Source organism: Triticum urartu, chromosome 2A (assembly GCF_056163025.1).
Source record: "Triticum urartu cultivar PI428250 chromosome 2A, HENAU_Tu73, whole genome shotgun sequence".
Classification (NCBI taxonomy): domain Eukaryota; kingdom Viridiplantae; phylum Streptophyta; class Magnoliopsida; order Poales; family Poaceae; genus Triticum; species Triticum urartu.
The window spans coordinates 20,810,453-20,881,210 of record NC_141874.1 but is presented as its reverse complement, the minus strand read 5'-3'; the positions used below and the strand labels follow the sequence as shown (position 1 = coordinate 20,881,210).

Sequence of the window (70,758 nt, the reverse complement as noted above, 5' to 3'; positions counted from 1 at the left end):
GTATCTCCGAAAGTGTCTGTTGGGTTGGCACGAATCGAGACTGGGATTTGTCACTCCGTGTAAACGGAGAGGTATCTCTGGGCCCACTCGGTAGGACATCATCATAATGTGCACAATGTGATCAAGGAGTTGATCATGGGATGATGTGTTATGGAACGAGTAGAGAGACTTGTCGGTAACGATATTGAACAAGGTATCGGGATACCGACGATCGAATCTCGGGCAAGTATCGTACCGCTAGACAAAGGGAATTGTATACGGGATTGATTGAATCCTTGACATCGTGGTTCATCCGATGAGATCATCGTGGAGCATGTGGGAACCAACATGGGTATCCAGATCCCGCTGTTGGTTATTGACCGGAGAGTTGTCTCGGCCATGTCTGCATGACTCCCGAACCCGTAGGGTCTACACACTTAAGGTTCGATGATGCTAGGGTTATAGGGAAAGTATGTACATGGTCACCGAATGTTGTTCGGAGTCCCGGATGAGATCCCGGACGTCACGAGGAGTTCCGGAATGGTCCGAAGGTAAAGATTGATATATAGGAAGTATGGTTTTGGCCACCGGAAGTGTTCCGGGCATCACCAGTAGTGTACCGGGACTACCGGAGGGGTCCGGGGGTCCACCTGGAGGGGCCACCGGCCCCGGAGGCCTACATGGGCCAATAGTGGGAAGGGACCAGCCCCTAGGTGGGCTGGGGCGCCTCCCACCAAGGCCCAAGGCGCCTCCTAGAGGGGAAGGGGGCAAACCCTAGGGCAGATGGGCCTTAAGGCCCACCCTAGGTGCACCTCCTCTCTCTCCCCCCTTGGCCGCAACCCTAGATGGGTTTTGGGGCTGCCGCCACCCCTAGGGAGGGAACCCTAGATGGGGGCGCAGCCCCTCCCCTTCCCCTATATATACTTGAGGTATTGGGGGCTGCAACATACACGAGATCATCTGAAGGAAATATGCCCCAGAGGCAATAATAAAGTTATTATTTATTTCCTTGTAATCATGATAAATGTTTATTATTCATGCTAGAATTGTATTAACCGGAAACATAATACATGTGTGAATACATAGACAAACAAAGTGTCACTAGTATGCCTCTACTTGACTAGTTCGTTAATCAAAGATGGTTATGTTTCCTGACCATGAACAATGAGTTGTTATTTGATTAACGAGGTCACGTCATTAGTTGAATGATCTGATTGACATGACCCATTCCATTAACTTAGCACCCGATCGTTTAGTATGTTGCTATTGCTTTCTTCATGACTTATACATGTTCCTATGACTATGAGATTATGCAACTCCCGTTTACCGGAGGAACACTTTGGGTGCTACCAAACGTCACAACGTAACTGGGTGATTATAAAGGAGCATTACAGGTGTCTCCAAAGGTAGATGTTGGGTTGGCGTATTTCAAGATTAGGATTTGTCACTCCGATTGTCGGAGAGGTATCTCTGGGCCCTCTCGGTAATACACATCACATAAGCCTTGCAAGCATTACAACTAATATGTTAGTTGTGAGATGATGTATTACGGAATGAGTAAAGAGAATTACCGGTAACGAGATTGAACTAGGTATTGGATACCGACGTCGAATCTCGGGCAAGTAACATACCGATGACAAAGGGAACAACGTATGTTGTTATGCGGTCTGACCGAAAAAGATCTTCGTAGAATATGTAGGAGCCAATATGGGCATCCAGGTCCCGCTATTGGTTATTGACCGGAGACGTGTCTTGGTCATGTCTACATTGTTCTCGAACCCGTAGGGTCCGCACGCTTAAGGTTACGATGATAGTTACATTATGAGTTTATGCATTTTGATGTACCGAAGGTTGTTCGGAGTCCCGGATGTGATCACGGACATGACGAGGAGTCTCGAAATGGTCGAGACGTAAAGATTGATATATTGGAAGCCTATGTTTGGACATCGGAAGTGTTCCGGGTGAAATCGGGATTTTACCGGGTTACCGGGAGGTTACCGGAACCCCCCGGGAGCCATATGGGCCTTCATGGGCCTTAGTGGAAAGGAGAAAGGGGCAGCCCAAGGTGCCTGCGCCACTTCCCCCTCCCCTAGTCCTATTAGGACTAGGAGAAGGTGGCCGCCCCCCCCCTCTCTCTTTCCCCCCCTTGGGGAATCCTAGTTGGAATAGGATTGGGGGGGGAGTCCTACTCCCGGAAGGAGTAGGACTCCTCCTGCGCCCTCTCCCTGGCCGGCGCCCCCCTCCCCCCTTGGCTCCTTTATATACTGAGGTAGAGGCACCCTAGAACACACAAGTTGATCCACGTGATCTATTCCTTAGCCGTGTGCGGTGCCCCCTGCCACCATATACCTCGATAATACTGTAGCGGAGTTTAGGCGAAGCCCTGCTGCTGTAGTTCATCAAGATCGTCACCACACCGTCGTGCTGACGAAACTCTACCCCGACACTTTGCTGGATCGGAGTCCGGGGATCGTCATCGAGGTGAACGTGTGCTCGAACTCGGAGGTGCCGTAGTTTCGGTGCTTGATCGGTTGGATCGTGAAGACGTACGACTACTTCCTCTACGTCGTGTCATCGCTTCCGCAGTCGGTCTGCGTTGGGTACGTAGACAACACTCTCCCCCTCGTTGCTATGCATCACATGATCTTGCATGTGCGTAGGAAATTTTTTGAAATTACTACGAAACCCAACAGTGGCATCAGAGCCAGGTTATTTATGTTGATGTTATATGCACGAGTAGAACACAAGTGAGTTGTGGACGATACAAGTCATACTGCCTACCAGCATGTCATACTTTGGTTCGGCGGTATTGTTGGACGAGACGACCCGAACCAACCTTACGCGTACGCTTACGCGAGACCGGTTCCCTCGACGTGCTTTGCACAGAGATGGCTTGTGGACGACTGTCTCTCCAACTTTAGTTGAACCAAGTATGGCTACGCCCGGTCCTTGCGAAGGTTAAAACGGAGTCTATTTGACAAACTATCATTGTGGTTTTGATGCGTAGGTGAGATTGGTTCTTACTTAAGCCCGTAGCAGCCACGTAAAACTTGCAACAACAAAGTAGAGGACGTCTAACTTGTTTTTGCAGGGCATGTTGTGATGTGATATGGTCAAGGCATGATGCTGAATTTTATTGTATGAGATGATCATGTTTTGTAACCGAGTTATCGGCAACTGGCAGGAGCCATATGGTTGTCGCTTTATTGTATGCAATGCAATCGCGATGTAATGCTTTACTTTATTACTAAACGGTAGTGATAGTCGTGGAAGCATAAGATTGGCGAGACGACAACGATGCTACGATGGAGATCAAGGTGTCGCGCCGGTGACGATGGTGATCATGACAGTGCTTCGGAGATGGAGATCACAAGCACAAGATGATGATGGCCATATCATATCACTTATATTGATTGCATGTGATGTTTATCTTTTTATGCATCTTATCTTGCTTTGTTTGACGGTAGCATTATAAGATGATCTCTCACTAAATTATCAAGAAGTGTTCTCCCTGAGTATGCACCGTTGCCAAAGTTCGTCGTGCCCAGACACCACGTGATGATCGGGTGTGATAAGCTCTACGTCCATCTACAACGGGTGCAAGCCAGTTTTGCACACGCAGAATACTCAGGTTAAACTTGACGAGCCTAGCATATGCAGATATGGCCTCGGAACATGGAGACCGAAAGGTCGAGCGTGAATCATATAGTAGATATGATCAACATAAACGATGTTCACCATTGAAAACTACTCCATCTCACGTGATGATCGGTTATGGTTTAGTCGATTTGGATCACGTAATCACTTAGAAGATTAGAGGGATGTCTATCTAAGTGGGAGTTCTTAAGTAATATGATTAATTGAACTTAAATTTATCATGAACTTACTACCTGATAGTATCTTGCTTGTTTATGTTGATTGTAGATAGATGGCTCGTGCTGTTGTTCCGTTGAATTTTAATGCGTTCCTTGAGAAAGCAAAGTTGAAAGATGATGGTAGCAATTACACGGACTGGGTCCGTAACTTGAGGATTATCCTCATTGCTGCACAGAAGAATTACGTCCTGGAAGCACCGCTGGGTGCCAGGCCTGCTGCTGGAGCAACACCAGATGTTATGAACGTCTGGCAGAGCAAAGCTGATGACTACTCGATAGTTCAGTGTGCCATGCTTTACGGCTTAGAATCGGGACTTCAACGACGTTTTGAACGTCATGGAGCATATGAGATGTTCCAGGAGTTGAAGTTAATATTTCAAGCAAATGCCCGAATTGAGAGATATGAAGTCTCCAATAAGTTCTATAGCTGCAAGATGGAGGAGAACAGTTCTGTTAGTGAGCATATACTCAAAATGTCTGGGTATAATAATCACTTGATTCAATTGGGAGTTAATCTTCCGGATGATTGCATCATTGACAGAATTCTCCAATCACTGCCACCAAGCTACAAGAGCTTCGTGATGAACTATAATATGCAAGGGATGAACAAGACTATTCCCGAGCTCTTCGCAATGCTGAAAGCTGCGGAGGTAGAAATCAAAAAGGAGCATCAAGTGTTGATGGTTAACAAAACCACTAGTTTCAGGAAAAAGGGCAAAGGGAAGAAAAAGGGGAACTTCAAGAAGAACGGCAAACAAGTTGTTGCTCAGGAGAAGAAACCCAAGTCTGGACCTAAGCCTGAAACTGAGTGCTTCTACTGCAAGCAGACTGGTCACTGGAAGCGGAACTGCCCCAAGTATTTGGCGGATAAGAAGGATGGCAAGGTGAACAAAGGTATATGTGATATACATGTTATTGATGTGTACCTTACTAGAGCTCGCAGTAGCACCTGGGTATTTGATACTGGTTCTGTTGCTAATATTTGCAACTCGAAACAGGGACTACGGAATAAGCGGGCACTGGCAAAGGACAAGGTGACGATGCGTGTGGGAAACGGTTCCAAAGTCGATGTGATCGCGGTCGGCACGCTACCTCTACATCTACCTTCGGGATTAATATTTGACCTAAATAATTGTTATTTGGTGCCAGCGTTGAGCATGAACATTATATCTGGATCTTGTTTAATGCGAGACGGTTATTCATTTAAATCAGAGAATAATGGTTGTTCTATTTATATGAGTAATATCTTTTATGGTCATGCACCCTTGAAGAGTGGTATATTCTTATTGAATCTCGATAGTAGTAATACACATATTCATAATGTTGAAGCCAAAAGATGCAGAGTTGATAAAGAAAGTGCAACTTATTTGTGGCACTGTCGTTTAAGTCATATCGGTATAAAGCGCATGAAGAAACTCCATACTGATGGATTTTTGGAACCACTTGATTATGAATCACTTGGTACTTGCGAACCATGCCTCATGGGCAAGATGACTAAAACACCGTTCTCCGGTACTATGGAGAGAGCAACAGATTTGTTGGAAATCATACATACCGATGTATGTGGTCCGATGAATATTGAGGCTCGTGGCGGATATCGTTATTTTCTCACCTTCACAGATGATTTAAGCAGATATGGGTATATCTACTTAATGAAACATAAGTCTGAAACATTTGAAAAGTTCAAAGAATTTCAGAGTGAAGTTAAAAATCATCGTAACAAGAAAATAAAGTTTCTGCGATCTGATCGTGGAGGAGAATATTTGAGTTACGAGTTTGGTGTACATTTGAAAAACTGTGGAATAGTTTCGCAACTCACGCCACCCGGAACACCACAGTGTAATGGTGTGTCCGAACGTCGTAATCGTACTTTACTAGATATGGTGCAATCTATGATGTCACTTACTGATTTACCGCTATCATTTTGGGGTTATGCTTTAGAGACGGCCGCATTCACGTTAAATAGGGCACCATCAAAATCCGTCGAGACGACGCCTTATGAACTGTGGTTTGGCAAGAAACCAAAGTTGTCATTTCTTAAAGTTTGGGGCTGCGATGCTTATGTGAAAAAGCTTCAACCTGATAAGCTCGAACCCAAATCGGAGAAATGTGTCTTCATAGGATACCCAAAGGAGACTGTTGGGTACACCTTCTATCACAGATCCGAAGGCAAGACATTCGTTGCTAAGAATGGATCCTTTCTAGAGAAGGAGTTTCTCTCGAAAGAAGTGAGTGGGAGGAAAGTAGAACTTGACGAGGTAACTGTACCTGCTCCCTTACTGGAAAGTAGTTCATCACAGAAAACTGTTTCAGTGACACCTACACCAGTTAGTGAGGAAGCCAATGATAATGATCATGAAACTTCAGATCAAGATACTACTGAACCTCGTAGATCAACCAGAGTAAGATCCGCACCAGAGTGGTACGGTAATCCTGTTCTGGAAGTCATGATACTAGATCATGATGAACCTACGAACTATGAAGAAGCAATGGTGAGCCCAGATTCCGCAAAGTGGCTTGAAGCCATGAAATCTGAGATGGGATCCATGTATGAAAACAAAGTATGGACTTTGGTTGACTTGCCCGATGATCGGCAAGCAATTGAAAATAAATGGATCTTTAAGAAGAAGACTGACGCTGATGGTAATGTTACTGTCTACAAAGCTCGACTTGTCGCAAAAGGTTTTCGGCAAGTTCAAGGGATTGAGTACGATGAGACCTTCTCACCCGTAGCGATGCTTAAGTCCGTCCGAATCATGTTAGCGATTGCCGCATTTTATGATTATGAAATTTGGCAGATGGATGTCAAAACTACATTCCTGAATGGATTTCTGGAAGAAGAGTTGTATATGATGCAACCGGAAGGTTTTGTCGATCCAAAGGGAGCTAACAAAGTGTGCAAGCTCCAGCGATCCATTTATGGACTGGTGCAAGCCTCCCGGAGTTGGAATAAACTTTTTGATAGTGTGATCAAAGCATTTGGTTTTATACAGACTTTCGGAGAAGCCTGTATTTACAAGAAAGTGAGTGGGAGCTCTGTAGCATTTCTGATATTATATGTGGATGACATATTGCTAATTGGAAATGATATAGAATTTCTGGATAGCATAAAGGGATACTTGAATAAAAGTTTTTCAATGAAAGACCTCGGTGAAGCTGCTTACATATTAGGCATTAAGATCTATAGAGATAGATCAAGACGCTTAATTGGACTTTCACAAAGCACATACCTTGACAAAATTTTGAAGAAGTTCAAAATGGATCAAGCAAAGAAAGGGTTCTTGCCTGTGTTACAAAGGTGTGAAGTTGAGTAAGACTCAATGCCCGACCACTGCAGAAGGTAGAGAGAATATGAAAGATGTTCCCTATGCATCAGCCATAGGATCTATCATGTATGCAATGTTGTGTACCAGACCTGATGTGTGCCTTGCTATAAGTTTAGCAGGAAGGTACCAAAGTAATCCAGGAGTGGATCACTGGACGGCGGTCAAGAACATCCTGAAATACCTGAAAAGGACTAAGGATATGTTTCTCGTATATGGAGGTGACAAAGAGCTCACCGTAAAAGGTTACGTTGATGCAAGCTTTGACACTGATCCGGACGATTCTAAATCGCAAACCGGATACGTGTTTACATTAAACGGTGGAGCTGTCAGTTGGTGCAGTTCTAAACAAAGCGTCGTAGCGGGATCTACATGTGAAGCGGAGTACATAGCTGCTTCGGAAGCAGCGAACGAAGGAGTCTGGATGAAGGAGTTCATATCCGATCTAGGTGTCATACCTAATGCATCGGGTCCAATGAAAATCTTTTGTGACAATACTGGTGCAATTGCCTTGGCAAAGGAATCCAGATTTCACAAAAGGACCAAACACATCAAGAGACGCTTCAACTCCATCCGGGATCTAGTCCAGGTGGGAGACATAGAGATTTGCAAGATACATACGGATCTGAATGTTGCAGACCCGTTGACTAAGCCTCTTCCACGAGCAAAACATGATCAGCACCAAAGCTCCATGGGTGTTAGATTCATTAAAGTGTAATCTAGATTATTGACTCTAGTGCAAGTGGGAGACTGAAGGAAATATGCCCTAGAGGCAATAATAAAGTTATTATTTATTTCCTTATAATCATGATAAATGTTTATTATTCATGCTAGAATTGTATTAACCGGAAACATAATACATGTGTGAATACATAGACAAACAAAGTGTCACTAGTATGCCTCTACTTGACTAGCTCGTTAATCAAAGATGGTTATGTTTCCTGACCATGAACAATGAGTTGTTATTTGATTAACGAGGTCACATCATTAGTTGAATGATCTGATTGACATGACCCATTCCATTAGCTTAGCACCCGATCGTTTAGTATGTTGCTATTGCTTTCTTCATGACTTATACATGTTCCTATGACTATGAGATTATGCAACTCCCGTTTACCGGAGGAACACTTTGGGTGCTACCAAACGTCACAACGTAACTGGGTGATTATAAAGGAGCATTACAGGTGTCTCCAAAGGTAGATGTTGGGTTGGCGTATTTCGAGATTAGGATTTGTCGCTCCGATTGTCGGAGAGGTATCTCTGGGCCCTCTCGGTAATACACATCACATAAGCCTTGCAAGCATTACAACTAATATGTTAGTTGTGAGATGATGTATTACGGAACGAGTAAAGAGACTTGCCGGTAACGAGATTGAATTAGGTATTGGATACCGACGATCGAATCTCGGGCAAGTAACATACCGATGACAAAGGGAACAACGTATGTTGTTATGCGGTCTGACCGATAAAGATCTTCGTAGAATATGTAGGAGCCAATATGGGCATCCAGGTCCCGCTATTGGTTATTGACCGGAGACGTGTCTCGGTCATGTCTACATTGTTCTCGAACCCGTAGGGTCCGCACGCTTAAGGTTACGATGACAGTTACATTATGAGTTTATGCATTTTGATGTACCGAAGGTTGTTCGGAGTCCCGGATGTGATCACGGACATGACGAGGAGTCTCGAAATGGTCGAGACGTAAAGATTGATATATTGGAAGCCTATGTTTGGACATCGGAAGTGTTCCGGGTGAAATCGGGATTTTACCGGGTTACCGGGAGGTTACCGGAACCCCCCGGGAGCCATATGGGCCTTCATGGGCCTTAGTGGAAAGGAGAAAGGGGCAGCCCAAGGTGGCTGCGCCACTTCCCCCTCCCCTAGTCCTATTAGGACTAGGAGAAGGTGGCCGGCCCCCCTCTCTCTCTTTCCCCCCCTTGGGGAATCCTAGTTGGAATAGGATTGGGGGGAGTCCTACTCCCGGAAGGAGTAGGACTCCTCCTGCGCCCTCTCCCTGGCCGGCGCCCCCCTCCCCCCTTGGCTCCTTTATATACTGAGGTAGAGGCACCCTAGAACACACAAGTTGATCCACGTGATCTATTCCTTAGCCGTGTGCGGTGCCCCCTGCCACCATATACCTCGATAATACTGTAGCGGAGTTTAGGCGAAGCCCTGCTGCTGTAGTTCATCAAGATCGTCACCACACCGTCGTGCTGACGAAACTCTACCCCGACACTTTGCTGGATCAGAGTCCGGGGATCGTCATCGAGCTGAACGTGTGCTCGAACTCGGAGGTGCCGTAGTTTCGGTGCTTGATCGGTTGGATCGTGAAGACGTACGACTACTTCCTCTACGTCGTGTCATCGCTTCCGCAGTCGGTCTGCGTTGGGTACTTAGACAACACTCTCCCCCTCGTTGCTATGCATCACATGATCTTGCGTGTGCGTAGGAAATTTTTTGAAATTACTACGAAACCCAACATCATCTCCCTCTTGGCGCAGCCCTACCTCTCTCCCTCCTCGTCTCTCGTAGTGCTTGGCGAAGCCCTGCTGGAGTTCCGCGCTCCTCCACCACCACCACACCGTCGTGCTGCTGCTGGATGGAGTCTTCACCAACCTCTCCTTCTCCCCTTGCTGGATCAAGGCATAGGAGACGTCACCGGGTTGCACGTGTGTTGAACGCGGAGGCGTCGTGGTTCGGCGCTTAGATCGGAATCAACCGCGATTTGAATCGCTATGAGTACGACTCCTTCATCCACGTTCTTGCAACGCTTCCGCTTAGCGATCTACAAGGGTATGTAGATGCACTCTCCTTCCCCTCGTTGCTAGATTACTCCATAGATTGATCTTGGTGATGCGTAGAAAATTTTAAATTTCTGTTACGATCCCCAACAATGCAACTAGGTGAGCAACGTATATGATGCAACAAGGATAGGAACACAAGCAAGCAAGTGATATGATACAAATAAGCTTGCACAAGTAAAGACACGAGATAACTAAGAGTGGAGACGGTGGAGACGAGGATGTGTTGCCGAAGTTCCTTCCCTTTGAGAGGACGTACGTCACCGTTGGAGCGGTGTGGAGGCACAATGCTCCCCAAGAAGCCACTAGGGCCACCGTATTCTCCTCACGCCCTCACCCAATGCGAGATACCGTGATTCCACTATTGGTGCCCTTGGAGGCGGCGACCGAACATTTACAAACAAGGTTGGGGCAATCTCCACAACTCAATTGGAGGCTCCCAACGACTAAAGATTAGACCTTTAGTCCCGGTTTGAGACATGAACCGGGACTAAAGGGTGCGATGCCCTTTAGTCCCGGTTTGTGTCTCAAACCGGGACTAAAGGTCCCATTTTCAAACTCTACCCCCCCCCCCTGTGGATCGCCTTTTTTTTTGAAAAAATCAAAAGGAAATGATAAAAACTTCAAAAAATAAAATCCTTCAAGTGGTAGTTATATTACTACATCTACTAGTTAGGAAAATTTAAAAACTTAAATTTGGACATGTTTTGCAAAAAGTGCAGGGAAAACGTAAAACGGCTATAACTTTTGCATACGATGTCGAAAAAAAACGTATAATATATCAAAATGTTCAGCATGAAAATCCGCATCCGATTTTGATGGCCTATGGCCTGTTTGCAAATTTTTAGAATCCTCAAATTCTAAAAGGAAAAAAAGTTATGCTCAAATTTCAGTTTTTTTTGTATTTTCGTTAAATCTGGTCAAACTACTTATTCAAGAAGTATTAGTGTTACTAAATAATTATTTCAGTTTTTTTTGAATTTTGGTCAAATCTGGTCAAACTGTGGTCAAACAATGGTCAAACTACTTATTCAAGAAATATTAGTGTTACTAAATAATTATTTTAGTTTTTTTGAATTTTGGTCAAATCTGGTCAAACTATGGTCAAACTGTGGTCAAACTACTTATTCAAGAAATATTAGTGTTACTAAATAATTATTGTTTTTTAGAACAATAGTTTCAAACTCAAACAGTGAAATGTGTGACTTCATGCTCAAGCTAAATTCCTAAGGGTTAATAGGATTGACATCTTACTATTGTCAGGAAAACAACAAGTGCAGACTTGGAAACAAGGGAGAATAGAACCCGGAAATTAAGCGTGCTCAGGCTGGAGTAGTGAGAGGATGGGTGACCGTCCGGAAAGTTAGATGATTTGGAATGATGAGGGGTGATTAGAGATTAGAGGTTAAATTGAGCAGTGATGAGGGGTGATTAGAGATTAGAGGTTAAAATATTTCAGAAATATGAAAATAAAAAAATTCAAAAAAAATCATAAAATTTCCTTTAGTACCGGTTGGTGTTACCAACCGGGACTAAAGGTGGACCTCCAGGCAGCGGCCACGCGGAGGGCCTTTAGTCTCGGTTCGTATAAGAACCGGGACTAAAGAGGGAGGCTTTAGTAATGACCCTTTAGTCCCGGCTCCAGAACCGGGACTAAAGGCCCTTTATCTACTAGTGTTATCATTTCCTTTTGCTCCTTGTTGGTTTCGACACTCTTACTTATTGAAAGGACTATGATAGATCCCTTATACTTGTGGGTCATCAGTGACCCATCCTTCCTTCCATCATCTTCATCCGCCACCCGATCCAGCAGAGGATCGTCCATGCAGACCGCCTGAGCACTCTCGGCAGGTGTAAGTAGACTCCCCTTGGCCGGAACACCGGCCATCGGGCAGGTTTTACGTGGACTCCGGCGGTAGATCGCCGGAGGAAAAAGTGGAACCCTAGCGCCGCAAGCCCTAGGGGAAAACGCAGTTTTCTTTCTTTTTGACAAGTAAGTAGAAATCTTTACTAGGAGAAGCTCTTGAAAGCACTCCTAGGAACCTTATGAAAACCACATTAAGTTCAGTTATTGGGTCGGCCCACATGGGGGAGCGACAAAGGTAGCTCTCAAGAAAAAAATAGGTAGCCATCCAAATTTTGCTACCAAAGACCCGTTTTTATAGGTCCAACCTTCCACGAGAAGCACCCTACCCAAAAAGATCGCACAAAGCCCAACCACCACCCCATGAAATTTCACTACCCCAGCGTCGGCTGATTCCAGTCGCTGACCGCTGCCACTCACATAGCCACCTCGACCTCCGTCAGCCTTGGCCTCCCAGACCTTCACCAAGATCACCTGTCACATTCCAAATTTTCCTAATGTGGAAATATCAATAAATTAATTAGGGTTAATTAAAAAAAATCAAATTTGCCTATGATTGCTTCATCATAGCTAAATTTGACTAGGAGTTGAATGATTTGATTTTTAATTGTGGTTCAATACATTTTGGAACTAAATAGAACCTTAAAATCATTTTTAGAGATTATTGGTAATGCCAGAACAACAAATGTATGCGACCCTTGTTATAATATTTTGTGTTGGAAAGTAAGTTTCCTAAATCCCAAATAATAATTGAAGCCCTATGAAAAAAATTACGGAATTTAATTGAGGCATATATCATTCTAGGGAATATTTTAAAATTTCCAAAATAGGATGACAATTTAGATATTTAATATTTTCTGCTGAAATATATTTTCTTAAGACCAAACTATTATTAGAGCTCCTATAGAATTTTCAAAAAATTCGGATCAAACTTGACTTTGAATCAAATCCAAATTCAAAAAGGAAAAAAGGTAAAATAAAACATAAACCTAAACAAGCCCTAACCTACAACCAAGCCCAACACAACCCTTGCAATTTGACGCCGGAGCAAGCGAGCAAATCAGGCCAAGCCCCAGATCAGCCCAACCAGAGCCCAACTTGTACGTTGTGTTTAATCACAGTCGCTAGATCTTGATCCAACGGTCGACGCCAACCCTCCCTCCCTCTCTTCCCACCGCCATGCATGCAAGACCCAGCAGTCAGTACCGTCTTCAACCTCCGTGCAAAAAAAATCCACACCCATAATCTCGTGCACACTCGCGCCCATGATGTGCGTCTGTCACATCCCCGACCACGACCAATGACACATACATATCCTTCAAATAGAGCACGTCACCATTGATCCCTCCTGGTCGAATCCCACCTCGAGCGCCACCAAGCTGCTCCAATTGGACACCTCCACTCAAGTTGTCGCTGCCGGCAATATTCCGACAGCCAAGCCTGTTGGGGAACGTAGTAGAATTTTAAAATTTTCTACACATCACCAAGATCAATCTATGGAGTCATCTAGCAACGAGGGAGAGAGGAGTGCATCTACATACCCTTGTAGATCGCGCGCGGAAGCGTTCAAGAGAACGGGGTTGATGGAGTCATACTCGACGTGATTCAAATCACCGATGACCTAGTGCCGAACAGACGGCACCTACGCGTTCAACACACGTACGGTTAGGAAGACGTCTCCTCCTTCTTGATCCAGCAAGGGGGAAGGAGAGGTTGATGAAGATCTAGCAGCACGACGGCGTGGTGGTGGAAGCAGCAGGATCCCGGCAGGGCTTCGCCAAGCGCAAGCGGGGAGGAGAGGTGTTAAGGAGGGAGAGGGAGGCGCCAAGAGCAAGGGGTGCGGTTGCCCTCCCTCCCCCTTCTTTATATAGGGGCCTTGGGGGGCGCCGGCCCTAGGAAGATGGATCTCCAAGGGGGCGGCGGCCAAGGGTGGCTTCCCCCCCAAGCCAAGTGGGGGGCGCCCCCACCCCTAGGGTTTCCCAACCCTAGGGGCAGGGCAGGCCCAAGGGGGGGCGCACCAGCCCACTAGGGGCTGGTTCCCCACCTAATTCAGCCCATGGGGCCCTCCGGGATAGGTGGCCCCACCCGGTGGACCCCCGGGACCCTTCCGGTGGTCCCGGTACAATATCGGTAACCCCCGAAACCTTCCCGATGACCAAAACTGGACTTCCCATATATAAATCTTTACCTCCGGACCATTCCGGAACTCCTCATGACGTCCGGGATCTCATCCGGGACCCCGAACAACTTTCGGGTTACTGCATACTAATATCTCTACAACCCTAGCGTCACCGAACCTTAAGTATGTAGACCCTACGGGTTCGGGAGACATGCAGACATGACCGAGACGCCTCTCCGGTCAATAACCAATAGCGGGATCTGGATACCCATGTTGGCTCCCACATGCTCCACGATGATCTCATTGAATGAACCACGATGTCGAGGATTCAATCAATCCGTATACAATTCCCTTTGTCAATCGGTACGTTACTTGCCCGAGACTCGATCGTCGGTATCCCAATACCTAATTCAATCTCGTTACTGGCAAGTCATTTTACTCGTGCCGTAATGCATGATCCCGTGATCAACCACTTGGTCACATTGAGCTCATTATGATGATGCATTACCGAGTGGGCCCAGAGATACCTCTCCGTCATACGGAGTGACAAATCCTAGTCTCGATTTGTGCCAACCCAACAGACACTTTCGGAGATACCTGTAATGTACCTTTATAGTCACCCAGTTACGTTGTGACGTTTGGCACACCCAAGGCACTCCTACGGTATCCGGGAGTTGCATAATCTCATGGTCTAAGGAAATGATACTTGACATTCGGAAAAGCTACAACAAACGAACTACACGATCTTTGAGCTATGCTTAGGATTGGGTCTTGTCCATCACATCATTCTCCTAATGATGTGATCTCGTTATCAATGACATCCCATGTCCATAGTCAGGAAACCATGACCATCTGTTGATCAACGAGCTAGTCAACTAGAGGCTTACTAGAGACATGTTGGTGTCTGTTATTCACACATGTATTACGATTTCCGGATAACACAATTATAGCATGAACAATAGACAATTATCATGAACAAAGAAATATAATAATAACCATTTTATTATTGCCTCTAGGGCATATTTCCAACAGTCTCCCACTTGCACTAGATTCAATATTTTAGTTACATTGTGATGAATCGAACACCCATGCAGTTCTGGTGTTGATCATGTTTTGCTCTAGGGAGAGGTTTAGTCAACGGATCTGCCACATTCAGGTCCGTATGTACTTTACAAATCTCTATGTCTCCATTTTGAACACTTTCACGAATGGAGTTGAAGCGACGCTTGATATGCCTGGTCTTCCTGTGAAACCTGGGCTCCTTGGCAAGGGCAATAGCTCCAGTGTTGTCACAGAAGAGAGTCATCGGGCCCGACGCATTGGGTATGACTCCTAGGTCGGTAATGAACTCCTTCACCCAGACCGCTTCCTGTGCTGCCTCCGAGGCTGCCATGTACTCCGCTTCACATGCAGATCCCGCCACAACGCTTTGCTTGCAACTGCACCAGCTTACTGCCCCACCATTCAAAATATACACGTATCCGGTTTGTGACTTAGAGTCATCCAGATCTGTGTCGAAGCTAGCATCGACGTAACCCTTTACGACGAGCTCTTCGTCACCTCCATACACGAGAAACATGTCCTTAGTCCTTTTCAGGTACTTCAGGATATTCTTGACCGCTGTCCAGTGTTCCATGCCGGGATTACTTTGGTACCTTCCTACCAAACTTACGGCAAGGTTTACATCAGGTCTGGTACACAGCATAGCATACATGATAGACCCTATGGCCGAGGCATAGGGGACGACACTCATCTTTTCTCTATCTTCTGCCGTGGTCGGGCATTGAGCCGTGCTCAATCTCGTACCTTGCAATACAGGCAAGAACCCCTTCTTTGACTGATCCATTTTGAACTTCTTCAATATCTTGTCAAGGTACGTACTCTGCGAAAGACCAATGAGGCGTCTCGATCTATCTCTATAGATCTTGATGCCTAATATATAAGCAGCTTCTCCAAGGTCCTTCATTTAAAAAACACTTGTTCAAGTAGGCCTTTATGCTTTCCAAGAATTCTATATCATTTCCCATCAATAGTATGTCATCCACATACAATATGAGAAATGCTACAGAGCTCCCACTCACTTTCTTGTAAATGCAGGCTTCTCCATAAGTCTGCGTAAACCCAAACGCTTTGATCATCTCATCAAAACGAATGTTCCAACTCCGAGATGCTTGCACCAGCCCATAAATTGAGCGTTGGAGCTTGCGTACCTTGTCAGCATCTTTAGGATCGACAAAACCTTCCGGCTGCATCATATACAATTCTTCCTTAAGGAAACCATTAAGGAATGTCGTTTTGACGTCCATTTGCCATATCTCATAATCATAGAATGCGGCAATTGCTAACATGATTCGGACGGACTTCAGCTTCGCTACGGGTGAGAAAGTCTCATCGTAGTCAACCCCTTGAACTTGTTGATAACCCTTAGCGACAAGCCGAGCTTTATAGATGGTCACATTACCATCTGCGTCTGTCTTCTTCTTAAAGATCCATTTATTTTCTATGGCTCGCCGATCATCGGGCAAGTCAGTCAAAGTCCATACTTCATTTTCATACATGGATCCTATCTCGGATTTCATGGCTTCCAGCCATTTGTCGGAATCCGGGCCCGCCATCGCTTCTTCATAGTTCGAAGGTTCACCGTTGTCTAACAACATGATTTCCAAGACAGGGTTGCCGTACCACTCTGGTGCGGAACGTGTCCTCGTGGACCTACGAAGTTCAGTAGTAACTTGCTCTGAAGTTTCATGATCATCATCATTAACTTCCTCTCTAGTTGGTGCAGGCACCTCAGGAACATTTTCTTGAGCCGCACCACTTACCGATTCAAGAGGTAATACTTCATCAAGTTCTACTTTCCTCCCACTTATTTCTTTCGAGAGAAACTCTTTCTCTAGAAAGGACCCATTCTTGGCAACAAAGATCTTGCCTTCGGATCTGAGGTAGAAGGTATACCCAACAGTTTCTTTAGGGTATCCTATGAAGACGCATTTTTCCGACTTGGGTTCGAGCTTTTCAGGTTGAAATTTCTTGACATAAGCATCGCATCCCCAAACTTTTAGAAACAACAGCTTAGGTTTCTTCCCAAACCATAATTCATACGGTGTCATCTCAACGGATTTCGATGGAGCCCTATTTAAAGTGAATGCGGCAGTCTCTAAAGTATAGCCCCAAAATGACAGCGGTAAATCGGTAAGAGACATCATAGATCGCACCATATCCAATAGAGTGCGATTACGACGTTCGGACACACCATTACGTTGAGGTGTTCCAGGCGGCGTGAGTTGTGAAACTATTCCACATTTTCTTAAGTGTGTGCCAAATTCGTGACTCAAGTATTCTCCCCCACGATCTGATCGCAAGAACTTGATTTTCTTGTCACGTTGATTCTCAACCTCACTCTAAAATTCCTTGAAATTTTCAAAAGTCTCAAACTTGTGTTTCATTAAGTAGACATACCCATATCTACTCAAGTCATCAGTGAGGGTGAGAACATAACGATAGCCACCGCGAGCCTCAACACTCATTGGACCGCACACATCAGTATGTATGATTTCCAATAAGTTGGTTGCTCGCTCCATTGTTCCTGAGAACGGAGTCTTGGTCATTTTACCCATGAGCCATGGTTCGCACGTGTCAAATGATTCGTAATCAAGAGACTCTAAAAGTCCATCTGCATGGAGCTTCTTCATGCGTTTGACACCTATGTGACCAAGGCGGCAGTGCCACAAGTATGTGGGACTATCATTATCAACCTTACATCTTTTGGTATTCACACTATGAATATGTGTAGCATTACGCTCGAGATTCATTAAGAATAAACCATTCACCATCGGAGCATGACCATAAAACATATCTCTCATATAAATAGAACAACCATTATTCTCGGATTTAAATGAGTGGCCATCTCGAATTAAACGAGATCCTGATACAATGTTCATGCTCAAAGCTGGCACTAAATAACAATTATTGAGGTTTAAAACTAATCCCGTAGGTAAATGTAGAGGCAGCGTGCCGATGGCGATCACATCGACCTTGGAACCATTCCCGACGCGCATCATCACCTCGTCCTTCGCCAGTCTCCGCTTATTCCGCAGCTCCTATTTTGAGTTACAAATGTGAGCAACCGCACCGGTATCAAATACTCAGGAGCTACTACGAGTACTGGTAAGGTACACATCAATTACATGTATATCACATATACCTTTAGTGTTGCCGGCCTTCTTGTCCGCTAAGTATTTGGGGCAGTTCCGCTTCCAGTGACCATTTCCCTTGCAATAAAAACACTCAGTCTGGGGCTTGGGTCCATTCTTTGGCTTCTTCCCGGCAGCTTGCTTATCGGGCGCGGCAACTCCCTTGCCGTCCTTCTTGAAGTTCTTCTTACCCTTGCCTTTCTTGAACTTAGTGGTTTTATTCACCATCAACACTTGATGTTCCTTTTTGATTTCCACCTCTGCTGATTTCAGCATTGAATATACCTCAGGAATGGTCTTCTCCATCTCCTGCATATTGAAGTTCATCACAAAGCTCTTGTAGCTCGGTGGAAGTGACTGAAGGATTCTGTCAATGACCGCGTCATCCGGGAGATTAACTCCCAACTGAGTCAAGCAGTTATGCAACCCAGACATTTTGAGTATGTGCTCACTGACAGAACTATTTTCCTCCATCTTACAGCTGAAGAACTTGTCGGAGACTTCATATCTCTCGACCCGGGCATGAGCTTGAAAAACCATTTTCAGCTCTTCGAACATCTCATATGCTTCGTGTCTCTCAAAACGCTTTTGGAGCCCCGGTTCTAAGCTGTAAAGCATGCCGCACTGAACAAGGGAGTAATCATCAGCACGTGACTGCTAAGCGTTCATAACGTCTTGGTTCTCTGGGACAGGTGCGTCACCTAGCGGTGCTTCTAGGACATAATCTTTCTTGGCAGCTATGAGGATGATCCTCAGGTTCCGGACCCAGTCCGTATAGTTGCTGCCATCGTCTTTCAGCTTGGTTTTCTCTAGGAACGCGTTGAAATTGAGGACAACATGGGCCATTTGATCTACAAGACATATTATAAAGATTTTAGACTAAGTTCATGATAATTAAGTTCATGTAATCAAATTATTCAATGAACTCCCACTCAGATAGACATCCCTCCAGTCATCTAAGTGAAACATGATTCGAGTTAACTAGGCCGTGTCCGATCATCACGTGAGACGGACTAGCCAACATCGGTGAACATCTTCATGTTGATCATATCTTCTATACGACTCATGCTCGACCTTTCGGTCTTCCGTGTTCCGAGGCCATGTCTGTACATGCTAGGCTCGTCAAGTCAACCTAAGTGTATTGCGTGTGTAAATCTGGCTTACACCCGTTGTATTCGAACGTTAGAATCTATCACACCCGATCATCACGTGGTGCTTCGAAACAACGAACCTTCGCAATGGTGCACAGTTAGGGGGAACACTTTCTTGAAATTATTGCGAGGGATCATCTTATTTAAGCTACCGTCGTTCTAAGCAAATAAGATGTAAAACATGATAAACATCACATGCAATCAAATAGTGACATGATATGGCCAATATCATTTGCTCCTTTTGATCTCCATCTTCGGGGCTCCATGATCATCGTTGTCACCGGCATGACACCATGATCTCCATCATCGTGTCTTCTTGAAGTTGTCTCGTCATCTATTACTTCTACTACTATGGCTAACGCTTAGCAATAAAGTAAAGTAATTACATGACGTTTATGTTGACACGCAGGTCATAAATAAATAAAGACAACTCCTATGGCTCCTGCCGGTTGTCATACTCATCGACATGCAAGTCGTGATTCCTATTACAAGAACATGATCATCTCATACATCACATATATTATTCATCACATCCTTTGGCCATATCACATCACAAAACACTTGCTGCAAAAACAAGTTAGACGTCCTCTAATTGTTGTTGCAAGTTTTTACGTGGCTGCTATAGGTTTCTAGCAAGAACATTTCTTACCTACGCGAAAACCACAACGTGAATTGCCAATTTCTATTTACCCTTCATAAGGACCCTGTTCATCGAATCCGATCCGACTAAAGTGGGAGAGACAGACACCCGTCAGCCACCTTATGCAACTAGTGCATGTCAGTCGGTGGGATCAGTCTCACGTAAGCGTACGTGTAAGGTCGGTCCGGGCCGCTTCATCCCACGATGCCGCCGAATCAAGATAAGACTAGTAACGGCAAGCAAATTGACAATATCGACGCCCACAACTGCTTTGTGTTCTACTCGTGCATAGTAACTACGCATAGACCTAGCTCATGATGCCATTGTTGGGGAACATAGCAGAATTTTAAAATTTTCTACGCATCACCAAGATCAATCTATGGAGTCATCTAGCAACGAGGGAGAGAGGAGTGCATCTACATACCCTTGTAGATCGCGCGCGGAAGCGTTCAAGAGAACGGGGTTGATGGAGTCGTACTCGACGTGATTCAAATCACCGATGACCTAGTGCCGAACGGACGGCACCTCCGCGTTCAACACACGTACGGTTAGGAAGACGTCTCCTCCTTCTTGATCCAGCAAGGGGGAAGGAGAGGTTGATGAAGATCTAGCAGCACGACGGCGTGGTGGTGGAAGCAGCAGGATCCCGGCAGGGCTTCGCCAAGCGCAAGCGGGGAGGAGAGGTGTTAAGGAGGGAGAGGGAGGCGCCAAGAGCAAGGGGTGCGGTTGCCCTCCCTCCCCCTTCTTTATATAGGGGCCTTGGGGGGCGCCGGCCCTAGGAAGATGGATCTCCAAGGGGGCGGCGGCCAAGGGTGGCTTCCCCCCCAAGCCAAGTGGGGGGCGCCCCCACCCCTAGGGTTTCCCAACCCTAGGGGCAGGGCAGGCCCAAGGGGGGGCGCACCAGCCCACTAGGGGCTGGTTCCCCACCTAATTCAGCCCATGGGGCCCTCCGGGATAGGTGGCCCCACCCGGTGGACCCCCGGGACCCTTCCGGTGGTCCCGGTACAATATCGGTAACCCCCGAAACCTTCCCGATGACCAAAACTGGACTTCCCATATATAAATCTTTACCTCCGGACCATTCCGGAACTCCTCATGACGTCCGGGATCTCATCCGGGACCCCGAACAACTTTCGGGTTACTGCATACTAATATCTCTACAACCCTAGCGTCACCGAACCTTAAGTATGTAGACCCTACGGGTTCGGGAGACATGCAGACATGACCGAGACGCCTCTCCGGTCAATAACCAATAGCGGGATCTGGATACCCATGTTGGCTCCCACATGCTCCACGATGATCTCATTGAATGAACCACGATGTCGAGGATTCAATCAATCCGTATACAATTCCCTTTGTCAATCGGTACGTTACTTGCCCGAGACTCGATCGTCGGTATCCCAATACCTAATTCAATCTCGTTACTGGCAAGTCATTTTACTCGTGCCGTAATGCATGATCCCGTGATCAACCACTTGGTCACATTGAGCTCATTATGATGATGCATTACCGAGTGGGCCCAGAGATACCTCTCCGTCATACGGAGTGACAAATCCTAGTCTCGATTTGTGCCAACCCAACAGACACTTTCGGAGATACCTGTAATGTACCTTTATAGTCACCCAGTTACGTTGTGACGTTTGGCACACCCAAGGCACTCCTACGGTATCCGGGAGTTGCATAATCTCATGGTCTAAGGAAATGATACTTGACATTCGGAAAAGCTACATCAAACGAACTACACGATCTTTGAGCTATGCTTAGGATTGGGTCTTGTCCATCACATCATTCTCCTAATGATGTGATCCCGTTATCAATGACATCCAATGTCCATAGTCAGGAAACCATGACTATCTTTTGATCAACGAGCTAGTCAACTAGAGGCTCACTAGGGACGTGTTGTGGTCTATGTATTCACACATGTATTACGATTTCCGGATAACACAATTATAGCATGAACAATAGACAATTATCATGAACAAAGAAATATAATATTAACCATTTTATTATTGCCTCTAGGGCATATTTCCAACAAAGCCACCGCACGCTCTAGCGATGACACCCATGTCACCACTCTAGCGATGACACCCATGCCACAGATAAGTACTCCCTCCGTCCGCCAATAAGTGTACTTCTACCATTTGTCCTAGCTCAAAGTTTTAAAATTTTGACCAACTTTCTAGAGAAGAGTAGTAACATATATAACATCAAATTGGTATATTTTGAAAGTACATTTCAAAACTGATCCAATGGTATGAATTGGTGCCATAAATGCTGCTACTTTTCTCTATAAAGTTGGTCAAAATTTTAAAACTTTGACTTAAGGCAAAAGCTAGAAGTACACTTATTCACGGATGAAGGGGGTATCTCATTACCCCGTATGTGAGCATCGAGGGGAGCGAGGAGAGTGTCGCGACATCTAAATCATGCGCACGCCTCTCTCTTCCTTGTTTGTGGAACAAAAACCTCTTCCATCTCCGACATCTCCTACTCCACCAGCTCTGGCACGAGCATCGCCATTATTGCCCCCACCATAAAATCCTCTAGATTTGGTGGGAGGATAGCACACAGGATGTGAATTAGGAACTTGCGGGCTATGAATCAAGCCTTAATTCTTACTGCAACATGGAGAATTGTCGAAGCTCCTTCCTCTCATCTTCACTTGATCCTCAAGGCCAAATGCTTCCCTGGCTCTTCTATTTGGTTGGCTAGCTCCTCTGTTCCAAAATTTGGTGTTTGGTCTTCTATTCTTAAAATTATGCCTAGGCTTAAATGCCATAGTTTTTATGAACACACCAAATGCAATATATCAGTGTGGAGCACCCCTTGGTACTCTGCTTTGTCAAATATGTACAATCATTTGATTATTCGACAATCCCAGATTGTTTATCCTCCCACGATTAAAGATTTATGGCTTCCTCAGCAGAAATAGTGGAACCATGCTCTCATTCATCGGCTCTTTGCTCAACCAACTGCTTCTATCATACTGAACACTCATATCGTTCAAGATAACAGTCCGGACATCCTCGGTTGGGACTTAACTCCTACAGCTAAATGCAACACAAGGAGCTCCTATAAATTGTGCTTGCTTGAACTTCAGGTTGTGGTGTACTCTTCAGGTTGTAATCCTTTTGACTGGATCTTCTTCCAGTTATCTTTGCTTAGTTCATAGGTATAGGCCATGCCCTGTAATTCAAGCTCTTCTTCTTTCTCTGCAACAAGGTTATGTACTCTCACTCTGTAGTCTGCCTATGAGCTGAAATATATGGCACCGTTGGCGCCTTGTTAAAAAAAAGTAGTTTGGAACATGCATGTCAAATATAACAATTCCACCACATAACTCAAATCTGACTAGCTAGCTACATAACAAACAGTTTGAAGTAAAGAAATGGGCAAGTAAAGCCATTTCTGCTCTGACCGCCGTCAATTTGTTAGCAAAATTAGTACTCCGGCTATCCCAAAATAAGTGTTGAGACACTTGTTTTATTTTGGGACGGAGGGGTACGAAATATCAGTCCACCAAGCGACTATAGGAGACATATATTTTTGCAGACATTTCTGCATAAACTATTAGGATTTCTTTTAATAAAGGTGATTCCTTTGGGTTCATCGACATAAATGTACTATTACACATGTGGGAGGTCTCGTCATCCATTTATTTGGTCATAAAAAGTACTTCCCAAGATTGTTTATTTATGTGTGATCACATCCACACATGCATAGATCGAGGACCCATAGTCTTACTGTCTCACTGTACTGCGAGCCCAATGTTGAACGACAATTGGTTGTAGCAGTCGAGGTTATCTCCGTAGCCGATGCCGAAGATGTCACAATAGCGCTTGTAGAACCCGATCCGATCGGCCACCTTGTCGTTCTGCCCCATGCCGCATTCTATCCCGCCGTTGATGACGTTGGTGATGACACCATACCCGGGTACCCGTCCGGCTGCGCTATCCCTGGCCGTCGGAGTCCACAGCCCCGTGATCACATCATGGCACGACGGCTTGTTGGACTGCGTCGTCATCCAGAACCATATCGCCGTCTTGAACGCCACTATCGGGTCTGTGGCCACCAGGTCCGGATTGTTCAGCAGGTCCACCCCGATTGCGCGGCCCGCCGGTCCGTAGTTGTAGTTGCTGAACCAATCCAGCATGAAACAAACATGCCATCAATAAATACGACATTTTTCATATTTTTTTTTACCAAAATCCAAACAATGACATATGAAAATATGCTTTATCATTGATCTAATTACGCCGATGATACTATCACGGATGTTGGTAATTTTTTATGTTTATTAGGTTAAAACTCAGAAACTTTGAGTTAGTACATGAAGAAGAGAGTTTTGTGGGTGCTTACTGGGTGAGCTGGATGGGGCCGCGGCCATAGTACTGCTTGCCGGGTGCGCACGGCCAGTCGGCGCTCTGGTCGCAGTAGCTCGGCGGCGAGCCCTGCTCCTGCTTGAAGCAGTAGCCCCACGAGAAGGGGCCGTCGGGCGCGGTGGGCCATCCGCCGGTGGTCTCGTGCGAGGTCTGGCCGAAGAAGGCCGCCACCTCCCGCTTCCGCGTGTCCAGGTCTCCGGTGGTGCCGAAGGCCGGGAAGGCGCCGGCGGCGGCCAGGAAGGCGTCGTACGTGTAGAACCCGCGGGCCAGGCACGCCGCGTCGTTGCGATGGAGCAGGAACCGCTCGAAGAGGTCCCCGGACACGATGGACGCCACCCCGCCGCCGCAGCCGCTGCACTGGCTCTGGCAGCCGGCGCCGCAGTATTCGGAGGTGCTGCCGCAGAACCCGAACTGGCTGCAGCACAGGCAGTCGGCGCACGTCGCGCCGCCGGCTTGCGACCCGCACTGCTGGGCCGTGGCCGGCGTGACCGCGGCTGCCGCCGCCAGGACGGCGGCCAGGATGGCCGTCGCACGCGGCGCTCTCACCGTGGACATGGTTGCTTTGCTGGCTACCGCGGATGAATGAGCCGAGGCGCCGAGTGCCGCCATTTTATGGAACAATTTAATCCTGCACTAGTCTTGACTCTTGAGTCTTGGCCATTGAATTCTGGAGCACGGCGGCTGGCCAGAAGAAGTTTCGCGTATCATGCATCCTCTTTATTATTGCACATGCGCAGAAGTTTCCATGCACGCCTCTTGAGAAGAATTTTCGTCCCTTATCCTCTTCATCACCGCACTGCACTGCACATGACCATGTCCACCCTCATAACTTGTTGAAATGGACCACGTATTGATCCATCAGCCACGCTTGGTTCATAAATTAGTTAATGCTTGATGAAGACGCGGACGGGGTTGGTGTAGCTACAAAGACAAGACAACAAGATTATCCTGTTACTAGAAAACAGTACTTATTCTGCAACTATATATAATAAATATGTGCCGTGTTTAATTTGGAACTTAAATTGTGCAAGCATTCTTGGGGCTTTGCTGGTTCCCCGTCTGTGATTGTAATCGGATGATGGCGGTACTGCGGTGTTATTTCTCTCTTTTGAGTCATTTGTGAAGCAACACTAGAATACAGAGGCATTACGTGGAGCGGCTTCGTCTTACACGAAGCTTCGGTGAAGATATCAAGTCATGCCTAACCGATAGGTGCTATCCTATGTCATGTCATTTTGGATCCCGAGTGGACCTTTTTCTCGAGGGGCACAGGAATTTGCGGTTACCACAGTAACTATAAAATACTGAAAATAAGTCGATATAGATACGTGTCTAACTCTTCTATATCACAACTCTAACCTGGCGTAGAGGCTGTTCAACCTGGATTGCCGCTTGCTAAACTGTCGGGAGTTCGACCCCTAGACCTTGCAACATATATGCAGCATTTTCCAACTTTTGCATCCTCAGAAAAAAAAAATGAGGGCAAGAGTCGAACCCGCGGCTCGTTGTTGAGGATAGGATGACCCAGCCACCAGTTCTATTGTTGCAAAAGAGATTGACCCTATTTAACTATAAGTGTGAGCGTTTGATTTCAAAATATTTGAGATTTTTTGCTCGGTATGAGCGTTTCTCAAGGGGGAGTGGTAATCGTGCGAGATCCCGGAATTTTGTTCGGTACCCAAAATGCTGGTCATGTTTGGTCGGCAGGTACTAAAGGAAATATGCCCTAGAGACAATAATAAAGTTGTTATTTATATTTCCTTATATCATGATAAATGTTTATTATTCATGCTATAATTGTATTAACCGAAAACTTAGTACATGTGTGAATACATAGACAAACATAGTGTCACTAGTATGCCTCTACCTGACTAGCTCGTTGATTAAAGATAGTTAAGTTTCCTAGCCATGGACAAAGAGTTGTCATTTGACAAACGGGATCACATCATTAAAGAATGATGTGATTGACTTGACCCATCCGCTAGCTTAGTACTTTGATCGTTTAGTTTACTGCTATTGCTTTCTCCATAACTTATACATGTTCTTATGACTAGAGATTATGCAACTCCCGAATACAGGAGGAACACTTAGTGTGCTATCAAACGTCACAACGTAACTGGTTGACTATAAAGATGCTCTACAGGTGTCTCCGATGGTGTTTGTTGAGTTGGCATAGATCGAGATTAAGATTTGTCACTCCATGTATCGGAGAGTTATCTCTGGGCCCTCTCGGTAATGCACATCACTATAAGCCTTGAAATCAATATGACTAATGAGTTAGTTACGGAATGTTGCATTACAGAACGAGTAAAAAGACTTGCCGGTAACGAGATTGAACTAGGTATTGAGATACCGAGGATCGAATCTCGGGCAAGTAACATACCATGACAAAGGGAACAACGTATGTTGTTATGCGGTTTGACCGATAAAGATCTTCGTAGAATATGTAGGAACCAATATGAGCATCTAGGTTCCGCTATTGATTATTGACCAAAGATGAGTCTCGGTCATGTCTATATAGTTCTCGAACCCGTAGGGTCCGCACGCTTAACGTTTGGTGACGATCGGTATTATGAGTTTATGTGTTTTGATATACCGAAGGCAGTTCGGAGTCCCGGATATGATCACAGACATGACGAGGAGTCTCGAAATGGTCGAGACATAAAGATCGATGTATTGAAAGCCTATGTTTGGACATCGGAATGGTTCCGAATGAGGTCGGACATATACCGGAGTACCGGGAGGTTACCGGAACCCCCGGGAAGTATATGAGCCTTATTGGACCATAGTGAGAGAGAGGAGAAGGGAGCCTAGGAGGGCCCCCCTCCCAAGCCCAATCTGAATTGGGTGGGGGGCCGGCCCTAGGGCTGCAAGAAAAGCTTACGGCTCGTGAGCCGCTCGAGATCGACTCGTTTTTTGACTCAACTCGAGATCGACTCGAAAAGAAACGAGCCGAGTTTGAACATTTTATGTAGCTCGACCGAGAAACGAGTTGATCTTGAGTCAATGTTGGCTCGCTCGATTTTAGCTTGATAGCTCAACAGAATATCATTATGTTAAATGATCATGTCATGTATTAAATGGAAATAAGATAATTTATTACCATATATGTTGTCCATAATTTTTCTCCATTTTATTTACAAAAAATATGAAAACTTAATTAAGTGCAGAGAAGATTTAGGCCTAATTATTGCACGTGGTCGACTATGTGTTAAATATCCTATATTATTAGCAAAGGTTCCCAACATATTCACCTTAGTTTTTTCGTTGTTCATCCATAGATTTATAATTTTTACCATCTCATTTAGCTGGAAACTAGCTCGAGATCGACTCGAGATCGTTAACACGAGTCATGTTCTACAACTCGATCATGAGCTTCGTTTAGTTTGAGCTCGCTCGAATTTTCATATGAGTTGAGCTGAGCCAACTCTAACTCGCTCGAGCTCGACTCGTTTGCAGCCCTAGCCAGCCCCCTTTCCTTCCCTCTCTCTCCCTTCCTTCCTCTCCTAATCCAACTAGGGAGGAGAGGGGGGGGAATCCTACTCCCGGTAGGAGTAGGACTCCCCTTGGGCGCACCATAGAGGGGCCGGCCCTTCCCCCCTCCATTCCTTTATATACGGGGGAGGGGGGCACCCCATAGACACACAAGTTGATTGTTTAGCCGTGTGCGGTGCCCCCTCCACAGATTTTCACCTCGGTTATATCGTTGCAGTGCTTAGGCGAAGCCCTGCGTCGGTAGCTTCATCATCACTGTCATCACGCCGTCGTGCCGACGAAACTCTTCCTCGACAGTCAGCTGGATCTAGAGTTCGCGAGACGTCACCGAGATGAACGTGTGCAGATCACGGAGGTGTCGTACCTTGGGTGCTAGGACCGGTCGGATCGTGAATACGTAGACTACATCAACCGCGTTGTCATAACGCTTCCGCTTACGGTCTACGAGGGTACGTGGACAACACTCTTCCTCTCTCGTTGCTATGCATCACCTAGATAGATCTTGCGTGTGCGTAGGATTTTTTTTGAAATTACTGCGCTCCCCAACAGGTACTACGCATGACAAATCTTCAAAAGTCTTCGCGTCTGTATGGACGAGCGCAGGCCGGTGGTGTTGTTGGACGTCGGTGGTGGCGTCAACAGATGGTCGGACTGGCAAGGATGATGCGGATCTCTCTCATGAAGATGGGTCAGCGATCCGATGATGATGGCGACTTCTAAAACGTGTGCATGGGATGTACGCTTTAGGTCTGCTGCACCGGCTGGGTTCCGATACGTTATGTGAATGGATCGCCGCCGCCGCCGGTTTTAGATATGGGGAGTGAGAGCACTCCGCATTTATCGAGTTTGTAGGTGTGAGTGGTTGCTTCGGATGGCTTGATGTATGTTCTTGTTAGACATTTATTGAATAATTAATAAAGATGGTTGTATGCATCGATTGATGTAGAGGCCGGGAGATTTAGGCCCTGTTTGGTTCGGCTGTGGATTTCTAAAAGCAGCTGTGAAAAATCTGATGTGAAAAAACAGCTGTGGAAAATCTGATGTGAAAAAGATGTAGGTCATTTGACAAACCAGCTGATACAGCTTTTTCAGATTTTGGCCCGTAGCGGAATCAGATTTTGGAAAGCACGTCCTGGACTGCTTTTGCTTTTGGTTCATATTTTGGCACCGGATTTCTGGAATCGGATTCTGCTGGATGCACCCTTTGATTCAGATTCTGCTACGCGGCAGCGGAATCCGTCGATAAAAGCTGAATCAAACAGGGCCTTAACATCCTTTTATAAAGAAAGTGCAGTCTTTGATGGAACCTCTCTATGCAACTTACACAGACCCATAGCATGCATATTGGCAAAATTATGCCGGCTGCTGCGGTGGCTGTGGCAAACCATAGCCTAGCCCATCCAGCCCAACTCCTTTCTAGAACAATCCAGCCCAACTCCTGGAATGATAATATTCCCTCAATCAAAAGAAAAAACATACACGATGCGGCTTTCGTCAAGCTCGGTTTCTCGTCTCCCCCATTCCTCTCTCCGGTCTCCAGCCAAAGAAGCCCTCCCGATCTGAACTCCGGCCACCACCTGCAGCGCGAGGGAGCTCCGGACGCCTCCCCGCACCGTCCTCCTTGCTTCGCTTCCCCGCTGCAGGCGGCAGCGTCATCCCGCCGCACCGGCCGGCCCCGACGCAGCCGGTGCCCTCCTCCGCTTCGGGGGCCCGGGAACGTCGCCGTCCTTCCCCCCCACGCCGGAGAGAGACTCGTGCGGCCGAGAGAGGCTGAAGGGGGCTCGCGGTGGAGCGGGAGCAGACGCCGGCCGGCCGGCTGCTACGGACAAGGTCAGTGCCACTGAAACTTTTTTCAGTCCCGCATCGCCAGTTCAGTCGGTTTCCCACCGTCCACTGTCTCTATATTGAGATTCACATAGAGGCTAAGCTTAGACCTACTGGTTTAGACAAAAGAAAATCACATTCAACCTAAGGTAGTAAGGTGTTCCCTGGTGAACTGAATTTCTGGGAACATCAATAGAAAAATGACTGTGCACTCTAATTTGGTAGAGAAAGATCCTAATTTATTTAGTAAAGAACAACTCTATTCTGCCATTTTTCTTCAGATCCTATAGTGACTATTCTACAGAGGTTGGCCCGTAGGCACATGCCAGGGACTAAATTTATCCACCTATCCCCTCATTCCGAATTTAGTATATTGTCAAGTTAGCTACCAAATCATGAGCTGGTCAGCAAGATGCAATGACTCATGTCGGGAATTAGATTTAGAGGCACGAAACAGGCCGTCACGTCTGTGCAAGCATGAAGCGCGCCACGCATACGATTTCCATGCTACATACCACCCCTCACTCTCCAGAGCTCATCAAACTGCTCAATCAATTGCAATTCCATCAGTTCCATCATAGCACTACAGTCTACTCTTTTTTTTGTAGAACAGCACTGCAACATCACCCATACCTGCTTGTCAATCAAGTGACATGGAGGCCGAAAACAGCGAGGTGACTGCTCTGGTCGAGAAGATCACCGGTCTCCACGCCGCCATCTCCAAGCTCCCGTCGCTAAGCCCGTCCCCTCAAGTCGACGCGCTCTTCACCGAGCTGGTCGCGGCGTGCGTCCCGTCTAGCCCGGTGGACGTGACCAAGCTCGGCCCGGAGGCGCAGGAGATGCGGCAGGACCTCATCCGCCTCTGCTCGACCGCCGAGGGGCTGCTCGAGGCGCACTACTCCGACATGCTCACCGCCTTGGACAACCCGCTCGATCACCTCGGCCGCTTCCCTTACTTCGACAACTACATCAACCTGAGCAAGCTCGAGCACGACCTTCTGGCCGGTCACGTGGCGGCCCCGGCCCGCGTGGCGTTCATCGGATCGGGACCGCTGCCGTTCAGCTCGCTCTTCCTCGCGACGTACCACCTGCCGGACACCAGGTTCGACAACTACGACCGGTGCAGCGTGGCCAACGGCCGGGCAACGAAGCTGGTCGGCGCGGCGGACGAGGGCGTGCGTGCACGCATGGCGTTCCACACAGCCGAAGTCGCGGACCTCACGGCTGAGCTCGGCGTGTACGATGTGGTCTTCCTGGCGGCGCTCGTGGGAATGACGTCCGAGGAGAAGGCCAACACCATCGCGCACTTGGGGAAGCACATGGCAGATGGGGCGGTGCTCGTCGCGCGAAGCGCCCACGGGGCGCGAGCGTTCCTGTATCCTGTAGTGGAGCTGGACGATATCGGGCGTGGTGGGTTCCAAGTGCTGGCCGTGCATCACCCTGCAGGCGATGAGGTGTTCAACTCTTTCATTGTTGCACGGAAGGTGAAGAGACCACAAGAAATGAGTGCTTAATTAAGGAAAAAGAGGAACCTGGCTGCCAATTGTGTCTCACATTGATAATAACTGGCTGATAACCCGCACATTGATGCGGGTACTGGTTGCAATATGTTTCAATGAGGTTTGGTTGTATCAAACATGAGTATTTGGCTTAATAATATCAGTATCAAAACTGAACATACAAATGATTTATTGTATTTGCTTATTGTATAGTTTTGTAAAATATTTATTGGACACAAGTAGCGTAGAAGAATGGAAAATCTTTTTCACATGCATGTTTGCGTGCTGTGAGAAATAGATTAATGGGGATCACCTATTTAATTATTTAGGATTTACTGCTCCAATCTCGTTCATTAGATGAGATTGACATGTTATAAGGAGTTTGAAAACCAGTTCAACACCGGGGCTGGATGATTTTTCTGTTGCTTTTTTAAGAAACGCTGGGGGTTAGTTAAGCATCAGATTAAAGAGATGTTGGTTGGGGATGTATGTTGGGAGTAGTTGTTTTACTAAAGTTAACTATGGAGTTTTGAGCATGACCGATTAGGTCAAGGGGGCTACTAATATTAGGCACCCTCTGTTTCTAAATGCAAGATGTTTTTGCAGTTCATTTTGAACTGCCAAAATGTCTTACATTTAGAAACAGAGGTTGTAGAATTTAGAAGGCCCCTAGTCTCTAACTACTTCAGGGGGGCTACAAAAGACACTTGTGTATGTTGTTTTGCTTAAATAGATGCTGTGTCGTCACACTAAAGATTTTCCACCTTATGTACCGAAGCTTTTGCTTTGTTGATTTGCAGGTGATTTGTCGTGGTTTGGTGATCTGTTTGCAATATTTGGTGAAAATGAAGAGTAGAATCTGAGCTGAAAGAAGCATGTCCGGCAGCACGCAGAGGATGGGTGGGCACACGGTTGCTTCCCCTCGAGCCGCGTGGAGTCTCATGTGTTGTTGCCGCTCTCTCTTACGCTAGACTGAAGGTAGACGCATTACTTTTTTCTGGCGACCAACGCCCCGGCGCTCAAACGCCCCTTTTCTTCTGCTGGCTAAGGTTACATCAACGATTACAAGGCCTTTTGTAGCCATACAGCGACGCAGCACCCAGGCAACTCTTCCGGCCGATACGCGCACGTACATAACAAACTCCATATGCATCTACACATGCAGCTTGATCCGTACGTTCCAGCCGCGCGGACGATGCACTCCTTTACGCACGACGCGGCTGCCTCCAACGGCCCCTGCTGCATGCACTAACAAACCGCAGACTAACTCAAACTGGCACAAGTACGAACTCGTGCACTTAGACCTACACGTTATTAGTAGACACATTACACACACGCCACATTGCTGCGTCCCGCACGTCCCGCCCGTCCCGCGCGTCACCGACATACCCGACGAGCCCGACGACACCAGTGCGTCCCGCCCGTCCCGCGTGCATCCGTCATGCCCGACGAGCCCGACCACACACGCCGTGGCTTATTCCAACATCATGTGGCTCTCCCGCGTCTCGAGCACGGCCATGATGATCAAGACGGAGAGCGTCGCCTCTTGGTACCGAGGGCTGCTCTCTCTTGTAGTGGCCGGATTCGAGTTGGAAGCGATCCCTGCAGGTGATTCCTCGGACTGAAGTTTCTTCATCGAGCCATTGGCCGAAGGCAAGCAAGACGGCTCTGAGTTTCTCTACGGGCTGGGCTGGTCCGGGCGAATCTCCTGCCTGCCAATCATGCCGCCGCGTCAGCGCGTTTTGCTTTGTGTCAGCCCATCAATGTTTGAGCAAGAAACATGCTAGGAAAGATTGTGTGGTGAGAAGGAATGGTGGAATCCGAATCAGATGGAAGTGTAACGAGTCCGATCTATTTCTCAACTTGGAGTAGGGGAAAGGAGGGAAAGGGAGTTGGTAGCAGGGGAGAAAGGGGATAGGAGGCCGGGAGGAAGAACAGCTTCTCTCCGGATGCGATTCAGTTAGTCATCCAACATGCCTTACAACTGGCCGGGTCCTGGCCTAAATACCCACACCAACCCACTCGTCTACTCCTCGCCCAAGTCATCCTTGACTTGGTCAGCTCCAGCCTGTCCTTGGTCCTTGAGGTCGCTGCCTGCAGGTCCCGTCGCTCGGTCCTTCATGCTAGCTGTGGCAGTTGGCCTCATCGTTACATTCTCCCCTTCTTGAGTGCCGGCTTGTCCCCAAGCCGGTGTCGCCGGAAATCGATGACGGAGCTCACCAGGGTCTTCCCACGTCGCTAGGGATGGTGGTAGGCCGCTCCACAGCACCTGCACATGCTTGGTAGTGTGCTGCACGCCTGCGTACCGGTCGTCAAGGATGCGGCAGGGAACCTGCAGAGCCTGCAAAGTTGCGTTATCAGGTGGAATCAAACCTGCAATGGGGACGTCCACGCCCACTGCCTGCTTCAGCTGAGACACGTGCACCACGTTGTGTATTTTGCTGCCCGCTGGTAGTTGAAGCTTGTACGCCACTGCACCGATGCGACCAATGATTTTGTATGGCCCGTAGTATCGGAAGGCCAGCTTCTGGTATGGTCGCTGCGCCAGGGACGTCCGGACGTAAGGTTGTAGGCGAAGAAAGACTGAATCCCCAACCTCAAACTGCTTGTCTGTTCGGTGTTTGTCCGCTTGCCTCTTCATTCTGTCCTGCGCTTGTTTCAAATGTTGTTGGAGCAGTTCATGCATCACCTCTCTTTCCTTCAGCCAAGCTGCCAAGTCAGGTACAGTGCATTCCTCCACTTGAATCACCCCAAACTCTCTTGGCAAGTGCCCATAGATGACTTCGAATGGTGTACGCCCAAGCGCCGAGTGAAAGCATGTATTATACCAGTACTCAGCAAGGAAGAGCCATTTAAACCAATTCTTGGGGCAAGCATGTACTGCACACCTGAGGTAAGTCTCCAGACACTGGTTTACTCGCTTTGTCTGGCCGTCCGTTTGAGGGTGGTACGAGGAGCTGAGCCGCAGTTGTGTCTGAGAGAGCTTGAAAAGTTCCCGCCACACACTGCTCGTGAAGATGCGATCCTGGTCAGAGATAATTGCCATCGGCAAGCCATGCAACTTGTATATGTTGTGCATAAACAGAGTCGCCACCTGCAGAGCTGTGAATGGGTGTTTGAGTGGCAGAAAATGGGCGTACTTTGAGAACTTATCGACGATGACCAGAATCACATCGAAGCCGCCCGGAGATGGTAACCCTTCGATGAAGTCCAACGAGATCACAGCCCATGGTTTCTTTGGAATTGGTAGCGGTTGGAGCAGTCCAGCTGGTGATTTGCGTTCTATTTTCGCTTGTTGACAAACAGAGCACGAGCGAACGAATGCTTTGACCATGTCCTTCATTCCCTTCCACGAGAACAGCTGGCGAATTCGGTTGTAAGTAGCATGGAATCCCGAATGTCTCCCGATCGCGCTGTCGTGCAGTGATCTGATGATGCTCTGTTGTGTTTCTTTGTCCTCAGCGATCCAGACCCGATCGTGCTCGCGGATGATCCCGTCCTTCAAGGTGAATCCAGTCTCACCATTGGGGTCCAATGCAAGCTGGGAGAGCCGCTGTCGTGCCACTGGGTCTTGTTGATATCCTGCAACAATCGCATCCAGCCAGACAGGGCGGCAAAGTGACACTGCGCTCAACTCCGCGATCTGTTCATGCCTGCGTCGCGATAGTGCATGCGCCGCGCGGTTCAGTGGTCCGGCTTTGTATTGAATCCGGAACTGCAGCCCGACCAATTTGGTGAACGCCCGCTGTTGAATTGGAGTGTTTAAACGCTGATCTGTAAGATTGAGCAAACTCCTTTGGTCTGTGCGAATCAAAAACTCTGCAAGTTGAAGGTATGGCCGCCAGTGGTCGATCGCCAACAGTAACGTCCAGACACTCTTTCTCGTACGCCGATAGGCCAAGATTCCGTGGGCAAAGGGCCTTGCTCAAATATGCCACGGGGTGTGAGTCTTGCATCAGGACCGCTCCCACTCCAGTAGCGCTCGCATCCGTTTCCACGACAAATTGTCGCGTGAAGTCTGGCAGTGCCAACACCGGGGCTTGAATTAGAGCTTTCTTGAATGCTTGAAATGCCTCCTCAGTCACTGTCGTCCAGATAAACAGTGAATTCTTGCGAAGTAAGTCTGTAAGGGGTCGGCTGATGACTCCGAAATTCCTCACAAATTTCCGGTAGTACCCGGCTAGACCCAGAAATCCCCTCAGCTCCTTCACCGACGCTGGCTGTGGCCATGTTGCAACTGCCTGAATTTTGTCCGGCAGCGTTGAGACGCCTTCGCCACTGATCTGATGCCCGAGATAGGATATACTGTTTTTGTGCAAAGGTGCATTTGGAGAGCTTCGCTCGTAAATCGTTGGATCGTAGCAACGAGACCACCTGGCGCAGCAAGATGACATGAGCTGAAAAAGTGGCTGTGTGCACCAGGATGTCATCCATGAAAACAAGGACTCCGTGGCGAAGCAAGGGCCCAAGTGATGTGTTCATTCCCCCTTGAAATGTTGATGGTCCCCCTGTCACACCATATGGAAGTACTCGAAACTGGAAGTGGCCTTGGTGAGTCTTGAAGGCCGTTTTCTCTTCGTCCTTCGGTCGCAACCTGATTTGGTGGTACCCCGCACAAAGGTCCAGCTTGGAAAACCACTTGGAACCTGCCAGTTCGTCGAGCAGCTCGTCTATGATAGGTAGAGTATATGTGTTCTTGACCGTGACTGCATTTAAGTGACGGAAATCCATGCAAAATCTCCATGTCAGGTCCTTCTTTTTCACCAGGAGCACAGGAGAGGAGAACGGGCTAACACTTGGGGTGATCAACCCAGCCTTTAGCATTTCCTTAACCTGGGTCTCAATTTCTGTTTTCTGTTCCGGTGTATATCGATATGGCTGTATGTTGACTGGCTTAGTTCCTGGCAACAGCGTGATGGAGTGGTCCCACTCCCGGTGCCGTGGAAGTTCAGTTGGCTCTTGGAACACCACTTGAAATTGAAGGAAATATGCCCTAGAGGCAATAACAAAGTTATTATTTATTTCCTTATAATCATGATAAATGTTTATTATTCATGCTAGAATTGTATTAACCGGAAACATAATACATGTGTGAATACATAGACAAACAAAGTGTCACTAGTATGCCTCTACTTGACTAGCTCGTTAATCAAAGATGGTTATGTTTCCTAACCATGAACAATGAGTTGTTATTTGATTAACGAGGTCACATCATTAGTTGAATGATCTGATTGACATGACCCATTCCATTAGCTTAGCACCCGATCGTTTAGTATGTTGCTATTGCTTTCTTCATGACTTATACATGTTCCTATAACTATGAGATTATGCAACTCCCGTTTACCGGAGGAACACTTTGGGTACTATCAAACGTCACAATGTAACTGGGTGATTATAAAGGAGTACTACAGGTGTCTCCAATGGTACATGTTGGGTTGGCATATTTCGAGATTAGGTTTTGTCACTCCGATTGTCGGAGAGGTATCTCTAGGGCCCTCTCGGTAATACACATCACATAAGCCTTGCAAGCATTGTAACTAAGATGTTAGTTGTGAGATGATGTATTACGGAACGAGTAAAGAGACTTGCCGGTAACGAGATTGAGCTAGGTATTGGATACCGACGATCGAATCTCGGGCAAGTAACATACCGATGACAAAGGGAACAACGTATGTTCTTATGCGGTCTGACCGATAAAGATCTTCGTGGAATATGTAGGAGCCAATATGGGCATCCAGGTCCCGCTATTGGTTATTGACCGGAGACGTGTCTCGGTCATGTCTACATTGTTCTCGAACCCGTAGGGTCCGCACGCTTAAGGTTACGATGACAATTATATTATGAGTTTATGCATTTTGATGTACCGAAGGTTGTTCGGAGTCCCGGATGTGATCATGGACATGACGAGGAGTCTTGAAATGGTCGAGACGTAAAGATTGATATATTGGAAGCCTATGTTTGGATATCGGAAGTGTTCCGGATGAAATCGGGATTTTACCGGAGTACCGGGAGGTTACTGGAACCCCCCGGGAGCCATATGGGCCTTGATGGGCTTTAGTGGAAAGGAGAAAGGGGTAGCCCAAGGTGGCTGCGCACCTCCCCCCTCCCCTAGTCCTATTAGGACTAGGAGAAGGTGGCCGGCCCCCCTCTCCCTCTTTCCCCCTCGGGGAATCCTAGTCCAACTAGGATTGGGGGGGGGGAGTCCTACTCCCGAAAGGAGTAGGACTCCTCCTGCGCCCTCCTCCTGGCCGGCACCCCCCTTCCCCTTGGCTCCTTTATATACTGAGGCAGAGGCACCCCAGAAACACACAAGTTGATCCACGTGATCTATTCCTTAGCCGTGTGCGGTGCCCCCAGCCACCATAGTCCTCGATAATACTGTAGCGGAGTTTAGGCGAAGCCCTGCTGCTGTAGTGCATCAAGATCGTCACCACGCCGTCGTGCTGACGGAACTCTTCCCCGACACTTTGCTGGATCGGAGTCCGGGGATCGTCATCGAGCTGAACGTGTGCTCGAACTCGGAGGTGCCGTAGTTTCGGTGCTTGATCGGTTGGATCGTGAAGACGTACGACTACTTCCTCTACGTCGTGTCAGCGCTTCCGCAGTCGGTCTGCGTTGGGTACGTAGACAACACTCTCCCCTCTCGTTGCTATGCATCACATGATCTTGCGTGTGCGTAGGAATTTTCTTTAAATTACTACGAAACCCAACAGTGGCATCCGAGCCAGGTTATTTATGTTGATGTTATATGCACGAGTAGAACACAAGTGAGTTGTGGGCGATATAAGTCATACTGCCTACCAGCATGTCGCACTTTGGATCGGCGGCATTGCTGGACGAGACGACCCGGACCAACCTTACGCGTACGCTTACGCGAGACCGGTTCCGCCGACGTGCTTTGCACACAGGTGGCTTGCGGGCGGCTGTCTCTCCAACTTTAGTTGAACCAAATGTGGCTACGCCCGGTCCTTGCGAAGGTTAAAACGGAGTCTATTTGACAAACTATCGTTGTGGTTTTGATGCGTAGGTAGATTGGTTCTTGCTTAAGCCCGTAGCAGCCACGTAAAACTTGCAACAACAAAGTAGAGGACGTCTAACTTGTTTTTGCAGGGCATGTTGTGATGTGATATGGTCAAGGCATGATGCTGAATTTTATTGTATGAGATGATCATGTTTTGTAACCGAGTTATCGGCAACTGGCAGGAGCCATATGGTTGTCGCTTTATTGTATGCAATGCAATCGCGATGTAATGCTTTACTTTATTACTAAACGGTAGTGATAGTCGTGGAAGCATAAGATTGGCGAGACGACAACGATGCTACGATGGAGATCAAGGTGTCGCGCCGGTGATGATGGTGATCATGACGGTGCTTCAGAGATGGAGATCACAAGCACAAGATGATGATGGCCATATCATATCACTTATATTGATTGCATGTGATGTTTATCTTTTTATGCATCTTATCTTGCTTTGATTGACGGTAGCATTATAAGATGATCTCTCACTAAATTATCAAGATGTGTTCTCCCTGAGTATGCACCGTTGCCAAAGTTCGGCGTGCCAAGACACCACGTGATGATCGGGTGTGATAATCTCTACGTCCATCTACAACGGGTGCAAGCCAGTTTTGCACACGCAGAATACTCAGGTTAAACTTGACGAGCCTAGCATATGCAGATATGGCCTCGGAACACGGAGACCGAAAGGTCGAGCGTGAATCATATAGTAGATATGATCAACATAACGATGTTCACCATTGAAAACTACTCCATCTCACGTGATGATCGGTTATGGTTTAGTTGATTTGGATCACGTAATCACTTAGAAGATTGGAGGGATGTCTATCTAAGTGGGAGTTCTTAAGTAATTTGATTAATTGAACTTAAACTTATCATGAACTTAGTACCTGATAGTATCTTGCTTGTTTATGTTGATTGTAGATAGATGGCTCGTGCTGTTGTTCCGTTGAATTTTAATGCGTTCCTTGAGAAAGCAAAGTTGAAAGATGATGGTAGCAATTACACGGACTGGGTCCGTAACTTGAGGATTATCCTCATTGCTGCACAGAAGAATTACGTCCTGGAAGCACCGCTGGGTGCCAGGCCTGCTGCTGGAGCAACACCAGATGTTATGAACGTCTGGCAGAGCAAAGCTGATGACTACTCGATAGTTCAGTGTGCCATGCTTTACGGCTTAGAATCGGGACTTCAACGACGTTTTGAACGTCATGGAGCATATGAGATGTTCCAGGAGTTGAAGTTAATATTTCAAGCAAATGCCCGGATTGAGAGATATGAAGTCTCCAATAAGTTCTATAGTTGCAAGATGGAGGAGAACAGTTCTGTCAGTGAGCATATACTCAAAATGTCTGGGTATAATAATCACATGATTCAGATGGGAGTTAATCTTCCAGATGATTGCGTCATTGACAGAATTCTCCAATCACTGCCACCAAGCTACAAGAGCTTCGTGATGAACTATAATATGCAAGGGATGAACAAGACTATTCCCGAGCTCTTCGCGATGCTGAAAGCTGCGGAGGTAGAAATCAAGAAGGAGCATCAAGTGTTGATGGTTAACAAAACCACTAGTTTCAAGAAAAAGGGCAAAGGGAAGAAGAAGGGGAACTTCAAGAAGAACGGCAAACAAGTTGCTGCTCAGGAGAAGAAACCCAAGTCTGGACCTAAACCTGAAACTGAGTGCTTCTACTGCAAGCAGACTGGTCACTGGAAGCGGAACTGCCCCAAGTATTTGGCGGATAAGAAGGATGGCAAGGTGATCAAAGGTATATGTGATATACATGTTATTGATGTGTACCTTACTAGAGCTCGCAGTAGCACCTGGGTATTTGATACTGGTTCTGTTGCTAATATTTGCAATTCGAAACAGGGACTACGGAATAAGCGGGCACTGGCAAAGGACGAGGTGACGATGCGCATGGGAAACGGTTCCAAAGTCGATGTGATCGCGGTCGGCACGCTACCTCTACATCTACCTTCGGGATTAATATTAGACCTAAATAATTGTTATTTGGTGCCAGCGTTGAGCATGAACATTATATCTGGATCTTGTTTAATGTGAGACGGTTATTCATTTAAATCAGAGAATAATGGTTGTTCTATTTATATGAGTAATATCTTTTATGGTCATGCACCCTTGAAGAGTGGTCTATTCTTATTAAATCTCGATAGTAGTAATACACATATTCATAATGTTGAAGCCAAAAGATGCAGAGTTGATAATGAAAGTGCAACTTATTTGTGGCACTGTCATTTAGGTCATATCGATATAAAGCGCATGAAGAAACTCCATACTGATGGACTTTTGGAACCACTTGATTATGAATCACTTGGTACTTGCGAACCGTGCCTCATGGGCAAGATGACTAAAACACCGTTCTTCGGTACTATGGAGAGAGCAACAGATTTGTTGGAAATCATACATACCGATGTATATGGTCCGATGAATATTGAGGCTCGTGGCGGATATCGTTATTTTCTCACCTTCACAGATGATTTAAGCAGATATGGGTATATCTACGTAATGAAACATAAGTCTGAAACATTTGAAAAGTTCGAAGAATTTCAGAGTGAAGTTGAAAATCATCGTAACAAGAAAATAAAATTTCTACGATCTGATCGTGGAGGAGAATATTTGAGTTACGAGTTTGGTGTACATTTGAAAAACTGTGGAATAGTTTCGCAACTCACGCCACCCGGAACACCACAGCGTAATGGTGTGTCCGAACGTCGTAATCGTACTTTACTAGATATGGTGCGATCTATGATGTCTCTTACAGATTTACCGCTATCGTTTTGGGGTTATGCTTTAGAGACGGCCGCATTCACGTTAAATAGGGCACCATCAAAATCCGTTGAGACGACACCTTATGAACTATGGTTTGGCAAGAAACCAAAATTGTCGTTTCTTAAAGTTTGGGGCTGCGATGCTTATGTGAAAAAGCTTCAACCTGATAAGCTCGAACCCAAATCGGAGAAATGTGTCTTCATAGGATACCCAAAGGAGACTGTTGGGTACACCTTCTATCACAGATCTGAAGGCAAGACATTCGTTGCTAAGAATGGATCCTTTCTAGAGAAGGAGTTTCTCTCGAAAGAAGTGAGTGGGAGGAAAGTAGAACTCGACGAGGTAACTGTACCTGCTCCCTTATTGGAAAATAGTACATCACAGAAAACTGTTTCTGCGACATCTATACCAATTAGTGAGGAAGCTAATGATGTTGATCATGAAACTTCAGGTCAAGATACTATTGAACCTCGTAGATCGACCAGAGCAAGATCCGCACCAGAGTTGTACGGTAATCCTGTTCTGGAAGTCATGCTACTAGATCATGATGAACCTACGAACTATGAAGAAGCGATGGTGAGCCCAGATTCCGCAAAGTGGCTTGAAGCCATGAAATCTGAGATGGGATCCATGTATGAGAACAAAGTATGGACTTTGGTTGACTTGCTCGATGATCGGCAAGCGATTGAGAATAAATGGATCTTCAAGAAGAAGACTGACGCTGATGGTAATGTTACTGTCTACAAAGCTCGACTTGTCGCAAAAGGTTTTCGACAAGTTCAAGGGGTTGACTACGATGAGACCTTCTCACCCGTAGCGATGCTTAAGTCTGTCCGAATCATGTTAGCAATTGCCGCATTTTATGATTATGAAATTTGGCAGATGGATGTCAAAACTGCATTCCTGAATGGATTTCTGGAAGAAGAGTTGTATATGATACAACCGGAAGGTTTTGTCGATCCAAAGGGAGCTAACAAAGTGTGCAAGCTCCAGCGATCCATTTATGGACTGGTGCAAGCCTCTCGGAGTTGGAATAAACGCTTTGATAGTGTGATCAAAGCATTTGGTTTTATATAGACTTTCGGAGAAGTCTGTATTTACAAGAAAGTGAGTGGGAGCTCTGTAGCATTTCTGATATTATATGTGGATGACATATTGCTGATTGGAAATGATATAGAATTTCTGGACAGCATAAAGGGATACTTGAATAAGAGTTTTTCAATGAAAGACCTCGGTGAAGCTGCTTACATATTAGGCATTAAGATCTATAGAGATAGATCAAGACGCTTAATTGGACTTTCACAAAGCACATACCTTGACAAGATTTTGAAACGGTTCAAAATGGATCAAGCAAAGAAAGGGTTCTTGCCTGTGTTACAAGGTGTGAAGTTGAGTCAGACTCAATGCCCGACCACTGCAGAAGATAGAGAGAAAATGAAAGATGTTCCCTATGCTTCAGCCATAGGCTCTATCATGTATGCAATGCTGTGTACCAGACCTGATGTGTGCCTTGCTATAAGTTTAGCAGGGAGGTACCAAAGTAATCCAGGAGTGGATCACTGGACAGCGGTCAAGAACATCCTGAAATACCTGAAAAGGACTAAGGATATGTTTCTCGTATATGGAGGTGACAAAGAGCTCACCGTAAAAGGTTACGTTGATGCAAGCTTTGACACTGATCCAGACGATTCTAAATCGCAAACCGGATACGTGTTTACATTAAACGGTGGAGCTGTCAGTTGGTGCAGTTCTAAACAAAGCGTCGTAGCGGGATCTACATGTGAAGCGGAGTACATAGCTGCTTCGGAAGCAGCAAATGAAGGAGTCTGGATGAAGGAGTTCATATCCGATCTAGGTGTCATACCTAGTGCATCGGGACCAATGAAAATCTTTTGTGACAATACTGGTGCAATTGCCATGGCAAAGGAATCCAGATTTCATAAAAGGACCAAACACATCAAGAGACGCTTCAATTCCATCCGGGATCTAGTCCAGGTGGGAGACATAGAGATTTGCAAGATACGTACGGATCTGAATGTTGCAGACCCGTTGACTAAGCCTCTTCCACGAGCAAAACATGATCAGCACCAAGGCTCCATGGGTGTTAGAATCATTACAGTGTAATCTAGATTATTGACTCTAGTGCAAGTGGGAGACTGAAGGAAATATGCCCTAGAGGCAATAATAAAGTTATTATTTATTTCCTTATAATCATGATAAATGTTTATTATTCATGCTAGAATTGTATTAACCGGAAACATAATACATGTGTGAATACATAGACAAACAAAGTGTCACTAGTATGCCTCTACTTGACTAGCTCGTTAATCAAAGATCGTTATGTTTCCTAACCATGAACAATGAGTTGTTATTTGATTAACGAGGTCACATCATTAGTTGAATGATCTGATTGACATGACCCATTCCATTTGCTTAGCACCCGATCATTTAGTATGTTGCTATTGCTTTCTTCATGACTTATACATGTTCCTATAACTATGAGATTATGCAACTCCCGTTTACCGGAGGAACACTTTGGGTACTACCAAACGTCACAACGTAACTGGGTGATTATAAAGGAGTACTACAGGTGTCTCCAATGGTACATGTTGGGTTGACATATTTCGAGATTAGGTTTTGTCACTCCGATTGTCGGAGAGGTATCTCTAGGGCCCTCTCGGTAATACACATCACATAAGCCTTGCAAGCATTGTAACTAAGATGTTAGTTGTGAGATGATGTATTACGGAACGAGTAAAGAGACTTGCCGGTAACGAGATTGAGCTAGGTATTGGATACTGACGATCGAATCTCGGGCAAGTGACATACCGATGACAAAGGGAACAACGTATGTTGTTATGCGGTCTGACCGATAAAGATCTTCGTGGAATATGTAGGAGCCAATATGGGCATCCAGGTCCCGCTATTGGTTATTGACCGGAGACGTGTCTCGGTCATGTCTACATTGTTCTCGAACCCGTAGGGTCCGCACGCTTAAGGTTACGATGACAGTTATATTATGAGTTTATGCATTTTGATGTACCGAAGGTTGTTCGGAGTCCCGGATGTGATCATGGACATGACGAGGAGTCTCGAAATGGTCAAGATGTAAAGATTGATATATTGAAAGCCTATGTTTGGATATCGAAAGTGTTTCGGGTGAAATCGGGATTTTACCGGAGTACCGGGAGGTTACCGGAACCCCCCGGGAGCCATATGGGCCTTGATGGGCTTTAGTGGAAAGGAGAAAGGGGCAGCCCAAGGTGGCTGTGCACCTCCCCCCTCCCCTAGTCCTATTAGGACTAGGAGAAGGTGGACGGCCCCCCTCTCCCTCTTTCCCCCTCGGGGAATCCTAGTCCAACTAGGATTGGGGGGGGGGGGAGTCCTACTCCCGGAAGGAGTAGGACTCCTCCTGCGCCCTCCTCCTGGCCGGCACCCCCTCCTCCTTGGCTCCTTTATATACTGAGGCAGAGGCACCCCAGAAACACACAAGTTGATCCACGTGATCTATTCCTTAGCCGTGTGCGGTGCCCCCAACCACCATAGTCCTCGATAATACTGTAGCGGAGTTTAGGCGAAGCCCTGCTGCTGTAGTGCATCAAGATCGTCACCACGCCGTCGTGCTGACGGAACTCTTCCCCGACACTTTGCTGGATCGGAGTCCGGGGATCGTCATCGAGCTGAACGTGTGCTCGAACTCGGAGGTGTCGTAGTTTCGGTGCTTGATCGGTTGGATCGTGAAGACGTACGACTACTTCCTCTACGTCGTGTCAGCGCTTCCGCAGTCGGTCTGCGTTGGGTACGTAGACAACACTCTCCCCTCTCGTTGCTATGCATCACATGATCTTGCGTGTGCGTAGGAAATTTTTTGAAATTACTACGAAACCCAACAGAAATTCATCAAGGAGTGTTTGGATTTCTGCTGGCATCTTCACTTTTACCCTCATCTTTCGGTGTGATTGCGTAGAGCGCAACGAAATGCAGGATGTCCCCATCTGCCTCCATTGCTCGAAGTTGTGTGGCTGTCACTTCAGGAACAGGCTGCAGCCGTGGTTGAATTCCTGTCAGTAGCACTTCTTTGCCATTGTGTTGAAATTTCAGCGTTTTGTTGACCCAATCCACCCACATGGGTCCGCACTGCTCAAGCCAGTCCATCCCGACGATCATATCATAGCATCCTAGAGGCAACACTCTCAGATCAGTTTGGAACTGTTGTCCTTGTGTCTTCCAAATGCAGCCTGGTAACATGCCCGTGCAAGATAAAGTGCCCCCATCTGCAATCTTTATGGGCACCGGAGCCAGGGGCTGTACCTTGGCCTGCAGTCTCTCCGCACTCTGATCACTGATGAAACTATGGGAGCTGCCGGAGTCAACTAGGATCAGCATCTCGACGCCCGCGATTCGTCCCAGCAACCGTGCCGTGCGGGGTGTCGTCTGCCCTGTCGTGGCCAGCTTGGAAATAGACATCAATACTTCTTCCGGATCCTCGTCCCCCATTTGCTGTTGAATTGGGTAGTCAGCTTGTAACAGTTCCAGGAGCTCCTCGACGATGTGAAGTTGCACAGTGGGGGCGCACTGGTGGCCTGCCCTCCACCATTCCCCACACTTGAAGCATAGCCTGCGTGCTCGTCGGTAGTTCCGGAGGGCCGCAACCCGATCATCGCCGCGCCCGCCTCGCTCCCGAGCGTGAGCAGCTTCTTGTCCTCGCCTGTCCTCTGCAGCTGCAGGTGGCCCTGGAAGGGGTTGCACCGGCGGAATGCCCGCGGGCATTAGTGGGCGCGATGGTGCACGAGGCACCTCCTGTCGTCGGTACTCTCGTCTAGGCAGTGCCTCCATCAGCTCCTCCTGCAGGGATGCCAACGAAAACGCATAGTCCAAGTCTTTTGGTTGATGTAACACGACACCTACTCGAATTTCATGTTTCAATCCTTCTAAAAATTGTGTGGTGAAGAAAACTGGATCAAACGAAGAATTATGGGCTAATAATTGATGCATGAGTTCCTCGAATTGTGTCATATACTCTCCTACTGTCCCATTCTGTTTGAGTGTGAGAAATTGGCGCAAATATGTCTAGTACTGCTCGCGCCCAAACTTGTCACATAGGTCTGTGCACAATCCCTCCCAGGACATCGGTGTGCCACGAGCCTCACGCATCTGCAACCAGCGAGCCTCGGCACCCGTAAAATGCAGAGTAGCGACTCTAACCCACATATCAGATTGCACCCCGTAGACATCAAAGTACTTCTCACAACGTGTGCGCCAGAATTGTGGGTTTTCCCCATCAAAAACTGGAAAATCCAGCCTGGGCAGGGACCAACTAGGAGGATTTGTGTGAACTGTGTGCAGATCCGAAACTCCTATCGGACTCTCAGAGTGAATTGCAAGAACACGAGATCCAGCCAAGGACGTACCCTTGACCGGAGGCGGCAACTGAGTGGTGACCACTCCGTATGCCCGCCCTCCGGTGTCGTCGATCTCGCCATGGCCGTCGGGCCCGTGGTTGCGCGTGCCGGCCTCTCCTTCTGTTGTGGCCGCCGGGCGTACCACCCCGTCCTCCTCCGGGATCGGATCCGGAGGCGCCGCCAGAGCCGGATGCAGGGCGATCCACCCCACTTGCGTCCGCAGCTTGTCGATTTGCTGCTGGATGTGGGTCACCGCCGGTCGCCAGAGCTCGAGGGAGGTTTGGATCGCCTCGAGGCGGGCGTCGTTGGCCGTCCTCCCGTCGTTGACCGCCTTGGCGAGAGCAGCGATCTGCTCCTCCATCAGCGTCGCTTGCTTCGATTGTTTGGTGAGGTAGCGGGGTTTCGGGTACGCGGTCTCCAGAGCGTCTTGACCTCTGATACCAGATGTAACGAGTCCGATCTATTTCTCAACTGTAGGGGAAAGGAGGGAAAGGGAGTTGGTAGTAGGGGAGAAAGGGGATAGGAGGCCGGGAGGAAGAACAGCTTCTCTCCGGATGCGATTCAGTTAGTCATCCAACATGCCTTACAACTGGCCGGGTCCTGGCCTAAATACCCACACCAACCCACTCGTCTACTCCTCGCCCAAGTCATCCTTGACTTGGTCAACTCCAGCCTGTCCTTGATCCTTGCGGTCGCTGCCTGCGGGTCCCGTCGCTCGGTCCTTCATGCTAGCTATGGCGGTTGGCCCCATCGTTACAGGAAGCATGTTACGCGGCACGACAGAGATAGATTGATTGATGGTTGCTTCATCTCGAGCCACGCAAATCCCTTCGAGCACGGCCGAGATGATGGAAACGGAGCAGGGTAGTTGGGTTAGCAGTATTCAGCTGTTTGTTTCCTTGTACTGAAATGCTGTCAAGCATCTAGCTTAGTTTTTGTGCTTGTATACTTGTATTGATCGATTCAACCAGTCCCTAACATGTGCGTAAACCAGGGTTTTGGTTACCGCTCGAAATTTCGAGATTTACGATGGTTATTGCATATTTCAGTCCCCCTGGGTAAATGGGCATTTCCAGCAAAATAAATTGAATTTTTGAATTTTTTGAATTCAAACGTTCATGTATAGTAAAGTGTGGCAGCACCTCACAGCATGCGCGTAGACAACGTTTCACTGAGCTAGTAGCTCTTTATGATAAATATAAAATGAAGTGCTATCTATATCTATTTTGAAAGAATTTGAATTCAAAATTTAATTATAAATTTTGTTAGAAATTTGTTCAAAATTTTCTTGAAATTTCATGGTAACCACGTTTACCGGCCCCCCCGTAAAAATGCCCCATTCAGTAACCAAAACCTTGGTGTAAACGCATGGGAACACTTTCCGAGGTACAATACAAGGCAACCTGGTCCTTTTGTAAGTGTATATTATTATTTATTTGGAGAAAATTGTACAGTACATGTATAGGCAGTCGGTTCAACTTTTTTTTGAGGCAGTCAGTTCAACTGACCTGGTCGAATTGTCTCTTTTTTTTTAGACAAATGGGTTTCAATTGTCTGTCTCTAAATCTATGGCATCCTCCTGGGCCCTGGTTCCGTTTTTGGCATGGCAACATCCAGGCAACCCGGCCCGGCCCAGCCCAAAGTAGCCACCATTATCCTCGTCAACCGGTCCAATTTCCATCCCCATCCCAGCTCTCCACGACGGCCGACGACAATATGGATGTCGCCGTCGCCGCCGCCGCCGTGGTTCCCGCCCGGACCCCAGCCCTCCGTCTCCCCGCATCCACCACCGCCTCCCGCCCCTCCTCCGCGAGGCCCCTCACCCCGACCGCCGGCCGTCCAGCTCGGGTCCTCTCGCTCGCCCGCCGCGCGCCCATCGCCGCTGCCTCCCTCGGTAACTCTCTCACCGACCCTTGTCTTCTTCCCCTTCCGTTCCTTAAAACGCTGCCCGCCTTCCGTTAACTCACCTGCCCGTCCCGTGCCATTGGAGAGCAAACCGTTTCCAACCCCGCCCCAGCTACACTGTTGAGCTGCTGTGTCCAGCTCTGAAATCCATTCCCTGTCAGTTCCAAATTACAAGTGTTATAACTATCACTATGCTCGGCTCCGAGGTCTCGCAAGCGCCGACATTAGGTAGTAGTTACTTCACCCGACCTGTATGCGGCAAGCAATTTCTGGCCTCTGGTCATGGTGGAATGGGTTATCAAGGGACAATGAACATATTTCAGTACCTGGTGAAGTAAATTAAGTTATCTAGCTACTATGTGCTGAAGGTTACATATATCACCGATGGAGGGTCCAGTGTCGTCCTCTTTATCTCCAAATGCCTGAGTTCTTTCCACAGTCGTCCTCTTTATCTCCAGATGTCGAGTTCTTTCCACAGCGATGTGTGCAATTAAGTTACCTCTTACATCTCTTCTTTGTTGCTGCTAGGGGTATCCCAAGATACAGGGGTCGCGATGCCCGGTGCCAACATTGTTACCCAGAACGATTTACTCATCGTCGGCCCAGGTGTGCTTGGGCGACTGGTAGCCAAGAAGTGGCTAAAGGTATGAATACCCGTGGCTAAAGAACCTCTTTCTGACATCAACCTGTTTAACATAATCATGTCTCGGCTAATCAAGCACTCAACCTCATCTTCTGTAGGAACATCCAGGATGCAAAGTTTATGGCCAGACCGCAAGCACAGACCATCACAGCGAGCTAACCGATATTGGCATCATTCCCTCCTTGAAGGGATCCACTATCTCTCAAAAGGCTCCATATGTTATCTTCTGCGCTCCTCCATCTCGTTCTGATGATTACCCCGGTGATTTGAGGTAAGCAAGTGTGATTGTAGTTATGGCTCCATGCAGTAGATTTGGTACCAATCTCCAGTTTGTGGTCATTGCCTGACGTCTGCGCTGTTTGGGTTGAGATCTCACATCCGCGTGAAACTGAATTCTTTGAAGTATGGAAGTTTAATTGCTGATATGAACCTTAGGGCACATGAACGATGAACCATATAGTGAACATTGGTTAAGATGAACACATTGACATAATGACCTTCATGTTGATGTATGTATGTATGGTCCACGATGGTGGCGTTAAAATTGAATCAAGCTGGTAGACAATCCGAGACAATGGCTGGTCAGATATTATGGAGATGGTCACTGTAGCAGTGTAATTTAATCTGTAGTAATGGATGTGTCAGATTTAATACTGGCAATGTCAGTATCATAGTGCTGTACGGAGTAGCAGAGGGAAATGTGTGGTGTAACATGGTTGAGCCAGGACTTTCTGGTCTTTTGGTTATTTGTAAATAAATTAAGTGATTTTATCTTGATTCTAATACATCTACATATGTACATATTGCTATGGGACTTCATACTGCCAAATTTTTTATTTTAGTTAACTATTGCATTTTGGATGTGCACTCTGATTGGAACAACTAACTCCACCAGGCCCTTAAGATTTTATGATTTATACCAGAAACTGTTCTTCTATGCAATAAGGATCTGTTATTACGAGTAATATATGCAGATGGGTGCCACCAACCTCTTTCTGATGTCAACACACCCCTGTGCATCATCACTTTGGTTAGTAGGATTTTTTTCCATTGTTAATGAATTACACTAGCTTTGTAGGGAAAATGCAAAGTTCTGCATCTCAATGAACTGGTAGAAAGTAACTAGACTAGTTTCGCTGTGATACTTTGCAGTGTGCATCTATCTTATGCTAAACAGATTGCATATCATGGGCATGTGATGTATCCTCATTTCAGAAAATGCATGCAGAGTGGCTGCCTCAAATTGGAGTGGAGAAGGTTCTTTCCTGTTTACGTCAAGTACTGCTCTTTATGACTGTAGCGACAACAGATTGTGCAATGAGGTATTACTGCTAGACTGCATATTCTGCATAGATCATAGGTGTCTACCAGTTGTTGCTCTTTTGGGTGATAAAAGCTCCGCTAAATGAAAAGAGAAATTTACACGTCTAATATAGTATGCAACTTCAGATTTGTTATAGTTTGGGAGTACAAGCATTTCTTAGTTTATTTTTGCAGATGAAGAATTTCTTACCTAGAAACACACAACTAGCTCCTAATATTTTCTTAATTTTATTTTAATTATTTTCACCATGTTTTTTCTCTTCATTGTGCAGGATTGTCCATCTATTCCAGTTGGCAGGGGTCCTCGTACTGATGTTCTTCTTAGAGCAGAAAATGTTGTTCTGGAGGCAGAAGGCTGTGTTCTCAGGCTAGCAGGACTATATATATCCTCCACCTATAAATATTGGTTATTTAAAATTGCAAGCATGAACACAGAGCTTTTATACTCCCTCCATACCAAAATATAAGATGTTTTTGCAGAGGTAGTACAATATAAGATGAATATAACTCATACAGTATTTCCTTGACTTAAACACACAAAATAGATAGAGGTGCTCACTATTTCTGGTTGAGGAAGGGAACACTGGACTCGCGACCAGACCATATTATCAATCAGATCCATTATGAGGTTAAATCATAGAAATTTACCCCAGATTCATCCTTTTATATTCTTTTTCAATCTTATCATAGCAAACGATCCTACTTTATTGATTTATCAAGCAAAGTACGTCAGATCAAACAAACAGAAACAACTTTATTGATTTGTTAAGCAAAATATGTCACATCAATCAGCATCATGTGAGTTGTAATGTTATCTTATATATTCTCAGGATGCGGCGTCTCTTGCAATTGCCATAATGAAAAAGAGACCTCGGGGTCGTATATTTTTGGGCTGTGACAATAAGCCTCTTTCCAGGTTAGTGCTAAGCTGCTTGTTTTACATCAACTGGTATTCATCTAGCTCGATTCTGTCGGTGTGTCATGGCTCTACTGGTAGCTGAATGGGCAACTCATTCTTTCAATTAAAATGCATAAATTTGAACTTTGCAGGCAGGAAATAATGGACGCTGTTAACAAAAGTGGGAAGTTCGACACGGAATTCCAAGGTTTCACTGGTTAGTTTCGTTCCCGCTCCAGCGTGTGAAGTGTTTCGGTGCGCATATGTCACCATTTCTTGTAGTAATAATCTTGAATCCACCTTCTCTACAGGTACCAACGGTCCGTCGGGGAAAAGGATGGAGAATTCCAAAACCCGGGCCGATATCGGGTGGGAGCCCCAATACCCAAGCTTCACAGAGTTCCTCGGCGTCGACAGTTAATACCCGGTCGCACATGTTGAACAAATTCTTGTTACGCTGAGTGAATAGCAGCATCAAGGTGATCGTAGGGATGTGTCGTCGTACCACCGGGTTTTGTTGCCCCAGCACAGCAGTTTTAGAAACTTTGCAAACACTGCATAATAGTGTTGTAGCGGTGTATATTTGTTCTTTAGGTGGTCATCCTCCGTTAGATTTGCTGATATACTAGTCGCATTCGTCTCTTCGTCCGTTTCCTTTCGGTCCGATGCTCATTTTTTATCCACGTTTCCGAGCACGTTTGTTCTGAAAGTTTTTACCGATTTTGGTTTCCTGGTACAGCATGGCCTGAACTTTGGTTTGAGGTGCATTTTATAGGTCTTCATTGAAATCATTTGGTTGATACCAGTTGCTTTCCGTCAAACTGGTGGCGCCACTCTGAACTGAAGTTTTGTCCGAAGCCACGTCTGAAGTGGAATTCCAATGCCTCCAGACAGTGACACCCCACCAACAACACAATAAAAAAAACTTGAAAAAATAGGAAATTATTTATACATGAGCACTTGCGAAATTGCCACAGGAATGATAATATGGTGGCAACCTTCCTTTTTTCTTTCCAACACCTGCAAGTTGCAGCATGGAGTGTAGTGAAACTCTGTTTTTTTTCCTTCTACATCTAGCACCTGACATGTGGGCCCCAGGGATGAAAGTGTTTACGCATGAACCTCTGCAAATCGCAACAGGAATGTAGTGGCAATCTTCCTCCTTTATTTTTCAACTCTCGCAAGTTGCAACTGGAGTGTAGCGAAACTTATAGTTGTTTTTTTTTGCTGTTAGCCATCATCTGACGTGTGGGCCCCGGTGGCCATACGCCTGCCGACTGCCGTCCTGGGTGTTGGGCCGGCCTAGCCGCCCGCCCAGCTAGATAGCCGTGTGTTGCTCAAAAAAAAAAAAGCTAGATAGCCGTGTTGGACCCGTGCGCCTGGGTGTCAGTGCTGCTGCCTAGTACTAGTAAACAAGTGATCTGCCTCCACCCCTCTCTCCCCTTTCTCCACAGTCGAAGCAACAGAGCAGAAACACACATCTCAATAAGATTCAGAGAGAGCATCTCTATCTGCCACTCTCCGTGGCAGAGGGGTTCGTCGCCATGGGGTCGGGATCTTGCTGCTGCATCGGCTGCGGCGGCAAGGACGACGACGGCGGCGGCGACGGGGGCGGCGTGGGGCTGGACCCCAAGGGGTTCCTGCTGGCCATGCTGATCGCCCTGGTGCTGGTCATGCTCTGCCACATGCCCAAGCCCCGCCGCAACAACTACGTCGTCTACCGCTGCTAGCCAGCCAGATGAGTCTCTCCGGCCGTTCATGGGGTGGTCGCGCGGATTGTCGAGGTTTCACCGTCGATCGCCGTGGATCGATGATGCCCAAGTAAACAAAAAGGTCCCGTTTCCTCTCCCTCTCACCCTGCTCTGCTCTGGTTCCATCATTGCTCAATCCTTTGTAATAAATAGGAACGTAATTAGCTGAGATTTACTGCTGCTGCTCTGAAGTTTGGCCGCTGCTGGTCCATGATACGTATAAATGCAGAAAGATCCTAGATCCATGCTTGTTCCCCTGCCTTTTTCTTTCTTGTGCACAAGAAAGAGAACCTTGTTCTGAGTTCTTCGTGGTTGCACCTTCTTTCTGTCTCTCCGGAATCCATGGTGTAGTTTGATTCAGTCTACAACTTCTTATTATTTTGATCTGATCTGATGACACACCCAACCTAGGAATGGACGAATGAATCAACCAAGCAAGAAAAAGAAGAAGAAGAAGAAGAAGAAGATGTTAATTAAAATGGGCCAAAGCGCACTTACCCCCCTATTTTATAGTGCTCCTGACCAGAGAAATGGATGCTGATGTTTTTGTTGTACGCCGATATGGCCTGGGAATTTGTTTTGTTCGGCACATGAATTATTGGTTTCGCGATGGAACCAAACTGCACACACATTCCCCGCCGCTTTCACACGCCTGCCTCAAGAAAAAAAGAGAGAGAATGGAGGCTGTGAAACGGCGACGCCGACGTGTGTTACTCTGTCCACACACGGGCACACCACACTACCATATGGCCTTTGGCGATTTATATTTCTATTATAAATAAAAATGCAACTTATCGATTCAGCCGCCATTTCTGACATGTTAGGTAATTGTTGCATATGCACCGTCCTTTTTCTAAAGATTTTTTCTAAGTGGCACGCACAATGCATACGTCAGATCGACGGAAAACACCTCGCTGTCGAGGGGAACGTCTTTCGCTGAAAGAACATTCCATCTCGATAATAAGACTGCAGCAGGCAGCCATCAGCGCGCGGAGACAGACATTTCACATTTGTGGCATATATATTTTCCTTGTCTTCTCTGTTGATGCATACACACCAATCAATCACGTACTTCGTCACAAGTCGCTGTTCCTTCCGCGGACGCATGCATTTCCGGCTTGCACACGAGCAAATCAAGCTGGATGACACACAGGGCCGACGATTCATGGCGCCTCGCCGTGCACCTTCAGCTGTCGGGTGTAGACAGGCGCCGTGCCGACCTGCCGACGTGCGGGACAACGCGGAGAGATCGAGCGCGTGCTCGGCAGTGCAGCTGTGCAGGCAGGGCAGCGGAGGAAACCGGCCGCCGCTTTTGCTCCTCCGGGAACCGGGAAAGATCTCGTCGTCGACCGCCGGCCCACGAGGAGGAGCCTCGGGATTCGGTTCGCCGGGGCCGATCCGGTGAAAACAAAAAGAATTTTGGACGCATCTAGGATCCAGTAGATATAGAAAAACTGAAAAGAGCAAAATAAACCGCCTACATGGCATGCACAAATCCGCAGTAAAATTGGAGAAAAAAAACTGAACAGCATAAGTTTAAGCCAACTCCACCGCGCGACCTTAAACGGACGTCCGCTTTGTTCGGATTTTATCTGTTTGGGGTGTCCATGGGTAGCAAAGCGAACATCCGCTTTATTCGGATTTTGTCTGTTTGGGGTGCCCATGGGTAGCAAAACGGACATCCATGTTCGTCTGGGGTTGGACGCGCCCAACGCGGCTGACTACCCCAAATCGTCCGCCTGCTCGCTCGTCCCCGCCTTGTCGCGCCCGCCCGCCGACGCGCGCCGCCGCCTCGCCACGCCGCATGTGCGCCGCGCTCGCTCCCCGCCTGCTTGCCTGCCGCCCCGCACCCTCGCAGCAGCGCGCGCCCCCGCGGCCGTCTGGCCGCGCTCGCGCCCAGCCCCTGCCCTCGTCTGGCCGCGCGCGCCCCGCCCTGCCGCCCGCGAGCGCCCCCGCCCTCGCCTGGCCGCGCTCGCGTCGGCAGCCCCGCGCCCTAGCCGCCCCCCTGCCGTGCGCGCGCCCTCGCCTGTTCGCGCCCGCGCCGGCAGCCCCGCGCCCTACCCGCCCCCCTGCCGTGCCCGCACCCCTGCCCTCGCCTGGCCGCGTCCGCGCCGGCAGCCCCGCACCCTAGCCGCCCCCCTGCCGCGCCCGCGCCGGCGCCTTGCCGCCCCGCGCCTCGCAGCCCCGCGCGCCGCGCGAGCGCCCCGCCGCCCAGCGCACGCGCCCGCGCCCCGCCGCCCCGCGCCCTGCCGCCCCGTACCGCCAGCGCCTCACCTCGCCCCGACCCTGCCTGCCTCGCGCCGCGCGTGCCCACCGCGCCGCCGCTCGGCCCGCGCTCGGCTCGCCCCGCCTCGCTCGCGCTCGCCTTGCCGCCGCTCGACTCGCCCTGCGCGCGCCTCACCTTGCCCCGCCCCCGCCGCGCCTCGCCCCGCTCGCACACGCCTCGCCGCCGGCCGCGCCTCGCCACGCTCGCCCACAACGGGAGCTGTCGGTGCTTGTCCACAGGCGGAGAGAGAAATGGAGGAGAGAGAGAGGTGGAGATGACACATGGGGCCGGGGGACATGCAGCGGACGAGGACGCCACAGAGACGTCAGTTTCGTGTCCGCTTTTACCCCAAAGCCAGCTCAAGTTTGGGTCGCGAATGGGGTCGAACGGACAGAAAACGGACAGAAAAATAAGATGGGGTCGCGCGATGGGTCGTCTCGTTTGTCCGTTTTACCCAAACGGACGGGGTCGGACAGGATGGGGTCGCACGGTGGAGTTGGCCTTAGAATTTTCGCTAAGTCAGGTAACACCTGTCACTAACGGGAACCTTGGGGGTAAAAAATGGAATTCACTCTAAAAATAGTGTACATAGAATTGTTTCAAGTTTAAAAACATAGTGCACACAGAAGTTGTATGGTTTAAACTTTCACTAGGTTCATAGGGGGAAATCAACATCATCAATACCGTTTCTGGAATTATTTGTGTTACATTTTTTCTTTTTGCTATATATTTTCAAGTATTCACGATCCAAAATGCTTTGCAAAGAAGAGTGAAAGCCGCGAGACTCTTGAAGATCTGAAAACACGACAAAAAATTAATATATTTTTGGAAAAGAGCGAGCATTCATGATAAAAATGCATTCCCCCAAAAGACTGAAAACCAAGAAACTCTCGACAATTCGATGTGCCGCATCACTGTACAGCTCCAACCAACAAACCAACGCAGCCTGCAATGACAAAAATAAAATGGAGAAATGCAGACCAAACTAGCTCACCATTCACAAAACATAACCATGACGAGTTCACATAACATAACACGAGCAAAACTTGTCTGGATTGGACAACGACTGCATGTTGTACGCACGTACTGAACATCTTATTCTCATTACTCATCGTGACTCTGAGTCCATGTACACCTCAGGTTCAGACAGTGTGGTGATGGCTCTGATACAGATCACAGGAAACGACCCATCCATGTAGCAAAGCGGGACCATGCCAGGTCAATGGCTCCCTGATTCTTGAGAGCCTCAGGTGATGTGTTCATGAAGGCATGAGAGCATCCAGGGTATATGTGCACTTCATGTGCTACCCCACAAGACTTGAGCTTCTCCTCCAACGACTTGGCCGCCTGAAACATCACAGTAGCAATGCCATCTGTTTTTGTTTTTTATTATCTGATGAATTAGCAAGCTATTTTCTAGTTTCTAACTCCCTATGAAAACAAACAAGCCTCGATATTGTTCTATTAAATAATACCAATAACTAAGGTCAAAGAAGGTCTTACGGTCACATCAGCAAACCCGACATAAGCGTCGAGCTCCCCAAAATGAGCCTGGATTGGAGCAAGAGCCCTGGAAGGATCAGCAAGCTCCGACGATGGCGTCCCGTAAAAAGCAACAACAGCATCAACCTCCGGTACCAAAACTCCACTCGCGATTGCCAGGGCACCTCCCATGCAATAACCAGTAACACCAACCTAAGAACAATAGAAAAAAAATGTCAACCATAACTTACACGCTGTATTTCACCGGAACATAAACATGACATTATGTGTTAGGGTTGCGTTACCTCCATGAACCTAAATCGACTATTTCATAACAAGATCTTAGATATATCACTAATGGGCATAGCTTGCAAATTTGGCTAACCATCAGAATCGCGCAACAAGGGCTTACAAAATGACTACTTACATAACAGATTTTCATTGATGCATGCAAGGGAGGTAGCACACCAAATCTACCAAAAGATAAATGATCTGCGTGTCACCCACCAAGAATATATAATACAATTCAGATAAGGAAAAACAGATATACGAAATCTTGAAACGTTGGCAAAGGTAAAAGCTACCTTGGGTGATCCATTTTCCTTGAGCCATTTCACGGAGGCTTGAATGTCCTTGATTGCGCCCTGCCAGTCTAGCCCTTCCATCAGATGCCGAGCCTCGGCAGCATCCAGAGCGACCTTCCCACGGTACAAACTGCAAAAGAAAAGTGTAAACGCACAAAGCATTTGGGATTTGACCGAGCGATGATACTCCGAGCGGATCGGATAGCACTTTTTGAAGCATCCGCGTTTGCTAGTAGTCTATCTTGAACAAATGGTCGGGTGCAAAGAAAGAAGCACAAGACAGGATAGATCGCCATACTCTGGAACAAGCGCTCTGTATCCATGGCCGATTTGGGAGATGTGGGTGGCATGGTTCTTGACCTGGTTGTTGACCCCCCACCACTCTTGCAACACTACAACTCCAGGGGCATCCTGTTTGCCGACAACATAGGCATCGAAGGTCTGCAGATGTACAGCATCAGATCTGTTATATATAGCAGTAATCTAAGTTGCAATAAGGCATAGAGCAAAAGCACCAGGACTGTGTGACTGTGTCACTACGAGTGGCACAATGAAGTCATAATACTAGCACAAGCGTATAAATCTGAGCAATGACATCAATTTTATTTCTTTGCAAACAACAAATAAATAAAGCATCCCGTGTTACAGCACACAGCAGGTCACTGGATGGAGTGTATTAAATTCATCGGATACTTCAGCCAGTTCATCTAAACGTACGAACTGATGAAGAGAAACGGGCAATATATTTCAACACTCTCCTCAGCTAACTCATCAAAAAATCCGAACTAATGAATAGAGGCAGGCAAGGGAAGTGGATTTTTCCTAACTAGTTGTGCCCGCAACCCTGTATCCTGGCCCTCTATCTAAGGTCCTGTCCAATCAATCTTCTCCATCACGTTGTCAGCCATGCACTGCATTCTCTCGACCCACATGCATGCTGCGGCTATTCCTACTCCATGTGCATGTCGCCTCTTCAAACAAAATTACAAGATAAACAAATATGCCACTATTACTTTTAAATAAATTGTGCAAATTTAAATTCATTTATGTATTTGAATTTCTCAAGCTCAGCTCTACAAAACAAGTCCAATACCTATATATTTCAAATTAAATTATGGGCCCAAGATAATATTAAATTGTGTGTGGCTCAAAAAAGTTTCATAAACTTTTCATTAAAGTTCAGCCAAGCTATCTATAAATTCTTTGGTTCAAGATACATTTTCCAGCAAAGTTCTTTCATATTTGTAACAAAGTGCCGACCCACTATTCAGAAAATTCTTCAGCCCCTTATTCTGTTTATTTAGCACTTTGCACTAAAAAATTAAAGTTCTTCACTGTTTAAAGCAAAGTTTTAAAAAAATGTGTTTCAAATGTATCCAAGACTATACTTGTTCTAAAGAGCTTAGCGTCATGAGTTCAAATATGTAAAAAGCTTCGAAAACAAATTTTCGGTTTTAAAGATACATACCATCTAAATTGTCAAAAGAAAATGAAAAATGATGGAATTAGGCCATGCATGTGTCAGAACTTGCACAGGAAGAGAGAGAAAAGCCCATGCACATGCAATGGCTCACATCCCCATGGACCAGCAACGACACTGATTCGCATTGCGCGCTCAACTGGTTAGGATTCGCCGGCAATATATTTCTACAGAACTAGTGAACTCTGTAGCTGGAGGAGCCTCATTCGAGGCTCGAGGGAGGGAGGGAGGGAGGGAGAGAGAGGAGTCGCTCACCGTATCGTCTTGCTGGATCCGCACCTTCTGAAGCTCGCCGGCGACGGCCATGGCGGCTCGGGGACGGTAGCGGGTGCAGTGCAAGGAGGCGGGGAGGCGCTCCGCAGCAGTAGCCGCGCTAGCTGTGGTCTGTGGACATGGCCACGCCCAACTTGGCGTCTCCCTTTTCAAGCAAGCTAGGTGACTCGATCGGCACCACTTCGATCCTGGACCACGAACAGAGCACGACCTAGCAGGCTTGTTGTTGGTTGGCCATCAAGAAAAGCAGCTACCAGGTACCAGCGTAACGTTGAAGGGAAAAAGAGAAGATATGGACGTGACAACAGCAGCCTTTCCCAACTAAAAGGGGTTGAAAAGACCTAAATGAATGAATGAATGAATGATCTGCACTACACCAGAGTCAAATTTAACAATTTTGACCTCGGGATGAAATCAAATCATAGAATGAACTGCCCGTGAAACTATTTCACGCGGCTGACCTTTTTGTGTGGCGCCCGACACGCAGGCGCCACACCCTACTGTGCAGCGCCTACTTCTGGGGCGTTGCACCTCTGTCCACCGTGGCAGCCACTGGGCCCGCATCCAGCAGTGCAGCGCCTCAGAGCTAGGCGCCACACATGTAATGTGCAGCGCCTAGCCCTTAGGCGTTGCACTGGCTGTTACTAGTTGGCTGCCCCTCCTCCCCCACTCCCCCACCCCACACACCCCTACCCCCATAGCATCCGACCCGAGATTTGCCCCCTCTTCCCCTCTCTTCTCCTCTCAAATCCTCTCTCAAATCTTGCAAATTTGAAGATTTTGTCCCTGGATTTCAAACTCAAACCCTCCCTCAAGGTAATCTTCTCCAATCCCCTTGTTTTGATCCAAGTAATGTTAACAAATTGCTCATTTGTTGCTTGTTTGGGGAAACCCTAGTTTTGTATGGATCTAGAGATTTGCGTGGAGATGTGAGATGTTTGTTTGCCAATTTCCTATGATTAGGCTTGTTAGTATGTTAGGGTTATTCTTATGGGTGTTCTTATGTTGGTGCTAGGGTTAGGGTTGTTGTTTCATATGTATTTTAGGGTTTGTATTCCGTGTTAATCCTTGGATTATAACTCATGGAAGCAATGTTACGTCGTGTTGTTTGAATGCTTATAGGGATAGGAAGAACATGTGTGTTTGTTCATCATGGGGACAAAGACGCCTTCTTGAAAGGCAATATTGAACCAGACCCAGATGAGTTTGACATGGTGTTTGATAGTAGTCCTAGCTATGCGGAGCTCTTGCAACAAGTGAGGAAAGAGTTGAATTGGATGGACCCTAGTGATATCGTTGAGTTGGAGGGAAGGCATAATGTTGGTTTTGGAATGCACATCCGTTGAAAGACAATGTGTGTCAACTTGGAGTAACGTTGGGTTGCATACAAGGAGACGGTGGCTGAATCATTAGACAAGGCTCTTGAGTTATTTGCAACGAAGAAGGTTGATTCATATTTGCATTTGGGCTTGAACCGGAACCCCTCCCCTTTGGTTGCTAGTAGCCCCTCACCCTTGAAGCGAGATGAAATTGTTGAACCTCTTTTGACCCAATAAGCGAGGCCAACATTGAGCACGTTTCCAAACAACCAAAATGAAGCTTTACAAGAGGAGAATGATGAGTATGCGGATGATGACAATGAAGTTGATCTCCATGACAACAATGTGGGTGATCTCGACAAATATCATTTGCAAAATACAATGGACCATTCCATCCCTTATTCCCGTGGCTATGCATCGGATTCAGATGACGAAGGTCCCGATGAACAAGTTGATGAGGAGGGGTTCACGATGAAGGAGGCCAAAACTTTTGAGAAGGTATTCGGTCGTGATCATCGGACTACATTGTTCAAGGATGTTAGTTTCGCGGATGAAGCCGTGGTAGATGGTGGCCAAGGTATATCTCTTGGGGTTAGGCCAAGATCTCACCGTGATTTGGATGACGACAAGAACAGGATTGCTAAAGGGTCTAAGTTCTATACCTTCTTGGAATTGAAGATGTGGCTCGACAACTACTCGGTTACGAATTATCGTCCACACAAGGTGGTGAACTCGGACGTCAATGTGCGCTACACGGTTGCATGTGCATGTGAAGATGAAATATGTTCGTGGATTGTGCATGCAATACCATGGAAAGGAGGTCCCACTTGGCACGTAGTGAGTTGTGTGCAAACTCACATGTGTCGAGGCAAAAGGGTGGATGGCAAGATTGTGTCCCAAGACCACAGACAACTCACGTCTGAGTTCATCGCTTACAGGCACTCCAACTCAATATCTACACTTCCAACAATGAGCGTCCAACATGTCATTGACCTTGTGAAAGCCATCTTTCATTACAAGGTGAAGTACGTCAACGCATGGAAGGCGAAGCAAGCCGCATTTAAGATGTTGTATGGTACTTGGGAGGAAGCAAACAACCAAATCCCTAGGTTGTTGTTAGCCATGGCGCCACAAACCCGGGCATTGTTCATGTGGTCGAGCCTCATGGGAAAAACAACGATTCATGAAGAAGGGAAGTCCGAGTATTTGGCCGTGCTTTGTGGGCGTTCGAGCAATGCGTGAGGGCTTTCGAACACTGTAGGCCGGTCATCATCATTGATGGCACATTCTTGACTGGACAATACAAGGGCACCTTGTTGGTTGCGATAGCAAGTGATGCCAATAACCGGGTGAAAACCCACAACTTTGGTTGGGCGGCGGCGGTGCCCGGCTCCGTCACCTTCTTGAAGGCGCCGCTTTGGGTCCGCCGGGAGGTGGGACAGCTGCAGCGCGTTCTTGGAGTTCCTGATGACGACGGTTCTCTCTTTAGTGGTGTCGCTTCGCCATGGCGGTCGGCTGGTCCGGCTCTCGTGGTGATTGTGGTGCTCAACTCTTCGTCGTGTCTTCCTGGGGTGCTCCCGTTCAGAGAGGCTGGAGGTGGACGGCTTCGTCTTGCATGGAGTTTCAATAGAGATGTCAAGTCATGCCTGACCGACAGGTGCTACGCTTTGTCATGCCTGGTCGGCAGGTGCTATGCACGACAAATCTTCCAAAGACTTCAAGCTGTGTCGGCTGGTGGTACTTGGCAGCATGGTGCTGAGGTATATCAGTGGCGACCGCGACGTGCTCAGCCGTTTGCGCACAGGGAGGAAGTGCCGTTGGGCGCCGTGGTGGCGTCGACGATAGCTGGACCGAGCAAGGTTGATGCATCAGTACAGTTTTGAAAATGGAGCGGTGGCAGTTGGCGGCGGCGGCCTCTAAGTGCACGCCGGACCGGTTGGACCCATGCTCGGCAGGCGTCCTGGATGGGACCCCAGGTCTTAGATGTTAGGTTTGGCTGCGATGTCTGTTTGGTATTAGGCCCAGGCTATCTGCGCCCCTTCATCAACTGGATAGGTGTAGCGACAGTCTGTTGCTTAGACAGCGGCTTTAGTCTTACTGTTGTATTTCTTTGTAAGGTCTTGTGAGAATAATTAATAAAGTGGCCGTATGCATCACCCAGATGGAGAGACCGGGGGTCATCCTCCTTTTCTAAAAAAATACAGTCACCTCTATGAATGCGCACACACACTTTACTTTTATAAACACCCCCGAAAGACTGAGCCGGCATATCATCTTGAAATTTACAAAGTCACTATAGGCACCTCGTCGTTGACGAAAACGTCTTCTCCCACTAAATGTGCATCGCCTGAAATCCTAAAATAATTCCAGGAATAAATGCGAGCACCAGGACTTGAACCCTGGTGGACTGGGGATACTATAGTCCCTCTAACCATCCAACAACAGATTGGTTCGCAGGACGCTCTGAGCTGAGGCGACTGTTCTCTGCATCTTTTTCTTTTGCATGAGTGTTCTCTGCATCTGGGATCCAGTAGACAGAAAAACTAAAAAGAAAAAAAATACATCGCCTGCATGGCATGCACAAATCATCAGCACTAAAATCGGAGAAAAGGCTGAACCATGTAAAATGTGTCACAAACTTGCCCAAATCTAGTATAAATTGAGATTATTCGCTAAAGTCAGTTAATATCTGTCACAAATGTGAATCTTGGGGGTAAAAAATGGGATTCACTCTAAAAATAGTGTGCATAGATTTTGTTCCAAGTTTTGAAACATAGTGCACATAGAATTCGTCTCGCTTGAAATTTGACCAGGTCTATAGATTTGTGCCAAAAACCATTAATTTTCCGCCTTTTATTTTTGTAAAAAACACTAGTTAACGGCCTTGGCCGTTTAGTGACGAATATAGGTGGGTCCCACTTTTGGCAATGCAGCGTACCGGTTCACCGGCGACGTCGTTAGATAGAGGATTTGTATAGGTTTACAAAACACTCCCTACAATTTTATAAGTACACCCCTTTTTCAAAACTAAAAAAAGCAATCAGCCCCGTCGCCTGCCTCCTCGTTTCTTTTTTTTTTTTGCGAGGAAAACTTCCAATCTATTCATGCTTGCCTCCTCGTCTCTCCTTCCCGAAGGCTACCATCGACTGTGGTGGTGCTGCCCTTGCTGCTTGAGAGCCATGGCCGCCCGTGGAAGATGAGGGTGAGCAAGTTGGAGAAGAGCCAAGGCCTCCCATTGTCTTTGGGGTGTGGCGCCACCACTGAACTGGTGCCGTAACGAAACGCTATGGCTCAGTCAGCTGATCTTTTTGTGAGCGGCAACCCCCTTCATGGCCGTCGGATGTTATTTTCATCAAACGGCTCGAGAACAACCTCTACCTAGTCCAGTAATCCAGTTCTTGCGGAATAGTAGAAAACAACACCGTACGTGTCAAATGTGGATTGGCTGAAACAATACAATACAAGAGGATAAAAGACGACACAAAATTTCACAAAGCATCAATGGCCAGAAAATCCACTAACCCAAAATTAAAAACAAACATGCAGCTAAATTGCAGTTTTTTCTTCAAGAAAAAGACTTAACCGCCAACTTCAAAATTGATTTGTTGCTCACCCTTATAGCAACTCTAACAGACCCCGCAAAACACGCGGAACCGCAAAATTCCGACGAGTATGCGGGCTCGGCCCAATTTTTCGGTCAGAACAGAGCCCGCGTACTTGCCCGGCTCGTAAAAAAATTTGCCGCGGCCCGCAAACCACACGCCACGACCGCTATATCTACGGTTTCGCGGCGCGTTTGCGGGTCGAAACTCTATCCCCCACCGCCACCGAGCCATGCAATCCCCCACCCCCTTCTCCACATTTCTCGCCGCCGACGACCACCTCCCTGCCTCTAGCCGCCATGTGGGGCCGCATGTGGAGCTTCGGACGTGGCTCCTGCAGCAGATCCGACGGTGGAGGCGACCCCGAGTGCGAGCGGCGCGTCCGGTCGGACGGCGCGAGGAAGCGCGGGGCTAGGAAGTGGACCAACCGCGGCCTGTCGCTGCCGGCGAGCTTCCGCGTCCGCGAGACGGAGGAGTACGACCGCCGGCAAGCGTCCTTCTCCTCCGCGGTGAGATCTTCCTACGCCGGGAGCTCCTCTCTTCCGGCGCGGGCCTTCTCCCCGTGAAGAGGGAGTGGTCGAAGGAGCCGGAGGAGCCAGACGACTTCGAGTTCGTCCCCGTCAAGGAGGAGCCCGAGGAGCCCGCTCCTCTTGGCCGCCATGGAGTCATCGGGCCGGAAGACTTCGTCTCCGACGTCGACGTGGTTGCGGCCACCATTTGCCGAGCGGAGCGTGCGTGAGGAGGCGGAGCGCCGACGCCACGCGGAGGAGCTCGAAGACCTCCAGTGGCGACAGGCGGTCGCCGCCAACCTCGCCGCCAAGAAGAAGGACGAGGAGTGGCGCCGCATCCGCGAGGAGCAAGCCGCGAAGTACATCGACCTCTGCAGTTCCGACAAGGAGGATTGAGCTCCTCCAGGGCGTCGTCCATGGCCGCAACCTCGCCCGCCGTCAGATCTCCACCCCTCTAGTACTAGTATTACTGTAGTATGTAGCATGAACTTGTGTTTTGTAGTGTTTGATCATGTAAAATCTATGCAGTATGTGATGAACTACTCGTGTCAATGAGGTGTAATTTCTCCCGCGAAACTGTTTTTTCAAATTATGCAGTTTTAGATACTGTTTTTGTTCGGCTGTGTTAGTTTTCGACCCGCAAACGAGATCTTTGTCAAACTATAAACGCGTTTTGCGGATTAAGATTTTGCAGGGTCTGCTCTTAACTTGCCAACCCGCTCAAGCCTCAAGCCTTGGCTCACCTGGAACCGATTTTCACTGACGAGTCTTGTTTTCACCGTCAACTTGACCCCTCCTTACACGTGGGACCCACCAAGGAATAAAATATCCCTTTCTCTTCAACCCACTCCACACCACACATGACGCATGCGGCAGAGAGGATGCTTGTCGGACATCGAGAACATGTGTCTGACAAAAGTACCTGTTGGCCGCCTGCGGCCGCCTTCTCTCCACCTTCCAGTGCGTGAAGGTGGAGAGAGAAAGTGCGTGAGCATTCCGCCGGTGATCCGCATCCTCTCTCCACCTTCGTGTTTGAGCTCAGCGGCCAGTGCAGGAGGATTCCGACAGTGTCCATGCAGGCATTGAGCTCGTGGCCGATGAGGCGATGGTCATGGCACGTATCCGTGCAGGCGCCCTAAAGTTCGAGCATGAAGATTCTATACAAAGTACTCCCTCAGTAAAGAAATACTTTCTCCCTTCATACTGTAATGCATATAGATTTCTTTGGAAGTCAAATTTTAATTAATTTTATAGAGAAATAACAAATATATACAATATGAAAGTGTATCTAAGGATATGTATTTGGTATTCTAGATGTATATGTTTTTCTCTACAAACCTGACCTACAAAATTTGCCTTTTTGAAAAATGTATAGCACTACATGTAGAATGAACGGAGTATAAACATGATCTTCACTTATCATTTTGGTATTTGGACCCTAATAAGTGCCACACAGGTGACACGAACATATGACAACTTCGAATGTTTTTGATTGCAAATTCAGTGACGCGAGGATGACAACTTTATTTCCGGATGGCAAGTTTCAGTTTTTTTGTTTGTTTTTCCTTTCAAATAGCAACTTTAGTTGTAAAAAAATGTTAGGGCCAGATTGCTTCATGACACGCTGTGGCACTTGTGATTTGGGTATTTGTTTATAGAGGGAGTATTTTTTTTTTGCAACTTTTCTTCTGATTCCGTAGCGTAAATTGCATGCCTCCTAGAGCAGTCGAGGCTTGTGCAACTGGAGAGCTTTATTGGCACAGGGATGCATACAGCGACGGGCGACCGAAAGATATATATATTTTTTTTTGCGGGAGACCGAAAGATATAAAGGGGAGGATGGCCCCAAGAGCTGTCTCCCTGGCCTCTAGTCGTAGCGCCGGGCCGGAGTCCAGTGCGGCGGCGTAGGGCTGAAGTGGATGGACACGACGCGCGAGTCGAGCAGCTCGATGATGGCCGGGAGGGTGACGCAGCGGGGCGCCTTGTACTGGTTGATGGACGCGCCGTTGGAGACGGCGTCGTCCATGAGCTCCTCGAAGGTGCCTGGCCGTACGACCCGGATCTCGAGCGGCCCGATCGACCCGTCCACCGCCCGGCTCCGCCGGTACACCGCGTTCAGGGCCTCCTCCATCTCCAGGCAGCACCCGTCGAGGGTCTCCCTGTCAACCTCCGCCGCACCTCCCGCGGTCAGCAGCTCCCAGTAGACGACGTAGTGGCCCGGGATGCGCTCGGTGCACGCGCGGCTGGTGTACTCCGCCACGGACGCCCCGTGCAGGCGGAGCAGCTCCGCGGCCCGCTCCACGGCGCGCTGCAGCTCGGCCTCGTCGGTCTTGTCCGTCTCGACGGAGAGCAGCACGTTTTGGCGGCGTACGAACTGGAACTGCGGCGCGGCGTTGTGGAAGCCCGACACGCGGAGCACGTCGCCCACGCGGTACCGGTTCAGCCCGGTGTACGTGGTGACCACCACCTCGTACACCCGCCCGGCCTCCACGCGTCCGAGGTCCACGAGCTGCCTCGCGTCCGCCTCGCCGGTGGCCTCCTTGTCCACGGGGAGGAACTCGAAGTAGGCCAGGTTGGGCATGAGGGTGTAGGACACCTCGGACGGGTCGCACAGCGGGCGAAGGTTGATGCCCATGAAGCACTCGGAGGACGCGTACAAGGTGGACACCATCGGCAGGCCGCCGCCGTAGTGTTCTAGGGCCGGGACGTACTGCGCCATGGCGCCGGTGACGACGACGTCGAGGTACCGCGTGTTCGGCCAGATGCGCGTGACGATACCAGCCCAGTCACCCTTGCAGCACTCTTGCCGAACGAGGCGGGCGAGCTCGGGGTCCGGCCGGCGGAGGATGCCCGCAACTGCCTCGCGCACCGACGAGTCGATGATAACGCGCGGAATGAGCGCGCCGGCCTCGATGTCGTCGGCGAGCTGCTCCCAGTTGAGCTGGAGGAAGCGGATGGCGCGCAGGAGGCTGGCGGCGAACACGGCGCCGATGCGGAGCACTTCGTGGCGCCGGCACAGGCCGCACACCATCTGCGCGTACATACTTTGGAACGCGTCCGCGCAGAGCACGGCCGCCCTCGGGCTCGTGTAGTGGTGCTCTAAGGCGGGCCTGAAAATCTCGCTCTTGTAAACGCTGGTCAGGGCCGGCCACGCCGTCAGCCCACCGGGCGTCCTCGTCTCCGGCTTGACGAACATGAAGTAGAGCCCCTTCCCCTTGTCAGCCCCAGGGAAGTGCCTACATGTTTACAAGTTTACATTCATGGAGAAAAAACGTCTAACTCAGTGTGCTTTACAAGTTTACATCCATGGAGAAAAACGTCTAACTCAGTGTGCTGACTTACGAGTTGATGACGGCCGTGAGGAGGCCGACGATAAGCTGGCGTCGCCGGCCCTCATCCTCGATGTTGGGGATCAGCTTGGGCTCGCCGGCGGAGGTGCCGGAGCTGGTGAAGAAGTCGGTGACGGGGCTCGCCGACAGGACGGGCGATGTGTCCCCGTTGGCAATGCGCTGGATATATGGCTTCAGATCGTCGTACGACACCACGGGCACCTTGGCCCGGAAGGTGGCGCGGTCCGTGGGGCCGCCGCGGCTCCTGAGGTACTCCGTGCCGGCGTTCCGGGCGAGGATCTCGGCCAGCACGCGCTCCTGCACGGAGTCCACGTCCTTGGTCAAGCCCTCGAGGAGCTGGAGCTTCTCGGCGTCCTCCGCGCCAACAGCCATGGCCGCCATTGGCTCAATCTGGAACACAGCACGTGGTAGCAAGGAATGCTAGATCTAGCTAAAGAATGCGTTTGTGTAAAGAGTGCTAAGATGCAGAACGTGCGGCTCCACGTTGCAAAATGATTCGATCGCTTGCGGATGAGGAGAGGACCATGAAACGAGCGGCGGTGGGCAATGCCGAGAAGGCGAGAACTGCTCCCCGCGCACCACTCTGGCCAGCGAGCACTTTCGCAGTCTGCATCCACCTTGCACGGTCTCCCGGTCTATACAATCATCTTACAGTTTGCGTCGCTCTCTCTTTCATGTTACAGTCTGCATCACCTTGCACGGTCTCCCGGTCTATACAATCATGTTACAGTCTGCATCCACCTTCCACGGTCTCCCCATCTATACAATCATGTTACAACAACTCTTGCCGACTCTTAAAAAAATAAAAAATGATTCCACCAGAGTAAATTTAGTGAAGTAAACTTTTACTTCTTTATAGGTGGCTGCATCTAGCTGATCTCCTAAACTTAGTGAAGTATTTTTTTTCTACATAGGTTTTGTATCCTAGCAGCATGAAGTTTAAACACTTCACAATATACTACCTCCGTCATCGTCCTGATTTACTAGTCCTCGTCATATTTTGGGTTAAAGTTTGATCATATATGCATGTCCCCAGAAAATGTATTTTTGGATTCGTATTTTGATGCAGTTTTCAATGATATTATTGTTGCTACATATAACTTATATTTTATTAGTTAAAATCATGGTCAAAGTATGACCCAAAATGAGGGGAACTAGTAAACTAGGACAAAGGTGGTATATCATAAAAACATTCAAATTTAAACATGCATAATTAACATGACCGTTAATAAGCATATACTAGTTTCATCATCGCGATTTCAACATGTATAGTTCATAAAAAAGTCATCACTTCAAACAAAAAGTTTGATCCAAAATCACCACAAACATAGCATGGGTATGTTGTGGATCAAGCCAATCAATGACATGCACGAACTCAAACAATAGCATAAAGCAACATCTTCAATTTGATTGTAGTTGTGAGTTTGTGATCTTGACGTCCTCGTGCTTGCTTCGGTCACCTCCTCAATTTCGTCCTCATCGGCCACCTCCCCTTCTTCGACAACCTCCAATGATCCCAAATTGAATCATAATTGAGATCATCTAGCCCCATCGTAGCCGAGGACTCCAAAGACGCCAAGAATTCGGCCGTGTTTATCTCACACACTACGACAACAAAACCAACAAACTCTATCGTCATTTGGCCACCAACAATCATCGTCAAATTCATCGGCCAAAATGTACAATATGCTTTTTTTTTTACTTTGTTGGCATTTCCTCGAGCACTTGGTGGCCGAGACCTTTCTTGCCGGCTGCGGCGGCCAGACATGCAGGAGTAGTGGTCGTAAGGGTGGTGGTGACGCTGCACGAGGTGCCAGACGTGTATGGTGGCCAAAGTGGCCTTCTTATTCTTATTCTTCTTCGCAGCCTCCTCTGCAATGGCCCTGACGCCGCGACCGTCAATTTCCTAGATCTCTTACCGCCGGTGGAAGCAGCGGGAGGGTGGCTGACCATCGCCAGAGAGGCAATCGCCGGCCTAGTGTCCATTGTCGCGGTTGGAGCCGGTGCTTGTGACAGGTTAAGCTTTTTCATCCCCAACCTATTTTTTAGCATGGGCGATGGTGCACGGGTGGTTTCTGGTGGCGACAAGCCAGAAGGGTTTTGGCTATCCATTCTGGTGACAGGTGCGGTCACCGGTGGTGACGATGGCGCATGGGGGAGGCAGCGGCAGAAAGGACGCAACCGCGAGGGCGGAAGAAAGAGGCGCACATCTTTTACTCGGCCACACAAGCGTCGCCGTCTCTAGGACGTGGGCTAGGCGGGGATAACCTTATTTCATCTTCAAGAAGCCGCCGCTGTCTCATCTTTTTGAACAGGACACAAACCTTAACAAAACTTAAAGAAGCACCTAAATACGAAGTCCTCCCGCATACAAGGGCCGGAATCCACCACGCACCAATGTCCCTAAGGCCACAGGAGACATGCCAGATCAGCGATGCCGTGACGGAAGGCAGAAACCCTAGCCGCCTTTCCTTGGGAGGAGAGATGAAGGGAGGAGAGATGCACCTTCGTGTTCTTTCTTGATCTTGACATGTTATGTTAAAAACTTTCTTCATGAAGTAAGTTGGTCAGGGATAGTCCAGAATCCAATTTGGCTCTAGGGAGCATATGCTCATGTGCGCCCAAAATGTATTTTGCCGCAAGTGTAAAAAAAAAATAGATGTGTTCATTGTCACACCAAAATGCTATCTGCAAATTTTAAGGGCAGAAGCTTAAGCACTTTGACTTGTAAGAAAAAACAAGTCGAACGACAATTGTTACCTCTAAATGTTAAACTTAATTTTATTTTTTTTTGCATTGACAAAGCATGGCTATCCCGTTTCGGATGCAAATTATCATCCTTATTACACTAACATGAACATCTATAAAAAATCAGAATTTTTAATTTTTATTTATTACTTTATTTATTTTACTATTCATCCGAGAGCATATATATATATATATATGCTCCCCAGAGCCAAAACGACACTCCCCAAGATAGTCACACTATACACTGACTATAGCATCCGAGAGATTCT

General features: G+C 47.7%; 5 protein-coding genes across 6 annotated transcripts; 2 read left to right on the top strand and 3 right to left on the bottom strand.

Moving 5' to 3' along the window:
- Window positions 1-23,486: 23,486 nt before the first annotated feature.
- Window positions 23,487-25,016, bottom strand: LOC147983013 (basic endochitinase A-like). Its single transcript, XM_087542784.1, has 2 exons — window positions 24,305-25,016; window positions 23,487-24,081 (listed from the first exon to the last, which is right to left on the bottom strand). The coding sequence occupies exons 1-2, from the start codon at window positions 24,934-24,936 to the stop codon at window positions 23,694-23,696; spliced, it is 1,020 nt and encodes a 339-aa protein (XP_087398910.1). The 5' UTR covers window positions 24,937-25,016; the 3' UTR covers window positions 23,487-23,693.
- A 4,255-nt stretch (window positions 25,017-29,271) lies between these two features.
- On the top strand, window positions 29,272-31,330 carry LOC125535178 (nicotianamine synthase-like 5 protein). Of its 2 annotated transcripts, none has more exons than XM_048698223.2 (2): window positions 29,272-29,652; window positions 30,260-31,330. In XM_048698223.2, the coding sequence occupies exon 2, from the start codon at window positions 30,300-30,302 to the stop codon at window positions 31,158-31,160; it is 861 nt and encodes a 286-aa protein (XP_048554180.1). In that variant the 5' UTR covers window positions 29,272-29,652; window positions 30,260-30,299; the 3' UTR covers window positions 31,161-31,330. The 2 variants fall into 2 exon arrangements, with proteins under 2 accessions (XP_048554180.1, XP_048554179.1); XM_048698222.2 differs by having other exon boundaries at window positions 30,255-31,330.
- Window positions 31,331-48,019: 16,689 nt separating this feature from the next.
- LOC125535179 (uncharacterized) lies at window positions 48,020-53,258 on the top strand. Its single transcript, XM_087542783.1, has 9 exons — window positions 48,020-48,250; window positions 48,790-48,905; window positions 49,003-49,175; window positions 50,133-50,226; window positions 50,500-50,611; window positions 50,767-50,855; window positions 51,058-51,143; window positions 51,278-51,342; window positions 51,437-53,258. The coding sequence occupies exons 1-9, from the start codon at window positions 48,073-48,075 to the stop codon at window positions 51,544-51,546; spliced, it is 1,023 nt and encodes a 340-aa protein (XP_087398909.1). The 5' UTR covers window positions 48,020-48,072; the 3' UTR covers window positions 51,547-53,258.
- A 2,862-nt stretch (window positions 53,259-56,120) lies between these two features.
- Window positions 56,121-59,150, bottom strand: LOC125534763 (uncharacterized). The gene is made up of 5 exons (XM_048697878.2): window positions 58,944-59,150; window positions 57,507-57,649; window positions 57,209-57,338; window positions 56,646-56,837; window positions 56,121-56,489 (listed from the first exon to the last, which is right to left on the bottom strand). Exons 1-5 carry the CDS (start codon window positions 58,992-58,994, stop codon window positions 56,316-56,318), a joined length of 690 nt encoding a protein of 229 aa, XP_048553835.2. The 5' UTR covers window positions 58,995-59,150; the 3' UTR covers window positions 56,121-56,315.
- A 6,873-nt stretch (window positions 59,151-66,023) lies between these two features.
- Window positions 66,024-68,323, bottom strand: LOC125540690 (indole-3-acetic acid-amido synthetase GH3.8-like). Its single transcript, XM_048704277.2, has 2 exons — window positions 67,734-68,323; window positions 66,024-67,627 (listed from the first exon to the last, which is right to left on the bottom strand). The coding sequence occupies exons 1-2, from the start codon at window positions 68,120-68,122 to the stop codon at window positions 66,259-66,261; spliced, it is 1,758 nt and encodes a 585-aa protein (XP_048560234.1). The 5' UTR covers window positions 68,123-68,323; the 3' UTR covers window positions 66,024-66,258.
- Window positions 68,324-70,758: the final 2,435 nt, after the last annotated feature.

Excerpts from the sequence above, each read along its gene's own strand:
- LOC125540690 (XM_048704277.2), bottom strand. The coding sequence starts at position 68,122 with ATGGCGGCCATGGCTGTTGGCGCGGAGGACGCCGAGAAGCTCCAGCTC. Across the intron at positions 67,628-67,733 it reads CTCACGGCCGTCATCAACTC|GCACTTCCCTGGGGCTGACA; the intron begins GTAAGTCAGCAC and ends GTAAACATGTAG.
- LOC147983013 (XM_087542784.1), bottom strand. The coding sequence starts at position 24,936 with ATGGCGGCACTCGGCGCCTCGGCTCATTCATCCGCGGTAGCCAGCAAA. Across the intron at positions 24,082-24,304 it reads GGCCCCATCCAGCTCACCCA|CAACTACAACTACGGACCGG; the intron begins GTAAGCACCCAC and ends GGATTGGTTCAG.
- LOC125535179 (XM_087542783.1), top strand. The coding sequence starts at position 48,073 with ATGGATGTCGCCGTCGCCGCCGCCGCCGTGGTTCCCGCCCGGACCCCA. Across the intron at positions 50,227-50,499 it reads ACAACAGATTGTGCAATGAG|GATTGTCCATCTATTCCAGT; the intron begins GTATTACTGCTA and ends TTCATTGTGCAG. Across the intron at positions 51,343-51,436 it reads GGAATTCCAAGGTTTCACTG|GTACCAACGGTCCGTCGGGG; the intron begins GTTAGTTTCGTT and ends CCTTCTCTACAG.
- LOC125535178 (XM_048698223.2), top strand. The coding sequence starts at position 30,300 with ATGGAGGCCGAAAACAGCGAGGTGACTGCTCTGGTCGAGAAGATCACC.
- LOC125534763 (XM_048697878.2), bottom strand. The coding sequence starts at position 58,994 with ATGGCCGTCGCCGGCGAGCTTCAGAAGGTGCGGATCCAGCAAGACGAT. Across the intron at positions 57,650-58,943 it reads GGATCCAGCAAGACGATACG|ACCTTCGATGCCTATGTTGT; the intron begins GTGAGCGACTCC and ends GTACATCTGCAG. Across the intron at positions 57,339-57,506 it reads TACAGAGCGCTTGTTCCAGA|TTTGTACCGTGGGAAGGTCG; the intron begins GTATGGCGATCT and ends TTTCTTTTGCAG.